The sequence below is a fragment of the Pinus tabuliformis genome, chromosome 6 (assembly GCF_031772625.1).
Source record: "Pinus tabuliformis cultivar Carrire ecotype Pingquan chromosome 6, CPIR1, whole genome shotgun sequence".
NCBI classification, from domain to species: Eukaryota; Viridiplantae; Streptophyta; class Pinopsida; order Pinales; family Pinaceae; genus Pinus; species Pinus tabuliformis.
In genome coordinates this window covers 974,717,211-974,789,299 of record NC_142292.1, presented here as the reverse complement: position 1 = coordinate 974,789,299, position 72,089 = coordinate 974,717,211, and the positions used below count along the sequence as shown (strand labels likewise).

At 38.9% G+C, this 72,089-nt stretch overlaps 3 protein-coding genes and 1 non-coding gene across 4 annotated transcripts; 3 read left to right on the top strand and 1 right to left on the bottom strand.

Annotated features, from left to right (window-relative positions):
* Positions 1-24,977: 24,977 nt before the first annotated feature.
* On the top strand, positions 24,978-25,096 carry LOC149262252 (5S ribosomal RNA). Its single transcript, XR_016261290.1, has one exon. It is a non-coding gene; the product is annotated as a 5S ribosomal RNA (ribosomal RNA).
* A 2,287-nt stretch (positions 25,097-27,383) lies between these two features.
* On the top strand, positions 27,384-28,253 carry LOC149262251 (uncharacterized). The gene has a single exon (XM_089376303.1). It carries the CDS (start codon positions 27,384-27,386, stop codon positions 28,251-28,253), a length of 870 nt encoding a protein of 289 aa, XP_089232429.1.
* Positions 28,254-30,242: 1,989 nt separating this feature from the next.
* On the top strand, positions 30,243-31,013 carry LOC149262250 (uncharacterized). Its single transcript, XM_089376287.1, has one exon. It carries the CDS (start codon positions 30,243-30,245, stop codon positions 31,011-31,013), a length of 771 nt encoding a protein of 256 aa, XP_089232413.1.
* Positions 31,014-65,817: 34,804 nt separating this feature from the next.
* Positions 65,818-68,570, bottom strand: LOC149262249 (autophagy-related protein 8C-like; the record flags this gene model as incomplete). The annotated part of the gene is made up of 5 exons (XM_089376276.1): positions 65,818-65,927; positions 66,140-66,258; positions 66,420-66,473; positions 66,670-66,722; positions 68,532-68,570. Coding segments are annotated over 5 exons (375 nt in total), but the record flags the coding sequence as incomplete, so codon positions are not given.
* Positions 68,571-72,089: the final 3,519 nt, after the last annotated feature.

Genomic DNA, 72,089 nt, shown 5'->3' with positions numbered 1-72,089 from the left:
ATCATCCAATACTGCCTCCATCCTATCCTTCCATGCAATGTAGTTTGAGCTTCCCTCAAGAACATACTCCAATTGCAATCTGTTGAAAGACATTGTTGCGTTGCCACCAAGAAAACATTGTTGCAAATTCGAATTTCCACCAGCTCCAACTCAACCGCCTCGGATCTAAGATTCGTGAGAACACAATATTTCTCGTACAGAGATTGACTGTATGGGCATTCATCGGATATCTCACCTTCCAAAGGAAGGATGAATCCAGAGGCTACCTGGCCCGATTACAGACTCTTCCTGAAGAAATAGAATGTAAACACTTCCTGAATAGTAGATCTGATGATCAACAACTCTGATACCATGTAGAAATTTTGAATAATTTAACACATATTCAATGGAGATTATCTTGATCATGTACTATTGCGGAATACATACACAATACATAAGCTCCTCTACATTGATCATCAATATAGCAGCATCAATAACAATAAAACATCAAGAGCATTCACACATTAACACAGTATGTAACCTGGGGAAAGAATCTCGCTAAAAACCCAAACTATCTGTATATTAATGATTGAGACCATGTAACATTACAAAGTAAAATTCTTATCACAAGAAATCCAGTACCAGCTCCACCTGTTACACACAATACAGCTAAGATCTGATCTCCAAATCTATTCCACTACTTGCTTGCCTCCACTGCTCAATACCTGCTCAAGAATGAATGAGAATGGTTTAGCAAACTCGTATTTCACCTCCAAAGAATCACTCACACTGTGTAGGACGTGAGAAGAGGCTATAATACTGGGAAAATACATGAGCAAACTCATTGGCATACTCAATCCCTTGATTGTGAAAATCCTCATGGAGAACTATAGTCACAACTGATAGCAATCTGATCCTCTAACACTTGTCCCTGCTGAACTAAACATGCACTAACATGAAACTGAGTTAACTAATGTATTCTATAGTTGCATTATGAGTTAATAATTAGTTTAACAACTCATCATTGGTCTATTTGCAGTTAGACTAATTACAACTAGTTTAACCAAGTCAAACTGAACACAACTCCATCAACTCCACAATCAACTTCACCAAACTCAACTGATTGAGTTCTAATTGAAGTCATGCATGCAACAACTCAACTGACTCATAAGAAAAGCGTACTTCCTTCTGACAGTTGCATGGGCCACATCTGTAGCTCAAACTAAAGTGCTCCAAGAGAATAAGATCAAGTTTATAGCCCAAATATTATTATGAGACAATAATATTTGACTTTTCTATTTTGGACAGCCAGTCTAAAAATAGACTTTGATCACTCCTGCTGTGGTCACTCCTACTGTGATCACTCCTGCTGTGGTCACTCCTACTGTGATCATCCCTGTTGTGGTCACTCCTGCTGTGATCATCCCTGCTAGGATCCAAAAATAGAACTTGCGCCATAATTTGCCTGCGGGCCCACTTAGTGAAGGCGACTCTTTTCACTAAGCTCCATCATCTTGTTGTAATCTCAACAACCTTACCTAGGCGCAACTGAAGCATGAAAAAGGTGTAAAATGACCCAGTGGGACTTGACATGATAATGAAAACTCTCTGAATGATGGTACACTCAGCTGAACAGTGACATGGACCAACATTTGGACAACTTTGACAAGGGTAAAATCAAACCCTAGACCTAATGCCTAGTGACCAAATTTTGCTTGAAGAATCATTGAAATGACAAAATTTGACCTTGACACCTTAAAATCACTTTGTAAGAGCATGTTTGATCACTGGAGGAAGGCTGCAAAGACTGACACTAACACAGCACAAGCTTGTCTAACCTTAACAAATCAAAAACCAAAAGCTTTGATACCACTTGATCTGAAAATGAGATCTTAGACAATTATTAAGGTATTACAGACTCATGTGCATGGGTTTGCCTATGTTACTTTGTGCAATGGATCGATAAGATTGTGAAATACATAGACAATGAAGTAGTTAAAGAACATAATAGAAAAACAAACATAAACAAAACAAGTTTAATAAGGAGTTCACCCAATACTCCTGGGCTATGTTTCTTGGTCCAGTGTTTAGTGGTGACCTCTCTATTATGTCTTCAGAAGCAGAGTTCTTATAAAAGTGAGCTCAATTTGAGTCTCACACAACATATACAAAACAACAAGGCTTTACTTGGATCCCCCAAGTCCTTCTGGGTACACAGACTCTCCTCAGAGACTCTCTGTCTCTGTTTGCTCTCTGTCTCAGCATTGCTTGCCTCTGTCTTCTGCCTTGTGTGGCTTTAAAGCCAATCGATGTTGTCTGTTCATTTCCCCTTCTTGAGCTCTCTGGCTCCCAGCCTCTATCCGCTCGAATCCCCCTCTAAGCATTATCAATCATTGCTAGATGCCTTCAGGGATGGTGGCCACCTGTTCCGTAACAGAATGGATCATTGGTGCCTTTGAAATCCCAAAAATGGTCGTTCTCTTCCTACACAGAGAAATACACAAAGACATAGGAAAATCCGTCCAAACATGTTTTCTCGGACCTGAAATATTATTAATTCCGCCTTATATCCTTTCAGATCCGTCCTCAAGCATGATCGTAAGTGATGTTGATCAACGAATGTTATCGATTTCGAGTGGCTAACACGCATGGAGATTACCCGCCCAAAAAGGGTGGTTTTCTCTCTCCGGTGACTAGCCATGTGGCAGCTAGTGTATGGGCTCGGGCGGAGCCCGGCCAAAACCACATACCACCTACGGCCCACCCGAAATCCTACTCGTTTTGTGGTTTCCCTTTGTTTTGAAAAAATACATTAAACATTGAAAAATATCGTAAATGGCATGATGGTGGACTTGAAGTGTTATATATTATCATTTATATATATATCATAAGTCACGTATTACATGACACTGCCCAAGAATTCTAAAGTGAGACATATCCATATTTATCCACCGTCCCGTTAGCCTGCGGGTGATAAGGCATACTCTTCTGGTCGTAAATTTGAAATTCCTTTGTTAGCACACTGATCGTCTCATTCAGGAAGTGCGTACCACGATCACTCATCAAGATCTTCGGATAGCCAAATCGCATCAATACATGCTCAAATGAGAACTTCACAGCAATCACGCCCATGCAATCCTTCACTGGTTGTGCTTCTGCCCAACGAGTCAAATAGTTCGTCACTGTGATAATATACCTTGCTCCCGTCTTTCCTTGTGGCTAAATAGGTCCCACAAAATCTATCGCCCACTTCTCAAAAGGTTGCAATGTCATCTGTGGATTCAAAGGCATCTCATCCCTCCGTGATTGCTTGCCAATCCTTTAACACACATCACACACCTTGCAATATGCTTTTGAGTCTTGATGAAGGGTTGGCCACCACAACCCTGCGCGTAGAATCTTCTACGCAGTTTCTCTCCCTGCATAATTTCTTCCCGTGGTGCCCCCATGAGAGTCCGCGAGGATGCTACTTCTTTCAGACTCAGGTACATACCATCACAATATCTCATCAGTCCCCATTTTGTACAGATTCCCAATATCATCACGTCAGACAATCCTTCTTCCAAGTTAGTAGGTTCCTCCCCTATTTTGATGCGTGAAAGATGGTCTGGTCCCGCATTCAGTTGTCCAAGCTTCACAACCACTTCAAAATCATACTCCTGGAACAATAAGAGCCACCTGCAGATTCTTCCCCCCATCACAGGCTTATTGACCAGGTACTTTAGTGTGGAGTTATACATCTTAAAATTACCTCCCAGCAAGTAATGCCTATACTTCTAGAGTGCATACACCATAGCTAGCCCCTCGCGCTCGGCGGTGGAATAATTCTTCTTCGCCTTAGCCAAACGCATGTGCATATCATACTCCCCATCATACTTGTCTGTCATTCGCATTTCAGGCTTCACAAATCATGTTCTCATCATCCTCCTACATTGGCACCATCATCAAAGCTTCCTTTATGCGTATCCCATCATCTTGCAGGCGTAGCACGCAGTGCCCGGTCCAACCCCTGGAAGCACTACTTTTCTGGTACCTCCCTTTCAAATTCATCCAAAAATATATCTACATCATTCAAACCATCATAGGTAGGCAGATTTCTTACCTCTGACGACACACAGTGCAACGATCGGGTCATCATATTGCAATTTAGCGTAGTTACTTCATCCAACTGATTCTTCCAGTGTCTATTTCTTCATCAGAGTCTGAAGTATAGGAACTATCATGATCCCATGTAACCCGTCCACCCGTGGTGGGATTCACCCAATATTGGTCTCATGCTGTTATCTTATAGATACAATCCAGATTTTCATTACTCTCATAATCACAGATTGGTTCAGTATAACACAATCCTTCAGCAGGATCAAGGGGTACTATTACATGCAACGATTTCTTATCAAATATCATATTTCACTTCTTCATATTGATTACCCCATTCATATCAGTAGCTCAGTCAATTCCCAGGAGCGCATGATAGGGATTTTTGTCATCCACTATCTCTATCACTTCAAAATCAGCCAGCATGCTCACTCCCTCAATATCCACGGTCACCCCCTACAGCCACCCCACAGGGATGATCTTATGCTGATTCACCATCCTTAGCTGAATCAAAGACCATTGCAGTGTAGTTCTCCCCATTCATTCCCAAGTCTGCATCGGTAGGAAGTTCACGTCTGACCCCAGGTCCAAAATAACCTGATCCATTTCATAGTCTCCTATCTGCGTGGTAAGTCTCATCTCCTGTCCCATCCTTTTTTTATGCTTTCCAATCTTTTTTACTATGTGCGGCTCACCCGGCACGTTTCCAACGCATCTATTGATGAGCTCTTGTAACCCTTTCACAGCCTCACTATCGCACAATAACTTGATACAGGTCTCCAAGAAAGTCATGAGCATAGAGGGGTCCATCTCCTGCTCAGGCTTATCCTTGCTCCCTAAGGTGGAGGCCTCAGCGAAGCTCTTCTTAGCTTCCATGAAGGTTTCGCATGCATGCTCCAAATCGAACTCAGCCCCCTTCACTGAAGCTTTGCGAACCCATGTACTATTTTCTGGTTATTTCCCCTTGTCATCTCCTATCGCGATTCCACTTCTGAGTACTATATTTACATTTGGATCATCTTCGCGCAACTCAAACTTCATCATCTGCAGGTTCTGATTTGGCGGAGGTGGTAGCACCCCTTTGTCACGTATCCTAGCTATCAGCGTGGGACAATCTTCCATTTCATGACCAAATAGTGTGCAATACTTGCACGACGGACACATTGGATTATTGCAACCATGGGCATATTTCTTGGTCATCCACAATTGTAGAAAATCAACTGTCATCAACCTCTACCAGGTCCTCCTCTGCCTCGGCCTTGTCTGCGCCCCTGAAATCCTATCCACACCATCCCTGCACTCTGGTCGAGGGGCCATGTTTCAGCCTGAACCCTATAGGCGGGAGTTCTATCCATCATCAATTCATAGCTTCTGCAAGTATGCTCATCATGTCCTACTGACCTACAAAAGTTGCAGAACAACTGTTATGGTACCTGTACAAACTTCTGTAGCAAGTGATAGTTATCCGTGGCATGTTTTCTGGCTACCTGATAGATAGCGGACCATAATGCAAGCCTCGCGCTAGGTCATGTTTGATCTTCTATCCTTAAAAGCATCGGTCCTCCTCCTGCAATATAGTTTGCAAAGACTGGGCAATGGTCTTTGTCATGACCCTGAATCTTGCGTTTCAAGCACCATACATCCTCGCGCACCTCTGGTCAAACTGTCTTGTCCAACTATAGACTTTGCATCTCAAGGTACAAATTCTTTAGCTGCACATGGATCTGCTGAACTCCTAGATTTGGATCTTGCATCGGAGTTTCATGTAGTCGCATGGCAATCTCCAGGGCCTCCGCTTGAGTGGTTATCTTCTACTGTGATAGCGCACCCCTTAAGTGTGGTGGTAGTGAAGCCACAAAACACTCACGATGATGTCCATCTGTCAAATTCATGTTGGCTTCATGGATTGCACACTTCAACCTCTGATCTAGTTACCAAGGCATCTTGCATGGTTGCATCGCGATTTCTTTGAATCCCACAATCGATTGTGCCTCAGATTTAGGCCTACTGAATTATCTATTAAGTGTTTCCTAGATGTCTGCCACTTCAGCATTTGGATTATCATTAGAGTACTTAATATACCAGGTTAGCGCACAATCTTGCAGAGCACTAACCAGTGTCGGCTTCTTTATATGATCATCTATAACGCCTTGAGCTTCCCATATAGCCCTTACAATGAACCAGAATTGGTTTGGTTCTTTATTTCCCAAGCCTTTGAACAAAGGCAACTTCACTGTATTTTCCATACTGAACTGTAGTGGATGTCGAGGTGGTACGGGTGAAGTTGGAGGTGATTGTTGAAAATAACAACAAGAAATGTTAAAAATAGAATCCAGAATATTCCAATTTTAATTTGTCCTTGAAATAAAATTGTGAATTAAATTCGAATTTAGTCTCACCAGATGCTTGAAAAATAATTCATTAATTCATTATGGATTAATTAGTTGGAGAAATTCAAGTTAGAAGTCTTTGTGAAGTCAAGCAACAATTATCCCTTAAATTAAGGAGATTATCCCTTAATTAAGGAGATAAGATTTAGTTATTCTTCAGTTGTAATTAGTTAGCTCAGTTTATTGAGTTAAGTCCAGTTAAATTAGTTCCAAACTGTTTGAGGAACTAATTGTGAGTTATCAGTCATTTGATGTATGCATGCACTCAACTAGTGTACTCCAGATAATTGAAGATTCTCTCATCATTAACTCATGCATGTCTATTCTAAGAAGGACCCAGTTGAGCCAAATGTCAAGGACATGTTACTATCAGTTGCATGATTTTTCCTATAAAGGAAACTCATCCATGTAGAAGGAACAAGGTTCCTTGAGGATTTCGCAATTTTATACGGTGTGAGATCAGTGTGAGTGATCAGTGTTACACTTGGTAATAGGAGGATCACCTAGGAGAAACTGCGCAAGGAAGTAGGAACTTGGAGGGTAGAGAGGAAGGCTTGTGAGAAGATTTGATTGCCTGTGAGCATCCAGGAGGATTGTACTGAGAGCTGGCTAGCTGTGAGAGCTAAGGCTTTGTATAATTTTGATGTATTTCCACCTTGTATGATAATACAGATAGTGAGGTTTTTAGCTTAGGCTTTCCCTAAAGTATTTTCATGTGTTTCATGTGCATTGATTCTTCTTCTGGTTATATGTTTTCCACTTGATCTTGCTCAAATCTATAAAGCTTCTGCAAGTTTGATTGTAGAAGTATATTAAAGTATTTTTCTTTAGTTATATTTCATTACCAGGTTAATCTACAGTCATAATTTTTACAGTGATGGTGGTTAAGATGGAGGTGGTGTGGCCAGAGGTGGTATTCGCAAGAATCCTTGTCTTATTAACTGAATAGCACTTTGTGGAGAAACCTTCACTATCTCTTCCTCATCACCTCACAGGGGAGAAATCAATAGACTATACTCCAGACCCTTTTTTCCTTCGTTCATGTAAGTTTTTCTGCTTCGCGTAGTTCCAAACATCAAGGTAGCTACATAACCCGTTTTTCGCACAATAGCATTTTAATCCAGGTATTCAAATATTTTACATACTTACCTTGTGGTCCTTTGAAGAGGTGCCTCTCTGCCTCATTGTAGTTGACTGAGGTGTCGACCACGAATTCAGTCACAAATCCTCCTATGACGTGATCAAGCAAATGATTGATAGCATGGGTGATCTTGTCCTCAGATGCTTCCAATTTCTGTATTAGCTTCGAGGTCCACACAATAGGACCGTCAAGTTTCCACCTTCCTTGGCTATCTGCTAGCTTCACGATCCACTCAAACAGCTCAATAGGGAAGGAGCAGAAAAAGATCTCATGGACCTCTTTACATAGGTATCTATCCAACCATTATTCCTTTATCAGTCGTGGGTTCCTGTTCTCCTGCGCTGCGAATTCATGGATCTTTCTATCCAACTAGTCTCCAATCTCCTTCTTAGTTGGATTCCAGTGATATGACATCACACATCATTTATGTAGATTCCAGTCCCAGCAACGGAACCATTTGTTGGCTTGAGGTGGCCTGACCCAGGTTCAGCATTAAATAGCCAAACAAATCCCTACACTACTGGCCCTTTCAGCATCAACTCGTGGAGCGCGGACCAAAGTCTCACTCGAAGCAGTATGGGGGGATGTTGGAACCAAGTTTCCACACCCAGAGATGGTTGTGATGTCATTTAATTCCCTCTATCCCTGACTTCACCTAGGTTTCTTCTTTCTAGGGCTTGAAAAACAAACCCTCTATTTCGACCTTCAATACCTTTGTGAAAGCATATGACCGACCTTCACGCAGCCCTAGGCTACCGCTCAAGTAATTTCGCATTGCTATGGCAACTTGCCATGTAGATTCCCCAATTAGTGTAAGTGATTTTCTTATCTCATCAAATACTTAAATTTAACACTACGTAAGCAGATATTCATAATTATGTTCAATTATTCAATGTAATTGCATTCATTCGCACATCATATAAGAATAATAAAGGAAATTCATACATAAAATATCCAAACGCATCAACAAAACAAAGACACAGAAATTGCGGAATATCTCCTTTTATTAATATCTTCCAAGTGTTACAACTTCTATCCGCCTTGCGCACACAGCTGCATGAGTCCGTGCACTCAGCTGTCGACTTCTACCCTAACCCTCTGCGCACTTAGCTACAGAGCCTCTACCTACACTACAACCCAAGACTTAGACTTCCTACCTCAGAGCTACGACTCTCCTTTCTTGGCGTCTCTCTAACTACTTAGAGATTAGCTCTTTTTATACAATCCCATGGTCTGCGGACCATGGGTAGATCTCTTACAGCTAACTTTACTTTACAAAAATAAGGGTGGAATACTCTTTTTGACACATAACATCTTCGTGCTCTGTGACTACAAAATGCGGAGTCTTTAGAATTATATTAAAAAAATTGACTTAAACATGGGATTTTAGCTCCAAAACTGCCCTTGGGGGATCCCGCTCCCAACAAGACAACCATGCAGAGATTGTATGATAGGCTCGTCACCATGCACAATACATTTATCCATCTACATGGTTTTTAGCAGCACTGCATCAAGATTTCACGCACGCTAACAGACATACATGCCACTCTTGATCACGTCCAAACATGGAAAATGAGGTACAAGGGAGCCTTGCTTTACTTGCATACGATGATGAAGCCACATAAAGAGTTGGATAAAGCATGCATCTGGATTCAGATCTAGAACTATGATGCATGCATCCCCTTAATCCTGAAGCGAAGCCAGTTAAACAAAGACCTTATAGGCTAAATCTGAAGTATAAGGAAAAAGTCAAAGTATAGCTTGATAAGATGTTAACAACATGAATTATTGAACCTATAGAAGAATCAGAATGGGTAATTCTTATGGTGGTGCAAGAGAAGAATACTCAAGGAGAAATTAGGATCTATGTTGATCTGAGAAATTTGAATGATGCATGTTTACATCAGGAAGCTTACTCATTTACAAATGGATTTTTAGGTTATTATCATATTAGGATTGCACCTGAAGATCGAAATAAGACCACATTTGCTATAGAATGGGGCTCATATCAATACAAAATAATGCCTTTTGCATTGACAAATTCCCCTGCTATATTTTCTAGGGTGGTGGTCGCAGATTTGAAAGAATACATCCACAAGTTTTTAGAGGTATATTTTGATGAATGGAAAGTATTTGGATTATTTAGAAAACATGTTGGAAGTTTAATACTTATGTTTGACACATGTAGACAATATCATATCTCTTTGAACATAAAGAAGTGAATATTTTGTGTACCTTTCAGCATATTGTTGGGACATATTGTTTATAAGCACGGACTAATGGTGGACCTTGATAAGATTTCTATCATTGTGAGCTTGCCTCCACATAAGACAGTAAGATAGCTTCACACTACGTTGGGACATACTGGGTATTACAGGAATTTCATCAAGGGGTATGCTCAAATTACTGCGCATATGGAGAAATTGTTGAAAAAGGATATAACATTTAAGTGGGATGAAGAATGTCAGAAGAGCCTCAACATATTAAAAGAAAAAATGATAACTGCACCTATACTAGTGTTCCCTGATTGGAATAAGGAATTCCATGTGCATGTATATAGATTTGGGAGTAGTGTTGGCAAAACCTAGTGCAGGAGAGATTGATCATCCTAGAGTTTTTGCAAGTATAAATTTATCCAAAGAAGAAAAGAATTACACAACTACAGAAAGAGAAGGACTGGCTATGGTATATGATTTGTAGAAGTTTACACACTATTTGTTGGGGTCACACTTTAAAATGTTTACAGATCATTCGACACTGAAGTATTTGGTTAATAAGTCCTTCTTAGGAGGGAAGATTTGTAGATGGTTACTGTTATTCCAAGAATATGACTTTGAGATCATTGTTAAACCAGGGAGACTGAATGCAGGACCTGACCATCTATCAAGATTGGAAACAGGGGAAGAACCAACCATCATAGAGGATAATCTCCTTGATGTGCAGTTATTTGAAATTAGAGTTGCATATGACCATTTCGCAAATATCATTCAGTTTTTTACCATAGGAATTCCTCCTTCAGAGTACACTACACAGCAAAAGAAATAATTAGTGGTTAAGGAAGAAGACTTTTCATTAATAGAAGGAAATTTATATAAGATGGGACTAGTGGAGATATTGTGCGGATATGTTCCTAAACATGAAAGACAGATGATTCTAGAAAAGGCTCATCGGGGCACAACTGGTGGACACTATGCAAGAAAAGCTATTACGTAGAATATTCTGAGAGTAGGATTGTGGTGGCCTGCACTACACAAAGATGCAATGGAATACTTTCAAGCATGTAATGTGTGTCAATGTGTTGGGACAGGGCCCCCTAGGGTAAATTTTGTAAAACAGTTTTGTTATTATTGTAAAGTCTTTGCATTTTGAGGAGCAGAGCACGAAGGTTGATAGGAGTCAAAGGGGCTTTAGGAAGGTCAAATCCCCTTAGTTTATTTATGAGTTAAGTTGTTTTGTGACCTGCCCATGGTTCGCGGACCATGGTATGGTAATAGAAAATGCTATAAAAAGGAGTCATAGAGAGTCATAAAAAGTCATTTAATCAAGTAGTGAATGATATAAGTAAGAGAAGTATGTTTTCTATACTTAGGCGAAGGGAAAGGTTTGTACAGCTGTGTGCGCAGAGATGCTCGCAAGTCCGCAGTTGAGTGCACGAGCCTTTGCAGTTGTGTGCACAGGGTAAAAAAGAGTCTGTAATAGAAGATAGAAGCATAATTAAGGCTATTTTGAAGCATTACCTTTGTATTTATGCATTATACTTTACTTTTGAATTTAGTGTATGATTCGCTCTGTTTACTGCAATTATCCTGAGAAGTAATTAATAAATGTGTGAAAGCAGTGGATCTATTTAACTACTTGATGTTATGAATGTTTAGAACAGTTAGCGTAGAGTTTGGATCTATTAATTGTAAGTTACTATAATTTCCAGGTTTTAAGGATTAGGGCTTGTGAAAGTCGGAATAAATCCCTAGAAGTAACAGAAACACATCACATAGTCCTTTGGATGCAGAAACCTAGTTTTGGAATCCCCCAATACTGCCTCAGGTGAGACTATAACCTGCGCTATGCATGTTGTTTCCGAAAGGGCAGTAGTGTAGGGTTTTTTTGGTTAGCACAATTATCTTTGAACATGGGTCCAAGCACCCTCAAGCCAACAGATGGTTCCGTTGCTACGACTGGGATCTATTTGAGGAATATGTGATGAGAAATAAGTGGATGCCGACTAAGAAAGAGATCGAAAAGTGGATCAATCGGAAGCTGCATGAGTTTGCAGCCCAAGAAAACAGGAATCTGTGCCATCGAAAGATGAGTGGTTGAATAGATACCTATATACGAAAGAACACGAAATTTTCTTCTGCTCTTTTTTGTGCGAGTTATAAGAATGGTTGTATAAATTGGTGGATGGTAAAGGTATGTGGAAGTTGGACAACCCTATTGTTTGGACTCTAGACCTAGTGAGGCGTCTGGAAGGGTTAGAAAACGGGATCGTGAGGGCTATCAATTACTGGATCAATAGTATTTTGGGTGGATTCATTACTGAGTTTGCAATCGATACATCTGTCAGTTATAGTGAATTTGAACGTCAGTTTTTCAAAGGTCCAAGAGGTAAGTATCTAAACTTGAATTAAAATGCTGTTATGTGAGAAAAGGGTTATGCCATTGAATTAATGTTTATTCAATATTTTAAGTGAGCTACGCAAAATGGAAAGCCATTTAGAAGAAATCTAGATTCAGGTGTTGAATATAGTCCTTTGTTGGGAAATTTTGATAGTGACGAAGAAAGTAATAGTCTAAAGATGCCTCAAGGTACACCACAAATGGTAAATCTAGCTATCACATGAATACCACATCCATCCACTCCACCTCTACCATCACCTCCACCTCACACACCTACACCTAAACCTTTGCCTCCACCTCCACCTCCACTATTCAATATGACGAGTTCTATGAAGATGCCTATATTCAAGGGTCTGGGGACATAAGACCCTTAGAAATTTTGGTTTGTAGCAGATGTTGTGTGGAAGTCACAACAGATAACAGCTGATGACATGAAGAAAGCACAGTTGGTCACAACATTACAAAATAGAGTGTTGAGCTAGTATATTAAGTATTTTTCAACTCATCCAACTGTGATGCTGAAGGATATGAAGGATGCGCTAAATAATGAATTCAAGAAGCCTAAATCGCAAGCCCAGTCAATAATAGAGGTCAAATAAATCCAACAGAAGGTGAATGAGACTATGTGGGATTTCGATCAAAGGTTGAAATGTTTGCTACAACAGGCTAATATACAGATCACAAATGAACAAAGCAAGGATTAGTATATTACTTCACTATTGCCCCATTTGAGATTGCCACTATCACAACAGAAGATTGGAACACAAGCCGAGGCACTGGAGATTGCTATGAAATTGGAAGCCTCACCTACTCAAGATACGAATTTGGGAGTGCAACAGATTCAGTCACAGTTGGCTAGCCTGCATATGGAGCTACAAAGTCTCAAGAAGGGAAAAGAAGTCTAGACTGAGGTCTGCACGGAAGTATGGTGTTTAAAATGTAAAGGCCATGGTCACGACAAGGATCATTTTCTGGTGTATCAGAATTATCTAGTTGGGGGAGGTCTTGTCCGCTTGAAGCCAGAAAATACCACCGGGACGGGTACAAGTGTGGTACCATGGTGCGCTATTTGTCAGATTACGAGAAAACATACGATGAACAATTGTTGTTTGTTACATAATTTTGTGCAAACTCCCCAACAATTGTTTTGCAACTTTTTCAAATTATCAATCATGACAAGCACAATTGTCGAAGTTATGAATTGATGATGGACAAAACACTAACATATAGAGTACATATGGAGGCACATCATTAGCAAGATCAAGGCACAACTGCAACACGCAAAAGATTCTAGGGATGAGGAAGAGAGCAAGCAGGAGGAGCTAGAAGAGGCCAAGGCCAGATCATTTGTTACAATTGTGGAGAACCAGGTCACTTTGTGCAAGATTGTCATAATCCATCGCACCCATCATGTCAATATTGTCAACAATTTGATCATGTCATAGAAGATTATCTCGTGCTCATCATGAAAATGCAAGAAAAGAGGACTCAGACTCAACAACCTACTCAGAAAATCCAGATGATGAGATCAGAACTTCACAAAGATGGACCCAGTGTTAATATTGTGACTTGGAGTGGTATAGCTATCGAGGAGGATAAAAGGAAACAACCAGAGGAAAGTGTATGGGTACGTAAGGTTGTTGGTAAGGATGTTGGATTCGAATTAAATAAGGAAAAGGAAACGTTGATGGAGGAGAAGAGGAGTTTCGTGGATGTTGGAGCTTCTACATCGAAGGCTCAGAGTACATGAATGAAGAAGCCTACATAAATCTGTACTGCACAAGAAACAATCCTTCATTTCTAACATCCTTCTTACAGACCTGCATGAAGCTCCTAAGGTATAAAAAATGAGTATAGGGACTGCAATAATTGATAGATAACTACACTAGCAAGGATAAGCCACTGTCGGAACAACGTGCAATACATCAGGTGGAAAAATGTAAGAGAAGGATTGGTCGTGAAATGAGATTGACTGCCAAGATTGGAGAATTTGAAATGGACCATGTAATCCTTGATCTGGGATCTGATGCCAAGGTTTTGCTGAAGCAAACCTAGGAAAGAATGGGAAGACCAACATTACAATGGTCCCCGATCCAACTGAGAATGGTGAATCAACAAAATATTATTCCTATGTGGTGCCTACATGGAGTAACCGTGTATATTGAAGGGGCATGTGACATAACTGATTTTGAAGTGATCGAAATAGTGGACGAAAGAAATACATACCTGGCGCTGCTTGGCATTGATTGGGCATTTGATATAAATGCAATCATCAATCTCAAGGAGTGCAACATGACATTTGAGAAGAAGGAAATAATGGTTATTGTTCCATTGGATCCATCCGAGGTTGTGCGATATACTGAACCAGTCCGAGATTATTATGAGGAGGAATATATTGAGAAAATCTATAAGCTTACTGCAGGAGACGAGGATCAGATCAACCCTATGGCGGATGGGTGAATTACTTGGGAGAAGGACAACTCCTATAACTTAGATTCATATGAGGATCTTGATCACTGGAAGAACATATTGTATGAGGTATAATCGCTCCAATGCAACAAGATTACTAAGTCACTCCAGTGTATATCCACTAAGGTATGCAACTTACCGTATTATGATGGTTTATAAGATGTCAATTTATTTCTGGAACGGGATGCACTTAAGGAACATCAGTTCCAGGCATTAGACATGAAGCTGAGAGCTACACCTACTAGATGGTGGGGTACATATAAGAGCAACTTTACAGACTGGAAGGAATATCGATGGATGATAAAGCTATGGTTTGGGTATGCCAATACCTGCATTACAGAGAAATATACAAGAAATGATGATCCACGTGAGCATCTGGCTCGATGGACGAAAGCATGGGAAGAAGAATGAAAACCAGAAAGAGTTCACATATTCTGCCACACTTTGGATACTATTCTGATGAACTGGTATCTAGAAACAGAGTTGCGACATGGAACCACAAAGTGGGATGTTCTGAAACAAAAATTTATGTTAACTTTCAATTTTGAGGATGGATTTGAGTGTATTGACGAAGCGTTATGGGATAAAAAAGTTGTAATATTAAGAATTCAAAAAGAACATGTCACATGTGTACAACTAGACTAGAGTACATAGTTGTGCCATGCTCTAGAATTCTATAATGTGACCACGGAGGAAGGTGAGGAAGATCCTAGGAACATTAGTATTCCTGAGTCAGAAGGACATCGTGAAGTCACGAGGCTTAAGGTAGAATTCCCTAACATCTCAAAGCCCTTGAAGACTAAGCAGGTGAATATTGGGTTGGAAGTGCAGCCAAATTTTGCAAACAAAGGTGAGTATTGGGACGAGGACACAGTGGACAAAGTCGTGGAGTTATTGTGGGAGTATCGTGACTTGTTTCCCACCAAGTTCTCTTATCTGGAGGGGATATTAGGTGATATCAGTGTCATGAAGATCACTCTGAAGCCAAATGTGAAGCCAATGAAGCAACGCCCATACCGGTTGAATCCTAAGAACAAGGAAAAAGTGTGTGAATAATTGGATAAGATGCTAGCAGTTGGTATTATTGAACCTGTTGAGGAATCAGACTGGGTTAGTCCTATGGTGTTTCAGGAAAAGAAGACGAAGGGTGAAACTCGGATCTGTGTAGATTTAAGAAATTCAAATGATGCTTGTGTTCATGATCCATTTCCTATGCCATTCATAGATGAAGTATTGGAGAATGTTGGAGGTCAGGAAGCCTATTCGTTTACCAATGGGTTCTCAGGGTATCATCAGATGAAGATTGTGTTGGAGGATCGGAGTAAGACTACCTTCACTACTGATTGGGGCTATTTTCAATATACATTTATGTCATTCGGATTTAAGAATGTCCCTGCAATCTTTTCTAGGGTGGTAGTTGTAGCTTTCAAAGAATTTATTCATAAGTTTTTGGAGGTTTACTTTGATGATTAGACGATGTTTGGGTTAGTAAACAAACATGTTTCTAGTCTCCACCTAATGCTGGATACTTTTTGAAAGTATTAGATATCCCTTAATCTAAAGAAGTGCATATTCTGCGTACCATATGGGATAGGTTTGGGCCATGTTGTCTGTAAGCAGGGTTTGATGGTAGACCCTGCCAAAATTGCAGTTATTATCAATTTGGAGACTCCAAGGAATGTGAAATAGTTGCACGCGATGTTGGGCCACATAGGATATTATAGGAAGTTCATCAAAGCATATGCACATATTACTGCGCCCACGGAAATATTGTTGAAGAAGGATGTGACATTTTTTTGGGAGATGATTACCAGAAGAGCTTGGATATATTAAAGGGAAAAAATGGTCACAACACCTATTCTAGTGTTCCTCAACTGGAAGAAGGAATTCCACGTCCATGTAGATGCATCCTACATAGCATTAGGAGTTTTGATAACCCAGCCAAGCGCAATTGATATTGACCATCTGATAGCATTTGCGAGCAGGAAGTTATCTAAGGAAGAAAAGAATTGTTCAACCACAGAGTGCGAATGATTGGTAATGGTGTATGGGCTCCTGAAGTTTAGGCACTATTTGTTGGGTGCGCACTTCAAAATGTACATAGAACATTTTTCTCTGAAGTACCTGGTCAACAAGCCTGTGTTGGGGGAAATTTTTTTTCAATGGCTCTTGCTCTTCAATAATATGAATTTGAAGTAGTTGTGAAGCCAGGACGATTGAATGCTGGACCAAATCACCTCTCGGAGATTGAGAATGGTGACGAGTTTACAAATTTGGTTGAAGGATTTCTGGATGTGCAACTCTTTTCTATGCATGTCACAGACGACCATTTGTAGACATAATCCAGTTCTTGTCTACAGATACAACTCCTTAAGGATATACAACATAGCAAAAGAAAGAAATGGTGATCAGGGTTGTAGATTTTTCTGTCATCGTAGGGAACTTATATAAAATGGGATCAGATGAAGTGTTACATACACATGTCACGGATTATGAATGACAAAGTATCCTCGTTGAAGCACATGGAGGGGTTGCGGGAGGAAATTATGCAGGAAGAGAAACTGTGTAGAAGATCCTACGAGAAGGACTATGGTAGCCGACTATGCATAAGGATTCCAAGGATTATTGTAGGGCATGCTATGTCTATCAAAGGATAGGGAGGCCATCGCGAAGGGATGAATTACCTCTAAACCCACAAGTGCATTGTAGGCCTTCGATAAGTGAGCAATAGACTTTGTGGGACCAATTCAACTGCTAGGAAAGAAGACAGGAGTAAGATACATCACTAGAGCGACCAAATACTTAACCAAGTGGGTTGAGGTGCATCTCGTGAATGATTGTAGTGTGGCCAGAACTACGAAGTTCATTTTTGAATACATTATATCTCGGTTTGGCTACCCTAAAATTTTGATGAGTGATAGGGGTTCACACTTCTTGATGAAATGATTGTTGCCTTGATTGAAGAGTTCCAAATGTATCACCATAAGAGTACGTCGCATCACCCTCAAGTGAATGGAATAGTTGAAGCCTTTAATAAAATCATGGAGAATTCCTTAACAAAGATTTGTAATGCAAAATGGAATGATTGGGATGTGTGCATACCAGCTATTCTTTGTTCGTATAGAAATACCTATAAAATATTGACTGGAGAGACACTGTTTAGACTAGTTTATGGACAAGAAGTTGTTATGTCGATGGAGTACATCATGCCAAATTTACGGATTTCTATAGTTATAGATATGGTCGATCAGGATACCATGGAAGAATTTCTTGCATAGCTAGTTGAGTTAGAGAAATATCACTTCTTGTCCGATTTTCATCAGCCAATGCAGAAGGATCACAAAAAGGCATGGCATGATCACCATATTAAGCAACACACCTTTAAGAGTGGGGACCTAGTATTGTTGTATGAGAGTAAGTTCACAAAGTTTCCAGGAAAGTTCCAAATGCATTGATTGGGGCCCTATATCATCAAGGAGATTATGGATGGAGGCGCAGATCATCTCATGAAGCTAAATGGGGATTTGTTTCCAAGAAAGGTCAATGGGAGCCAATTAAAGTTGTACAGGGGTGATCTCGCCCCCGCGTAATGACTATATGAATGCAAGATAGTCTTAGTACTTTAGGCAGTTACAAGGGAGTGTGGAACTATAAACTACATACCATAAGGATGTTTGGACAAAGTGAATGGACTATGCAATGAATCAAGGAAAGGCACAAAGGAGAAATGTGATGAAGGAGTTGCGCTAGAATGGTGGGCCCCGTGCAACCTGGCCAAAATACGATCATTGGAAGCATTGTAGCTTATTGTTGATTTTTCCATTAAATGGAGCGGGGGGGAGAATTTAAGATGCATATATTTAGAAATGTACTACCAAACGAGCATTAATGACATAAATTTGGAGGGAACAGATGGATTTGAATTCAAATTGGGCTATAAATACAACATCCCACTCCAGATTCGAACACTTTGCTTCCTAAGAATTTTCCTTGAGCTTTTGCACATTATCTTGCCTCAAAAGAACTATTGTATGTCTGTAGAATATTGGGAAATACTTCGAGAGAAGGTTTCACAGCTAGGATTCAAGAATTTAACTGATTGAAAGCGCAAAATATTCCTTGAGAGAATCACTGCAACTTGACCTAAGCTTGAGCCAACCCAACCTGTGCCTACCAGTTTGCCTACTATAGCACCTAAGTCGTCGAGACCTAAACCATCTTCTTCTACGATAGGAGAGAAGAAGCAAAATAAGCCCTATAAAGTGTCGGTGCAGTAATCACTGTGCAAAAATCCAACAGAGGTCAGACAAAATCAAAATGGATAGAACCAAGCAGTCAACGGAACCCCTGGACTTGGACAAAGAAGAGCCTACCATGGGGATTGAATAATTTAATTTCAAAGAATCCAAACCTATAACTCGGCTACTGCCTTATATACCACCAAGGAAATATTTAGCCAAGGCTCCTAGAGATCTGGATTCAACGAAGTTCATGGTCTCTACACCATTGCTGCCATAAAATGTACCTTTTGAGGGCAATCTGTTGGCCCGAATTTCGTATTTTAAGATGGAAGACTAGGACTTGGGGGACCACGCAAAATTTACCATAGTTGGAGCCGAGAAAATACCTAAAGAAGGTCTACTATGAATAATCATAGGCTACGCGCCTTAAGCCAATGAAATGGGTGGTCGGAGTTGGGTGCGCGAGGCTATTAAACATTTGATGGGTATCACATTTCAGCTGCAACACCATTAATACTGCTTGTGTGCGTATATTATTGACATTGGTTCATGATGGATGAGTTTGTTTAGGAGGGTCCATCCTAATCATGAATATGTTGATTCACTGGATAACACTCTTGTCGTATCAAGGAACAAACACTGCGGATGCTTTCGTAGGAAAATCACAGGAGAAGAAGTTAGCATATCAGATGAAGAGTGACTTCAGGCTAGTGAAGAAGTCATGTGGTTATGCAATCAGTTCCATCATAGATGGCACAGTGAATTTCGCTTCACAGATACTGGCGTGGAAGATAATGAGGAAATGTCTCACTGATGAAGTGCCAACATCAGTGGTATCTATGGCAGCGCAGTGTGCCAAGGGAGTCCAATATAATTGGGCTAAGTATTTGAGTCATGATTTTTTGGAATATTGTCGAGAGGTCCAGGATGAGGGCAAAGCATTTCACTATGCCTGACTACTTTTGTTGATCGCGCTAGTGGCATGGAGGACACTAGAGGAAAGCCATTTTCCACAGCAAGATCCTGATCTATGCGAGGCTGCAAAGTTCACCTTGCAGTGGTCGACCAAGGACCCTGAGCATGTCATGGAGACTAAAATATTTTGGGTCTTGTTTAAATCAGAGTTGAGGATGGTGATTAACTTGTGGCCACAGTTATCACCAAGTTTGCATGCACATTATGCCAATGTTACTGACTTCAAGGAAGATTTTTATAATCTGCATATCCGTGTGAAAAAAAATTCCATGGGCACATGGTACAAGTTGTCATACCTAATCACCGAAGATGACATTATGGGAGTCATTAGTAAATGGCCGAGTGACTCGCTCACCTGATCTGATGCAGGCGTAGGGAACAGTAAGGCCGTTGAAGGTAAAACAGATAAAACCATAGCTGTGACGGAAACATCAAAAGATAAGAAGAAAGAAGCACAAAAGGCTTCCATGAAGGAAAGGGACATGGCCAAGGAAAATTTCGCGCAGCAGAAGGAGGCTTCTGCAAAGGTGAAAGAAGCAACACAAGGGAGGGTCTCTACCAAAGAGACAAAAGCACCAAAGGAGAAAATTGCCACTACATCACAGGCCACCATTGACCTCAGTGAATATGACACTAAACACACCAATGTAGAGGGATAAACAGAAGGTGAAGAGAAATGGGGTGCCATCTTGGATTCCCCCTTCATTGTCTAAAAGAGGCAGAAGTGGAGTTGTTGGGATAGGGGACCTAGGTTCAATTTTTTATAGTTAAGTCAATTTTTGTAATAAGTTTTGTTAAATAATGTAAAGACTCGGCTAAACATGGAAGCAGAGCATGAAGATAAGTAAGAGTCAAAGGGGATTTAACCCCTTGTATGGGTAAGTGATAAGACAGTTTTGGGACTCACCCATGGTATTGTAATGAAAAGGCTATATATAGTTGAGTCTTAGCAAGTCTTAGAGAATAACTTTTGATAGAGAATCATTGTAAGGGAAAGGTACTAAGGCAACAAAAGTTTGTTTCCTTTACTTAGGAGAAAGTCAAAGGCATTTGCAGCTGAGTGCGTAGAGATCTTGGTAAGTCCCAAGTTGAGTGAAAAAGGTGGAAAGAGTCTGTAGCTAAATGCTGAATGTAATAAAGACTATTTTGGATCGAATATATTGCATCTTTGCCTTGTTCCTTATTTCTGTTTAAGTTATGCATCCTCACTCAATAACCTGTTCTCTATGAATTAAAGTGTATTTACTGCGCGAAATTGTGGGATCTATAATATTTATGCACAATAAGGGTAATTAACTACCTTCGTGAAGTATTAGATAGATATGTTGTAATTAACTATTTGGAAAATGGTAGATCTACACAAAGGCAAATCTAGGGATAAAATTTATTGCGTGACAGTAGCAAATATGTACCTTTTATGCAAGTTCAGTATGATCATGTGCCTTCACGAAGATCTGAAGGTCATTTTGATAGAGTTGCAGTAGTTGACATTTGGAAGGAATAGATCTTTATGAAGTCAAATCTAAGCTATAGATCCTCGGAAAGACCATCACACAAGCCTCTAGATGCAAAAACTTGGTTCTAGCATCCCCTAATATTGCTTCGGGTGAGACTGAAACCTGCACTACGTAGATTGTTGTTGAAATGGCCAGAAGTTAGGGTTTTGTTGGTTGACACGAATAACTCTGAGCATGGGTTAGACCCCTTAAGCCAACAAATGGTTCTGTTGTCAGGACTAGGATTAATCTAAGGAATGTGTGATGTTGAATAAGTGGTTCCCTACCAAGAAAAAAATTGAGAAGTCGCTCGATCAAAAGGAACGCACATTTGCAGCTCAGGAGAACAAAAATCTGCAGTTATCCAAGGAGCAATGGTTGAGTAGATACTAATACTCAAATGTAACAAAAAACTATTATGTTTCTTCCCTAGTGAATTACACGAGTGGCTGTCTAGATTAGTAGATAGTTAGGGTATGTGGAGAGTTGACGAGCCTATTGTGTGGACTCCAGAGCTAGTGAGGTGCCTGGAAGCTTCAGAAAACAACATCGCATGGGCCATTGATCACTATATTGATCGAACACTCAAAGCATTTCTAACTGAGTTAACAATCGATACAACTGTCAGTTACAGTGAAGTAATGCACAGGCTCTTCAAGGGACTGTGACGTAAGTACTTGAAATCATTAAAAACTTGGATTGAAATGTTGTTATGTGAAAAATGGGTTATGTCATTACCTTTATGTTTGGAACTACGCAAAGTGGAAAACCCTTCATATGGAATGGAGAATCAGGCTTTGAGTATAGTCCGTTGATCAGATCCCCTTCGAGTGATGATGAAGGGATATTCCTAAGTACACCCTAGAGTGTGGTATAGTTGAGTACACAGGGTATCCCACAAATAACCCATTCATCCACTCCACCTCCACCTCCACATCCACCACATACACCAACACCTTCAGCTCCACCTCCACCTCCACCATTCAACATGGTGAAATCAATGAAGATGTTGATTTTTAAAGGGGTAGGGAGAAAAGACCCCGAACAATTCTAGTTCATTGCAGGTGTTGTGTGGACAATGCAACAGATCACGAATGATAACATCAAGATAGCGCAACTGGTCACGACCTTACAAGACTGAGCATTAACATGGTACATCAAGTACTGCGCTGATAACCCTAATGCGATGTTTGCAGAAACCCAACAAGCGTTGAATAAAGGGTTTATAAATCCTAAGTGAGAGGCGTAGTCCGTAACTGAGGTCAAATAAATTTGACAAAATGTAAATGAGTCATCATGGTATTTCGATCAGAGGTTGAAATTCCTAATCTGGCAGACCAATATAGTGATCTCATATTACCAACATCGAGATTGGTATATTGTGTCACTCTTACCACACTTAAGACTGTCGTTGTCACAACAAAACATAGAAACCCAAGCAGAGGTAGTAGAGATCGCGATGAGGTTGGAAGCCTCACCAATAAAAGATACAAACGTTGCAGTACAACATATTCACTCATAGCTGGAAAGCCTGCACTTGGAGTTGTAGAGACTAAAGAAAGGAAAGGAGGCCCAGCCTGAAGTTTGTGTAGAAGTTTGGTGCTTGAAATGTAAGGGCCATGGTCACGATAAGGACCATTGTCCAGTTTATCAGAATTATCTTATGGGGGAGGGACTGTCCCCTTGAAGCCATAAAATATCATTGGGTCGAGCACAGGAGTTGTGCCATGGTGCACTATTTGTCAGGTTACTTGAGAGCATGCAATGGATAATTTTCATTTACTACATAAGGTTGTATAGACCCCTCAGCAGTAGTTTTGCAACTTCTTCAAGTCTGTAGATCATGATCAGCGCCATTGCCAAAAGATATGAATTGATGATGGATAGAGCCCCTACCTACCAAATGTAGGTAGAAAATCAGCCTCATGAGTAGGGCTCGAGTGCAGCACGTGGAGGATTCCAAGGTCATGGAAGAGAAAGTGTAGGAGGGGACGACAGGGGTCATGGCTAGATTATTTTCTATAACTGTGGAAAAGAAGGACACTTCACACAAGGCTTCCAAAACCTCACAAATCCATCATGTCAATACTACAGACATTTCCAACATGTGATAGAATATTGCTCAATCCTTATAGCAAAGATGCAAGACAAGAACACACATACCCATCAACCTATGCAGAACATCCAGATGATGAGGGAAGAGCCTCGCGAAGAAGATCATAGTGCAAATATAGTGACAAGAAGTGGAATGGCCATAGGAGAAGACAAGGCTAAAGGTTGGGTGCATAAGATTGCCAAGGAAGAAGTGGACTTTAACCTTAATAAAGCTCAAGAGACCTTCATGGAAGCAAAGAAGAGCTTCATTGAGGTCTCCGCCTCAGGAAGTTAGGAGAAACTATCGAAACTAGTACAACGCAGTAGGTAGATCCCTCGTCGTTAGCCACTTTCTTGAAAACATGTATGAAGTTACTACGTGAGAAGAAGGCAGTAGAAGGGATCCAAGAGCTAATCGATAAGGGTGTGAATAAAGATAAGACCCCTACTGAACAACGCATTGTGATAAAACTTGGTAAGCATAAGAAATTATTGGGGCACAAAATGAGGTTGACCACACAGATAAGAGAGTATGAAATGGACCAAGTAATCTTGGATCTGGGGTCAGATGAAAATGTGCATACCAAACAAACATTGTTGTAGTGTTTTCTTCTCAAAGATGTACGAAAAGAATCCACTTAAGATTGTGGATGACAAACAATCTCAACAATATAAATGGCTACTAAACATTGGAGAGCTGCAGCAACTGATAGAAACAAAACCTGCCAAACTCCTGATCTATGCCACAATCATAGTTAAATAGCAAAAATAATAGTAATAACTCCAATCATACAATGGAAACTAGATATACAAAGAATAGATTTTATTATAACACCTATGAAGGGAACAAATAAATGTTACCAGACTCCCTCTATGGGATGGCTTTTTGGCTATCCTCAAACTTCATCAGCTTTTGTAGAGTCTCTCTCCATTGTAATGTGTAAACCCAACAAATAAAATTTTTGAGCTCAATGGGAACTCAAATGTAAGAAAAATGGTGGCGGACAATGAAAATAATCAGAGTTACAACAGTGAGTGCAACAATGAAAATAATCAAAAGTGAATAACGACTTGAAAACTCTTATATTTATAACAAAATATTGAGTTATTCTCGAATAATGAGCAATAATAAAATATTATTAACCCCATTATTGGAATAACTACTTGGAATATTTTATCATATTTGGTTAGGAGGGAAAAAGCATTTAAAATTTTATTCATAAATAATAAATAAATAAATGATTTCTTTATCATCTCAAGAAATCGGTTAAGTAATAATAAACAAATAATGATTTATTTAATTATTTCTAAGGGATTTAGTCAAATTTTAAAAAGAATAATAATTAATTAGTGATTAGTTAATTATTCTTAAGATAAGATAACTAATGATTTATCTGTTGATTTTTCATAATTGGGTCAAAGATGACAAGGAATAATAATTGAACAATGGTTTAATTAATTATTCCTAGAAGAACTCCCTGGGTGCGATCATACCAGCGTTAATGCACCGGATCCCATCAGAACTCCGCAGTTAAGCGCGCTTGGGCTAGAGTAGTACTGGGATGGGTGACCTCCCGGGAAGTCCTAGTGTTGCACCCTCCCCCCTTCATCATTCATCTAAATCGAGAGCGCAGGGGCATCAATGACGATGGATATGGCTAGCTAGGGTTTGACATTTTCTACAGGTTTCTGAGCCTGCGAGATATCCCTGACCCGCCACCAACTGGACGCATATGCCCTTACTTCTGGTGGACGATCTCGTCCTGTAACTACAGTCCCCTGACACCTGCTCTCTGCTCTACTGTCACTGGAACCTGCTGTTCTCATGGGAGATTATGAAGCTGTAGATTACACTGCCGACCCTCTGGAAGGCGTACCTATCTGGCGTACCCCAAATGCTTTACGAGGTATGTATAACCAGGCTTCTTTTTCTAATGGGGATCCATCGCTCTCTCGTCCAGCAGCTCATCCGATCCTTACACCTTCCCGGCATGACCTCTTTTCTCCGCGCGACCCTCGGATCTGAGGGGGAATGCGCTCCCCCTTTCCCTCACCCCCCTTCCTTCTCTACTTCAGTCCCGGATCTCGCTCATACTGAACCACCTCCCATCACTTTCTCTGTTTCACTGTCTTCAGATCCCCTCCATGGAGGTCACCCTAGTCAACCTTCTCCCTCTGATCCGATTTGCTCTTCTGGTGGCCTTGCTATCCCCACATCCTCCTCTGCCCCTCCTTCTGGCTCAGGAGCCCCCTCGCCACCGCATCGAGCGCGGAGTTCACCTCTGGATCCAAAACCAAAAAGGAATAACATATGTTTTAAATCTAAAGCAGAGGAAGTATTTCTCAGATTTGAGGAGGATGTCCAGTGGGGTGAGATAATGGATCATTCCGACAAAGTCTTGGTGGGCCGAATAAGGGGTCGGAAATACTCGGTTTCTCGATTGAAGGCCTGGATATCCGATATTTGGGGACACCATCTAAGGGATCCCCCCTTAGTACAGATATTAGCTAGAGGATGGTTTGCAATAAAATTTGTCCTTGCCGAACACACAGACTGGGTCTTATCTGCTCATTGGCATTTTCAACATGCCCCAGTCCTCCTTAAACGTTGGACTCCCATGTTTGACCCCGAATCGGAGCTGATCGGCACTGGGCTTATATGGATTCGGCTCCTAGGCCTCCCTATACAGTATTGGTCTGAAGACATCTTCAGAAGAATTGGGAATGCATTGGGCTCTTACTTGGATTATGATCGATCCTTCCTCCATACAGGTGTGATGACTTATGCTCGTCTTCTCATCAATCTGGACACCAGGGGTGGCCTTCAAGAACACATTACTATTCACTGGCGGGACTTGGCACGTAAACAGATTATTGATTACGAGGGGATCCCGTATAGATGTCGCCGATGTCACCAAGTTGGACATCTATACCGGGACTGCCCTCTCCTTCACAAGGGTAAGCAGCGACCACAGGATGAGGCTACTGAACTTCCCCCTCACTTCCCTGATCTGCAAGGATCGGAGGCGCCTTCAACGGAGCATAACCAGGCTACTGATGGTACACATGACCCTCCAGGCTGCGCTATTGATCCCACTTCTTGTCCATTGCCTGACCAAGCGCAAGAGTTTCCTCAGCAGATGGGTGATATTTCATCGATCCCTCATCCCTCCTCCCCTCCGGTTCATACATCTCCCTCTGTAGATACTGCTCCGCATCTGAACTCTTGCCCTCATGGATCTAACCCTCTTTCGAGGGTTCCCCCTCCCTCCCTCCATTGCCCCATTCCGCCTCTAGCTCCCGCTTTTCCCCCAAGTTCGCCCTCCTTGATCACTCCATCCATATCCGCCTCCCTTGCTCCATCCCCCCAAATTTCCCCTCGATATGCCCTCAGATCCAGATCTAAAGACAGAGGCGGCGATGCTTTCGGCCTTGACATTATATCAGCTCCTTTTAAGCAATCGCGTGGTCGACCATCGCGTATTTCTAAAGCCAGACACACTGTCGACGCTGAAGTTGCCATTGAGCAACAACAAACCATCCCCTGGGCCCTTAGAGCAAAGCATGGCCCTGTCCCTCTTCCCTCATGAAGGTACTCTCTTTCAACTGCAGGGGGTTTGCTAGTTCCCCCAAAAAATTAGCGCTCAGGAGATTGCTCTCCATATCTCAACCAGATATCATACTACTACAAGAGACCCTCTGTCCTGCAGACACTCTCATCCAGTCCTTCAAATCTTGGATGCCATACTAGACATTTCATGCTATTGACGCATCAGGGAGATCAGGCGGATTAGCTATTGGGATCCTCAACTAAGCCATCAAGATCTGTAACATTTGGGGCGACAGGGGCTTCATAGGCCTGGACATCTATGTTCTCTCCATGGAAATGAACCTGCGTATTGTCAACGTTTATGGTCCATGTTCTAGCAGGGCTCCCTTCTGGAGTGCGCTACTTGAATCTGACCTATTGAAGGAGGACAATATTATGCTTGGTGGCGACTTAAACTTCACAATGGGTCAGTGTGAGTCATGGGGTCACTCTGCCCTGACAGACCCTTTCTCGGACACCATATCCAACCTGTTGGAGGAGCATCACTGGGTAGACATACCCTCTGCCAGACTACAGCACACCTGGACGAATAACAGAAGTGGGAATCAGAGCTTGGCTAGAATATTAGACAGGTTCGTGCTTAAAGAAACCCTCTATAACCATCTCCCGCGCACTAGGCAGTGGGTCGGCTCCGGCGGCATCTCCGATCATCGCCCTATCTTACTAGAGACAGCTGACTCCTATGACAAAATCAAGAGCCCTTTCAAATTAAATTCTACTTGGTTAAAGGATCCCTCCTATATACACTTGGTCACCGAATATTGGCAGAACAATCCAATTCGTGATCAGGAGGAGCTCTCGGCCAGATTTGTGAGGAAACTAGCTGAATTAAAGCGCTTATCCAAGCAATGGGCACACCAGAAGCGGGTCCGGGACGATCACACTTTAAAAGAAGCGGAAAAATCCATTGCAACATATGAGATCTCTACTGATGGCATCTACACTACTACAGGAAGCAAAGAACAGTTCAATTCCCTCGTTACCGAGCGCACACAGATTCTGAAATGCAGAGAGGAAAGTTGGCGGCTGCGCAGCAGGGCCATTTGGCTTAACGAGGGAGATGCTAACACCACTTTCTATCACAAGTTCGCCAATGGTCGAAAAGCTATCAACTCTATTTGGGAGCTCAAGGATGAACAAAATTAGTCTATTACATCTCAGAGGAACCTGGCCAGCTTAGCGATCAATCACTTTAAAGGCATTTATAAGGCCCCCAGAGTGGCAAACATCCTGGAGATCATGCGAGTGGCAGAGAATTTTCCCAGATATGTCCTTCAAGATGATACAGAGGAGCTCACTAAGGCAGTCACCATGGAGGAGCTAGAATCCACCATTAAGTGGTTCAAGAAGGATAGAAGCCCCGGTCCTGATGGCTGGACCATCGAATTCTACATTGCATTCCTTGATCTGTTGGGCAATGATCTCCTCAATATTATTGAGAAAAGTAGAAGATCTGGCAGGATTTCATCAGCTATTAAATCCACCTTCATCGCTCTCATCCCGAAAGCCAATCTCCCTTCATCCTACAACGACTTCCGCCCCATCTCCCTCTGCAACTGCCTATACAAAATCATCGCTAAGATCATCGCCAATCGTCTTAAGCCCATTTTATCTCGCCACATATCCCCTGAACAGTTTGCATTCCTCCATCATCGGCAGATTCATGAGGCCATCGCCACCGCACAAGAGCTCCTACATACTCTCCATACAAAAAAACAAAAGGGCCTGATTTTAAAGGTTGACCTGTCAAAAGCATTCGATAGAGCCAACTGGCTCTTCATCAGGCTTCTCCTGACTCATCTCGGCTTTCCCTATAGCTACACAAAATGGATAATGGGCTGCATCTCTGATGTGCCCTACAACATTCTTCTTAATGGTGAAGCCACATCCTTCTTTACCTCTGAACGAGGGCTCAGGCAAGGATGCCCATTATCACCGCTACTTTTCCTCCTCATCATGGAAGGTTTGTGTCAGCTTCTCATATCTGCCCGAGACAGGAATCAACTCAATGGCATCAACATCTCAGAGTATTTTCATCTTACGCACCTCTTGTTTGTCGATGACATACTCATCTTTCTTAATGGTTGCACAGGTGACACCACAACTCTCCAGAACATTTTTGCTCTCTTTCAACAGGCCACAGGCATGCAGATCAATGAGACCAAATCCACAATTACGGTGGTTGGCTGCTCACAACATGAATATACCTTTGCTCTTCGGCGCTTCCCCTTCATCTCTTTATCATTATCTGAAGGCATCAAATACCTGGGGTACAGATTAAAACCTGTTGGCTATCGGATTGCAGATTGGTCGTGGTTAATAGCGAAGGTGGAGAAAAGATTACAGGTTTGGTATCACCGATATCTTTCCAGAGCCGGTAGATTGACTCTTATCAAAGCAGTCATTGAGGCCACCCCTGTATACTGGATGACCTTGGCATGGATACCTCGGGGCATCCTGAACAGATTACAAACCATATGTGCAAAATTTTTATGGAATGGGCATCATACAGGGAAGCATTTTGCCTAGGTGAATTGGGCTACCATAGCAAAACCCAAGCGCTGGGGAGGCTGGGGCATTAAAAACCTCGATTACTTTGCAAATGCGTTGGCTGCCAAACTTGGGTGGTGCCTCTTGACCACGGACAGCCTATGGGCTCGAGTCGCTCAGGAAAAATACATTAAACCAATGCACCTCATGGACTGGTTACATCTACAACACATCCCGGGCAGAAATACTTCAAATATCTAGAAAGCAGTCCTCCATTCGTTGCCGCTGTTGAGGGATGGAATCACCTGGCGCATCAAAGAGGGTAACAGTGTCAGGATCGGAGTGCATCCGTGGGTCGGGTGCGGTAATTCACACAGGTTACCAAATGAGCTATTAGCGCACCTCCATGCCAATGGAATCTCACATATCAGGCAAATTGGGGACAGGGCGAACACAACCCTCCTGCATCAAGCATGGGCTTCTCCCCGTTCATTAGAATTACCTGATCAATGGCATCTAGTATGGCGTGACTATACCGATGCTCTGTCGCAGGCCCATATTCAACTAACTGAAGGCCACAACGAATTGATCTGGGCAATCGCACCCCATGGCACCTATTCACCCAAGTTGGGATATATTACTCTAATGGAGCCATATAAGCCCACGATTATTCTCCCTGTTTGGAAAGCGCTCTGGAAATTGGACGCGGCTCCCCGTACTCGCCTCCTTATGTGGAACATCCTTGCTGATAAAATACCAACTGGTACCAACCTCATGAAGCGTGCATTCCACGGACCGTTCAGATGTCATTTGTGCCGTTCAGGTGAGGAAAGCATTGCACATTTGTTCCTCTTTTGTCAGGCCACATTAGCATTCTGGCAGAGCATCGTTACACATTATCCATCCCTCAAGACCTGGCAGGGACAGAATCTCATGGATACATGGAGCGATTGGTGTCGATCCCACACAGGAAAATCCGTCAACATGCCCTTACTTGTTTGTTGGGCTATATGGATTGCCCGAAACCAGGTTATTTTTCAAAACAGGGAGCCACAGTGGCCTGTCATTTTGAGACACACTATAGCAGATTTTGATTTACTTCCCACAGTTGTACCAAAAAATACCACGCGTACCTTCAGAAAAATCAACCTGGATAAATCGAAGCCCTGGGCTTTTTTCGACGGCTCTGCACAAGAAATAGGCTGTGGTGGAGGAGCGCTCCTTTATCTCAGCGATAACCATTTCTATAAAATTCAGATAAATCTGGGTCGTGGTACCAACAAATTTGCTGAATTATGTACAGCAAAGAATATCATCCACTTTGCCATACAGAAACATTGCAGCCATCTTCAGTTATTCGGAGATTCACAAATTGTCTGCAATTGGTTGAACGATACAGCACACTGCCATACATAGTCTCTGAGCCACATTCTCCTACAGACAAAAAGGCTGATAGCATCATTTGAATCCTTCAACTGCAGCCAAATATACAGGGAACAGAACACTGAGGCGGACCATCTTTCCAAAGCAGCAACTCAAATACAAAGGGACGGCTGGCTAATTCAAGAGGACATTGATGGATCATCCCATCAATACTACCACAGACCTTTTCACGATATACCATAGGTCTGGGTTTGGTCCCACACATAATCTATGTTATTTTGTAGCTTACATGATCAGCTGTTATATTTTTTTGTACAACATTTTTGTAGCTGTACCAGAAACTGTTGGGCTCTCTGCGCAGAGCCGGAATGTGAAAGTCCTATACAGGCATATTACAACATTAGCTGTTAAGACTCCATAACCAGACGGTAACCGTCCCACAATCTTGAATGCAACTGCATCTGTAAAATGTAATTTCTCCATTAATAGAAGTTACGATATTTTCCTTATGGGCAAAAATTATTCCTAGAAGAAAATTAAATAAATAGGGTTTATTGAGTTATTCTTCATGGGTTTAATTATAAATTACTTAACAAAGGTGGTTTATTAAGTAATTTTTCACAGTGAAAACAATTTTACTATGGTAAAATTGGCTTTACATGGTGTATTTCGATCCATCTAGTAAATTAGGCTAGATGATCAATTTTTTGGTGATAACAGATTGCCCCCCAACGTACAAGTGCTAGGAGAAAAATGCATGGGCTAAGTACGTTGTAAAGACACAATCACTAGACAACACAGCCGAGTCAAAGAGAGAAAGACAGAGACTATTAAAGCTGAAGCGAAAGAGGATAGGGACAAAGGGGGTGAGACCAATGCAAGTATTCATTTATGTTGTGGTACCGGACCTCAATGAGACGGGGGAGGCATACTGAAACTCACCGAGATAACTTAGTACAAAAATAATGGTGGGCCCAGAAACATAAAACTGAGGAATGAAGTACATGTTGAATGGTACATGACATGCTGGCATAACAGAGCCAAAAAAGATACAATGTGTCCCATATACATAATTCACTTGGAAAAACATGAGCCAGGAATGAATACACTAATATTTGAGTACATGAGATATAATGACCCTTCGCTCAAAAAATGGGTGGGAGGTAGAGTAGAATATCTGAAGAAGCCCTACTGAATAGGGAAGGGCTCTACAAAACTGAATGGATCATCTAAAGGAGACGTGCATGTTATGAACACTACGATCGATAGGAACCAAAACCATCAAATTTGTGGAACTGAATATGAGGTTGTAGCATAATAGTAGTGCATCCGAGCATGTGGGGGGCTACCTGAAGGGCCACCCCCTCATGAGGTCTGAAACATCTCACACACACCCGGGAATCACTAGTACAATCTATTGCATCACTAAACCATCAAGTGTATGAATCACTAACATTAAACAAACAAGTAAAAGGGCAATAATGAGTCCCTCTGCTCAATTTGAGGTGCCGAATAAGAATGGAAGTTGGAACCAAGATACGCCGCCCTCTAGGTTGTTCTTCTAGAATAAATGAGCTAATGTCGAGAGAATAGGGCCAGCGATAGGTGAGGGAATGAGGATCCTCAACTAAGGCACAAGGGAAAATAGTAATTTTACTGATGGAATGACACCAGGGATGATATAAAATGTGGTATCGAGGGACAAACAAATGACTTCCCTTGTCAGAGCATAAAGTTCATGGTTGACCTGGTGGCGACTGACTTAACTCCAGAGGGGATGGGAACAGTATGACTGGAGGCCAAAATGGGCAACACAGGATGAACAGTATAAAAATATGGATGGAATAGTGTGACATAATATAATGGGATGTTAAATAGACTCCATGGATGCAAGGGTGATTCATCGTGGATGGTTTGAACAAGGGTGACTCGATGATGCTGCCACATAGAATAGGCGCGGTGGGGACCACGAAAACATGAGTAAATAATGTTTACTCATGATGAAAATCGACACATGGTACGACAAGTATTAAGAGGAGGTAGTCCTTAAAGTACAAGTGTCACTTTATGAAGAAATTTGATTTTGAGAGGCGGTGAAGTGACCCTTCATGGAAAAATGGCTTCCTGGTGAAGTGTCAAATCGTTAAAAGAAATGATGCAACCTACCTAAATGCACGACATAAATAAATACGCACAAATCAATGGGAGATGCTATGGGTAAAATTTCTTGAGGTAGAGTGCACTGGGAGAATTAGGAAGAAATTGGCCTTCAGAATCCTCAAAAATATGCCCGCTTGCCCAAGTGCAAGGGTAATTAGGGGTAGACATAACTTCCATGATGTCCTCATCAGATTAGAAGATGGGCAGATGGGAGGAAGACTGCCTACATGATGCGGTAGCATTACCTGGTGCATCGACCTGAGAAAGAAGGTTCACATACACATCATCTGGAATGGCAGATGACGAGCTAGTAGATAGAGGATCTGCGTATGTTGAGACCTGCGATTCTATTGAAAGAGGTTCGATAGAAGCACGCATAGAAACCTTAGAAAGGTTTGCTTATGAGGAACTCAAGGATGACGAAAAGTAAAGGATATGACCTATGGTGTATGTCATCTCGACATCAAGGGGAGGGATCATGATGGTGGGACCAGAGTCTCCCTATTCTGGTTGACTATGGGTACCAGAATCCATGGGTAGAGGAGTAGGGGTTCCACTATGAGTAGACTCGTATTCGTGAAGCGCTTCAAGGCAATCGCAAAATTCATTAAGACGAGGGAAACAGTGGGAATAGTGACCATGATGATCACATAGGCCAGAAGGGTGATTTGTACGCAACGTTCTGAGTTTTTTGGGTGGACCCAGCAATTTAACATGGACTTTAAGATATTTGACTCAGGGAACATTTCATGAACCAAAGGTTTGAGATGAGGAAGCTCGGTACAATTATTGGTGGCGTGCCAAATAACTTTACATAAAAAACACAGAGGTGATGGCTTTAGGGCCTTAGATGTTGGAGGAGCTTCGGGAGCCTTATCTTTCAGTTCTTTCCTCTTATCTTTTCCCCAATGTCTGGATTCTTGCGCAACAAGAGTGGGTTCTTGTTGGGGTTTTGATGGAACTAAAGCAGCGAAAGGGGTTGTAGGGACCAAATGAACTGGGTAGAATTCTTGTAGGGGGGTCAATGTACCATACTGGGATCACCAAAGTCATGTTAGGAAGGACCAGCGAAGCCATGACAGGGACAGAAAATACTCCTAGAGGGGGGAATAAAAAAGGTATCTGGCCTGTAGGGTAATGTTCCTAAGGAATATTTCCTTGTTGGTTAAGACTTGGAGGAATAGTTCTTGGTGGAAACATAGGAGAGGCACCCAAAAATGTAGGACAACAACAGGGTGCTTAGCTAGGATAACAACAATGGGGTGCTAAGGAGTTGGCTATTGATTGGATGTACCAAACTTCTTGGGAGCATCCCATGATGCTTGTAACATGAAAATACTCATATATTTAGGCTCTAGGATGAGAGGGGGAGAACCAGGGAAAGCACCCAACAATGAGGAATCTTTATAGACTCCTGGTGAAATATCAGTAAGAGGAGTTGGAGACTGCTTATCTAATAGGGATGATATAATGGACTTGGGGAAGTCATGGATGTCGGCTCATAGTAAGTCAATTGATCAATGGTAACAATATTCCCTTCATGGGGGAAGAACATATTGCGGAACACCATGGATGCGATGGCTAACATGGCATATGTGTAACTATAACCTAAGAGAATATTGTAATCCAAAGGGGCATTAATAACCTCAATGTCAACATGAATAGTCTTGCCGGCAACGTTTATTAGACAGTTGCGGTACATGTCAATGGGTTGGGAGGAGTGTTTGTCCTAAGCACGCAAAGTAATGGTCGAGGGGGACAACTTAGGTGATTTGAGTTGTTTCCAAATAGCAACGGAAATCACATAGGTGGATGTTGAAATGTGGCAACAAGAATATTCCAATATTAATTTCTCCTTGAATTAAAATTCAAATTTAGTCTCACCAGTTGTTTGAGAAATAATTAATTAATTCATCTTGAGTTAATTAGTTGGAGAAATTAAAACATGAAGTCTTTGTGAAGTCATGCAATAGTTATCCCTTTGATTGAGGAATTTATCCCTTAATTAAGGAGATAAGGATGAGTTGTATTTGAGTTGTAATTAGTTAGCTCAGTTAACTGAGTTAAGTCTAGTTAAATTAGTTCCAAACAGTTTGTGGAACTAATTGTGAGTTCAGTCAGTTAATGCATGCATGTATGAAAATAGTGTACTCCAGATAATTGAATATTCTCTCATAAATAACTCATGCATGTCAGTTCATACAAAGGCCCAGTTGAGATTAAAGGCAGGGACAATGTACTATCAGTTACTAGAATAGTGTTGGAGCAGTGTGTGATATTAGTTTCACACAAAGTTATAGCAGGAACACCCAAGGAAAACAACGCAAGGAAATAGGAGGCTTGGAGGACAGAGGGAAAGGCATATGAGTTGTCTAGTCTGTCTATGAATAGTGAGAAGGATTGTACTGAGAGCTGGATAGTTGTGAGAGCTAAAGCTTTGTGTAATCCTGAGATATTTCCACTTGTATGATAATACAGATAGTGGGGTTTTTAGCTGAGGCTTTCCTGAGAGTATTCTTTTGTGTTTCATGTGTGATTGATTCTTCTTCTCTATTATATGTGTTTTGTTTGATCTTGCTCAAATCGATTAATTTTCTGCAAGTTTGATTGTAGAAGTAGATTAAGTATTTTTCTTTAGTACATTGCATAATCAGATTAATCTACAGTGAGAATTTCTACATGGTATCATAGAAAAGTTGATCAAAGCTATGAACAACATACTGAGAAGGGAAAAATCGAAGTTTGAAGTTCTTTATTGTAGGTACAAAATCTAATTCTTATCACACCTCAAAGTTCACCAATGGCGTTCAATGGCTTGAGACACGAGTATGCACTAGATGGAAGCTCAAATTACATAGCATGGAAGGATCGCATGGAACTGGTACTAGAAGACAATGGTTTGAAGGATTTCATTGATCAAGAAATTCCCAAGCTAGCTATAGCTAATGCACAAGAATTGGCGGAATGGAAGAATTGTGTGACAAAGGCAAGGAGGATTCTTCTGGAGGGAGTTCGAGACCATATTGTCTTGAGTCTCCATGGGAATGAGACTCCGTTTTCAATGTGTAAGACATTGAAGGGCCTATATCAGAACAATAGCGACCAGAGGAAGCTGGCGCTCAAGGACAAGATTTGAAAATTAAGTGTGAAAAGGGCGACACTATTTCTACCTATCTAAACAAGCTCACCACCTTCAAAGATGAGCTTGGAAGTGTGGGAAATGACAGTCGATGATGATATGGTGATTCTTGCTCTCCTCTGTCTTCCTAAGAGTTGGCATAACTACTAGGACTCAGTGAATGGAAGAGAGAAACTGCTGGATTGGGAACGACTATGGTCGGATCTGATGTAGGAGGAGATCAAGAGGAGCACCAGAGATGGTTCTTCATCTAAGAATGATGATGAAGAGAATCTAGCCTTAGAAAATAAGGCAAGGAAAGGGAAAGGGAAGGCTTCCCATTCCAAATCGAGTTCTTCTCATGGTGGGAAGAAGATTGACAAATCTAAAGTGAGATGCTTTAATTTTCATGAGGTGGGCCATTATGCAACTAATTGTCCATTGAATAAATCCAAGAAGGGATCCTCCAAAGGATCAGATGGTGAGGCACTTGCCTCTCAGTTCGAATTGGATTTTACCCTCATCGCATGCATGGTTTCATCGATGGTGGGTTATGTTTGGTACCTAGATAGTGGAGCCTCATTCCACATGACCGACAATAAGAGTTTATTTAGTACCTTGGAGGAGAAAGACCTCAAGATGCACATAGAGATGGGCGATGATGGAAAGTACCGTGTTTTAGGTGAAGGCACGGTTGTGTTTCAGAGGAAGAATGGAGCTCCTCTCACCCTAACTGATGTAAATTATGTGCCTGGACTGAACAAGAATTTGGTATCAGTCGTGATGTTGGAAGACAAAGGCTATGATGTAGTATTCAGTAAAGGAAGGGAATTCCTGAGACACATAGCCATGGGTCAGACCAAGAGGATTGGGATTCGAGTGAAGAATCTCTACAAGCTGGAGGTAGATGATTGTGCTACATTGAGTTCGAAAGAAGAATCGGTGCAAAGCCAAGACATTGGCGAGTTATGGCATAGGCGGTTGGGCCACTTGCATCATGGGGCCTTGAAGATAATGCAACAGATTTCTACCAGACTTCCCAAAGGTAAACTTGAGCAAGTGGACACATGCAAAGGTTGTACCTTGGAAAATTACACCAAGTCTTCCTTTCATGATCGAGACAGTCAAGCTGAAGCAATATTGGAGCGAGTTCATACATATGTGTGTGGACCATCCTCAATAGCCTCCACCGCAAAAAAAGGTATTATGTGATTTTCATTGATGATTTTTCTCATAAATGTTGGATCTATTTCATGGAGAAGAAGGATCAAACCTTCGCAATTGTTTTGTGAGTTCAAAGCTTTGGTTGAGAGAATCAAGAAAGAAGATCAAGGGCTTAAGAAGCGAAAATGGTGGAGAGTATGCCTCTCAATATTTTAAGGACATTTTTGTAGTGGAAGGAATTAAATGGGAGCTGACGGCACCTCATAACCCACATTAGAATGGGGTGGCCAAAAGGAATAATAGAACAATTGTGGGGGCAGCTCGGGCGATGCTGCATCACCAAGGCCTACCACTTCATTTGTGGGCTAAGGCATGCAACACATCAATCTATTTGTAGCATAGAAGCCCACATTGCATTCTTGGGATGAAGACACCAGAGGAAGCTTTCTCCAGGAACAGACCAGATGTGGGTCACTTCAGGATCTTTGGCTCATTTGTATATTTCCATATGACCAAGGATGCCCAGAAGAAGCTTGAGCTGACAGCTGAGTTGGGGGTACTTGTGGGGTACATTGATACACCTCACAACTATCAGGTGTACTTGCCTATTAGTTGGAGGACAGTGGTTCACAGAGAGCTCAAGTTTGATGAGCAGAAGGCCATGCGAGTTTCCCTTGAGAGGGAGCTCCAACTACAGGCTGTGGAGGAACTTTTGGTTCCTAAGGAGGAGGAGCCTTAGACTGATGCAGAGTAGCCACATGTAGAGGTTCCAGGTGTGGATACATCCACTCAAGCAGAGTCTTCCAGAGATGGGCAGAAGCGCACGAGAGAAACTGACAGATTGTTTTCGGATGCGAGAGAGAATGTGGGAGAACCATCTTCTCAGCGCAGACAAAGGAGGTCACCTGATATGTACACTAGATACATGGCCCTTGTTGGGGAATGTGTTCATATTGAGGCATCTTCCTTTGAGGAATAAGTGCAACAACCGATTTGGGTTGATGCTATGGTGGAGGAGTATGGCTCCATAGTTCGGAACAGTGTTTGGGATGTAGTTCCAAGACTGGAGAACAAGTAAATTATGAGTTCCTGTTGGCTTTACAAGGTAAAGCAAGCTGCTGATGGTAGTGTGGAGAAACATAAGGCAAGATTTCTTTCCCGTGGTTTCTCACAGGTCAAGGGGATCGACTATGATGAGACTTTTCCTCCTGTAACAAGGTACTTATCTATCATATTGATGTTGGCACTATCAGCACATATGGATTGGAAGATCCATCAGATGGATGTGAAGGCTTCATTCATCAATGGCAAGATTGAGGAGGAGGTGTACATAGAGTAGCCAGAAGCTTTTGAGACCTTCAATCATGAGACATATGTGTGCTGACTCAAGAGAGCTTTGTATGGGCTGAAGCAAGCACCTCATTCTTGGTACACTGGGATCGACAACTACCTCACCGGGTTGGGCTTCACAAAGAGTGAAGCGGATGTGAACCTGTACCACATAATGGTAGAAGGTAAGTAGTTGATCATTTTTCTTTATGTTGATGATCTCATATTAACGGGTGATGATCAGTTGATCATGTCTTGCAAGGAGTACCTTGCAAGAGAATTCGAGATGAAAGACATGGGTCTCATGCACTAATTCCTTGGCATGGAAGTGTGGCAGAAGGATGGGGAGTTGTTTGTGTCTCAAGGAAAGCATGCCTATGAGATACTCAGGAGATTCCACATGGAGAAGTGCAAACCCATGCAAACGCCTCTAGCAAGTAACTAGAGGAAGGAGGATGCTACTTCAGGAGAAGTATAGAAGCTATTGTGTATTGGCAGCTTGTGGATTCACTGATGTACTTAGTGAACACATGACCAGATTGGTGCTATGCGGTGAACCAACTGAGTCAAGCTATGGTTCAGCCTACCAAGTTGTTTTGGAAGGCCACTAAGCATGTTTTGAGATACCTCAGAGGCACATCTCAGTATGGATTATGGTACAAACAGACAGAGGGGGTGAAGCTACAAACTTCACAGATGCAGATTGGGTAGGGAGTCCATTAGATTGTGTTGAAGCCCCAAAAATCGGGTCGACAACAAGGGGGATACCCACTCGGTCCAGACCTTGGTTGGCAGCTCCTCATCCGTTTAGTATAGCGGGTCCAACTGGGGATAATGGACCAGTTTCCCAATCTAAGGGTGTGTGTGTGTGTGTGCAGAGTTGGATGTTTGCTGATCTAAGAATACTTAAAGCTAATCTAATTCAAACTTTTAAACTAACTCTATGCTATTGTAATCTAATGAGAAACAGCACATCTAATCTATGCTAACCCGGGGTGTATTTCTTCTATTATGCGATCTAAAAAGATTTTAGACAATAACTGGTAATAAAGATCATTCAGCTATCATAAGAATGGAAATCAATTCAAGATGAACCACTTTGCATAAAAAGTTAGGCAAAACAGTTGTGAACAGCATATCGCATAATAAGTTATTCATATATCAGACATAAATAAATGACTCCACTGTACAAAAGTGCCAAATGGTAACTCACACATTCATGCAATAACATATAAACAACTACAGACTGTATATCACTTTAGGAATATAAGCAGAAATGGCCAAGAGATAAAAGTACCATTTATGACTGGTTCTACTCATAAGCTTCAAGCAACAATGATCTATCTCTCCTTGCTCCAACATCTACTAAGAGTACAGAAGTGCAACATCAGTAGCAGATATCAAATGCAAACATTAATAAACCTTGATCCATCCATTCATCAAAACCCCCTCCGAGGGTACAAAAGTGCATGTTCTAAGGACAAGTTTTTGACAAATTTCTGGACCCTTCTCCAAATGCATGAGAAGGGTTTAAATACTGCTAACTAAAATAACTTAATTACATAAATTTCGGATACGGTTTAAATGACCGCCCTTTTTATTAAGAAAAACTATTTCTAAAAATTGAATCTAATTCCTGACTATTTCTGTATTTGCTCCTCAGTGCTGCGAGCATGCAACATTCACCTGGGAAGAGTCGGTTGGTCGTCTTCTGCTTTTGTTTGAGCTATGAAAATAGAAATGGCAAGCGCTAGCACCACTTTCTAGTAAACTAGAAGATATTTTTGAGAATCTTCCTTTGGCTGGGTGGATTTACTGCGTGTATACTTGGTAATAACCCAAATTTCTCTCAAACTGCTCCTGCTTTTGCTATTTCGGTTTCCAGCCTTGTGAATGACTAAGAAAGTTAGGGACTTTGCTTTCTAAACAATTTTCTTAGCGATGTGCGATTAGCGCTAGGTGCTAATCGCGCATTGAAAACTACCTCTGTTCTTTGTTCCGGGCTTTTTTGGTGCATTTTCCGCCTTTAGCGCTTTTTCCTTCACCAGGTAGAAGTTTCAGGATTTTTCGTAAACATGTTGCTTTTGTGAGCTTTCTGACCCTGAATGTTGAATCATCTATTGACATCAGCATCTGTTGAGTGATACTCTAGAATCTGCGGTTCTGTTGCATGCAGCATCCGTTTATGAAGGCATCTCTTCTCTGTTCTCCGAGTATTGACGCTTTACCCTTTTCCTTAGATGTTTCCTGCTCATTGCTTCATATTGTTTCCTGTTCTTCATTCTTGTAGTTCATGCAAAAGAGTAATGATAATCAATACTGATACGAAAGCTCTGACCTCTATGAATGTATAAAATCATGACACTCATCGTGAACTGACTCTTCGAAAAACACAAAACTGTCCTTCTTGAATACTTTGGCGTACATTCATTAATTTCTTTTAAGGCGCACGCCCAATTTTGGTTTATAGACAACTTTTCTTCAATGTTGAGCCGAGGAAATTTGTGATGGGCGATAGCAGCATCACGTCATCGCATTACCTAGATGTGTCATCGCAACTTTTTCAGATTAGATTATCGCAGATAACAGATCGCAGATCGCGTTTATCGCAGATTTCAGATCGCAGATCGCGTCGAGTCGTTAAATCATTGGGTGCTGCTTATGCGATATTGCGATATGCGACGTCGCACATCGGTCGTCGGAGATTTCTTAAGATTTTCATTTAAGAGCGCTTCATAATGTACGCGATGCGATGAATTTCACGTCGCCTCTTTGCATTTTATTATGCTCATAAGAAAATGCTTTATTCTCTTCTCGCGATGCGATATAGTTTTAAGGAGTTAAATACAAAAGTTTTTATAAAAAATGTTTTTTGGATTTTTTATTAAGGGTCCCCATTTGCTTAGTGTTATTGCTAATACTAAACAAAGAGGGGGGTTGTTGGTGGCCACAACAATGGCGATTCACCTGGAAGAACCAGTTATCTCTGTTTTTCTATTGAATTCTAACTTCCAAAACAGAAAAATTTTCATAAGTCTAAATTTCGTTATGGACAGATAGAGTACATTATGCCTTATCCTATTAATGATATTTTGTTTCAACCTTTTTCTATTCTAATTGCTTGCTTCCTCAGGCTTTGTCCTTGTATTTACATCAGCCATTACTTGGTCTTGTAAAGGTAAAATAAAGTCTTCTCTATGTGCCGGCTTTTAAAATATGCTCATTTGTCATAGGTAGAGCCTCTGCTGCCAGTAGGCATCCATAGCCTCGACAGGGTTACCTGTTACCCAGCAATGATCCTTTATCCTGCCTAAGGCTATCTACAACGTTCGAAGAAAAATCCACATTGACACTTTTTCCTTTTTTATTCTCTAAAGAACAATGTCTTGGTTTGGTAGCCAAATTATGACACAGTCATTCACTTGATTTACACTTTTGTTGAACAAGCTGGCTCGTGATGAGACCCCTTGTCTTTTGATTGCAACAATCTTGAGTCATTGCCCTGTTTTGGTAGACAGTATTGGCAAAGTCAGCAAGTTATAATATCTGTGATCATGATAAGCCGGCTCGTGATGAGACCTCTTATTCTTTTAAGAAATAGTGTTTCTTGGATTGTTCCTCTGAATGCTGCGATTTTCTTTAGCGGGGAGGAAGTCATTGTTTTTCCTTAAGAAAGCTCTGGACGACAATAATAGAGTTTGAAAAAAACATTTTTACAGAGAACCCTTATTTTGCTATTGATACCTTTCATTGTGCTGATATAAAACAATTTCTTCGCTAAAGGTTGCTTTCATCAAATTTTTGAAGTTGAAACTAGTATCATATCTAAGTTAAAGTTTTTTAACTCAGATAGTCGTTTTTTTTGTTGGGACTTTATCTTTTATTGCAGAGCTTGCGCTCTTCTGTTTAGGGGTAGTTTGGGGAGGATCAAGTTGATTTTTGCTTCGTGTGCTAACCGAAAATGCTTCTTGATCTTCATCTTGTGGGAGGATGAAATCCCACATTCCTTGTAATTCCACAACTTCTTCGTCATCAACCTGTCCTTCAGTGGTACTGTCTTCTTCTTCCTCTTAGTAACAATAGCATCTTCGTTAGTAACTCCGTTGAGATTGACAGAAAGCATGAAATTGTTTATGTGTTCTTCTGCTAGCATGCCTGCTTCTGGATTGAATTTGGGTAGCCATTTCTCAGGATGGGCCGGTATTTGACTCAAGGGTGGAGGCACTAAAACTGCCCCAGGATTATTCCATGGAGACTGGGCCATCGTCGAGTTGCTAGTGAATGAAAGCACAGAAGATGATCCCTGTGGTTGTGAAGATGAGGATACTATGATCGTAGATGATTGAAGAAGGGTTGTGGGAGTTCCGGTAAGCGGATGAATGATGGTTTGGAATGAAGATGTGGGTGGCTGACTTCGCGGTGAGGGAGTTGAAATGGACGATGTAGATGAAAGAGTCTCACTGTCAGACTCTTGTGGTGTTTTCCTTGCTCTTTTCCTGGTGGGGAGAGGGAATTTAGTTGGCTGGATGCCAAATTTTTCACTCTTTAATCTGGTCAGGGGATGAGCAGGATTGTACTACGAAGTCACGCTGCTTTGAGATTTATCAGACCTCTGAGTAGAAATGGAAAATCCCTGGAGTTTTTGAATCAGAGTTTGAACCTCAGGGGGTTCAATGGTAGATTGGTCTAAAATATTAGGGTGTGTAGCAGCGGTTAATACTCGAGCGACTTCTGACTCAGGATTTAAACTTGTTGGGGAAGTCGGGGGAGTTGATGAGGGCGATTTACTCTCAGAATGGTATTTAGATTTTGATTTAGGTGCCATTCATAGTTCGGTCGCTCCTTCTAGCGCCAAATATGTTGAAGCCCCGAAAATTGGGTCGACAACAAGGGGGATACCCACCCGGTCCGGACCTTGGTTGGCAGCTCCTTATCCGTTTGGTATAGCGGGTCCGACTGGGGATAATGTGACCAGTTTCCCAATCTAAGGGTGTGTGTGTGTGTGCAGAGTTGGATGTTTGCTAATCTAAGAATACTTAAAGCTAATCTAATTCAAACTTTTAAACTAACTCTATGCTATTGTAATCTAATGAGAAACAACACATCTAATCTATGCTAACCCGGGGTGTATTTCTTCTATTATGCGATCTAAAAAGATTTCAGACAATAACTGGTAATAAAGATCATTCAGCTATCATAAGAATGGAAATCAATTCAAGATGAACCACTTTGCATAAAAAGTGCTAACCCGGGGTGTATTTCTTCTATTATGCGATCTAAAAAGATTTCAGACAATAACTGGTAATAAAGATCATTCAGCTATCATAAGAATGGAAATCAATTCAAGATGAACCACTTTGCATAAAAAGTTAGGCAAAACAGTTGTGAACAACATATCGCATAATAAGTTATTCATATATCAGACATAAATAAATGACTCCACCATACAAAAGTGCCAAATGGTAACTCACACATTCATGCAATAACATATAAACAACTACAGACTGTATATCACTTTAGGAATATAAGCAGAAATGGCCAAGAGATAAAAGTACCATTTATGAATGGTTCTACTCATAAGCTTCAAGCAACAATGATCTATCTCTCCTTGCTCCAACATCTACTAAGAGTACAGAAGTGCAACATCAGTAGCAGATATCAAATGCAAACATTAATAAACCTTGATCCATCCATTCATCAAAACCCCCTCCGAGGGTGCAAAAGTGCATGTTCTGAGGACAAGTTTTTGACAAATTTCTGGACCCTTCTCCAAATGCATGAGAAGGGTTTAAATACTGCTAACTAAAATAACTTAATTACATAAATTTCGGATACGGTTTAAATGACCGCCCTTTTTCTTAAGCAAAACTATTTCTAAAAATTGAATCTAATTCCTGACTATTTCTGTATTTGCTCCTCAGTGCTGCGAGCATGCAACATTCGCCTGGGAAGAGTCGGTTGGTCGTCTTCTGCTTTTGTTTGAGCTATGAAAATAGAAATGGCAAGCGCTGACACCACTTTCTAGTAAACTAGAAGATATTTTGAGAATCTTCCTTTGGCTGGGTGGATTTACTGCGTGTATACTTGGTAATAACCCAAATTTCTCTCAAACTGCTCCTGCTTTTGCTATTTCGGTTTCTGGCCTTGCGAATGACTAAGCAAGTTAGGGACTTTGCTTTCTGAACAATTTTCTTAGCGATGTGTGATTAGTGCTAGGCACTAATCGCGCATTGAAAACTGCCTCCGTTCTTTGTTCCGGGCTTTTTTGGTGCATTTTCCGCCTTTAGCGCTTTTTCCTTCACCGAGTAGAAGTTTCAGGATTTTTCGTAAACATGCTGCTTTTGTGAGCTTTCTGACCCTGAATGTTGAATCACCTATTGACATCAGCATCTGTTGAGTGATACTCTGGAATTTGTGGTTCTGTTGCATGCGGCATCCGTTTATGAAGGCATCTCTTCTCTGTTCTCCGAGTATTGATGCTTTACCCTTTTCCTTAGATGTTTCCTGCTCATTGCTTCATATTGTTTCCTATTTTTTATTCCTGCAGTTCACGCAAAAGAGTAATGATAATCAATACTGATACGAAAGCTCTGACCTCTATGAATGTATAAAATCATGACACTCATCGTGAACTGACTCTTCGAAAAACACAAAACTGTCCTTCTTGAATACTTTGGCGTACATTCATTAATTTCTTTTAAGGCGCGCGCCCAATTTTGGTTTATAGACAGCTTTTCTTGAATGTTGAGCCGAGGAAATTTGTGATGGGCGATAGCAGCATCGCGTCATTGCATTACCTAGATGTGTCATCGCAACTTTTTCAGATTAGATTATCGCAGATCGCGTTTATCGCAGATTTCAGATCGCGTTTATCGCAGATCGCAGATCGCGACGAGTCGTTAAATCATTGGGTGCTGCTTATGCGATATTGCGATATGCGACGTCGCACATCGGCCATCGGAGATTTCTTAAGATTTTCATTTAAGAGCGCTTCATAATGTACGCGATGCGATGAATTTCGCGTCGCCTCTTTGCAGTTTATTATGCTCATAAGGAAATGCTTTATTCTCTTCTCGCGATGTGATATAGTTTTAAGGAGTTAAATACAAAAGTTTTTATAAAAAATGTTTTTTGGATTTTTTATTAAGGGTCCCCATTTGCTTAGTGTTATTGCTAATACTAAACAAAGAGGGGGGTTGTTGGTGGCCACAACAGATTGTAAGAGCACATCAAGAGGAATTTTCAACCTTAGGTTAGCTACAGTTTCTTGGTACAGCAGGAAGCAAAGGTCAGTTGCACTCAGCTCAGCAGAGGTTGAATACATGGCTGCAAGTCAAGCAGCATGTTAGGCCATTTGGATGCAGAAAATTCTAGTTGGTTTGTTTGATCAGAGGATGGATCCAAATGTGATCTATTATGATAATCAGAGTTGTATCAAACTATCTAAGAATCCAATATTTCATGATAGGACCAAGCACATTGACATTTAGTATCATCATCTCAGACACTGTGTGGTGAGGAGGATCATGTTGCTGCAGTATATTTCAACTAAGGAGCAAGATGCTGACACTTTGACTAAGGCATTGTCAAAGTGTAAATTTGAGTTCCATAGAGATAGGATCGGGGTGGCAGATAATCCGTTTCTTGTTGAGAGGGAGTGTTGAAATGTGGCAACAAGAATATTCAAATTTTAATTTGTCCTTGAATTAAAATTCGAATTTAGTCTCACCAGCTGTTTGAAAAATAATTAATTAATTCATCTTGAGTTAATTAGTTGGAGAAATTAAAACATGAAGTCTTTGTGAAGTCATGCAACAGTTATCCCTTTGATTGAGGAAGTGATCTGAAAATGAGATCTTAGACAATTATTAAGGTATTACAGACTCATGTGCATGGATTTGCCTATGTTACTTTGTGCAATGGATCGATAAGATTGCAAAATACATAGACAATGAAGAAGTTAAAGAACATAATAGACAAACACACATAAACACAACAAGTTTAATAAGGAGTTCACCCAATACTCCTGGGCTACGTCTCCTGGCCCAACCTTCAGTGGTGAACTCTCTATTATGTCTTCAGAAGTAAAGTTTATACAAAAGTGAGCTCAATTTGAGTCTCACACAATAGATACAAAGCAACAAGGCTTTACTTGGATCCCCCAAGTCCTTCTGAGTACACAGACTCTCCTCACTGACTCTTTGTCTCTGTTTGCTCTCTGTCTCAGCACTGCTTGCCTCTGTCTTCTATCTTCTATGGCTTTAAAGCCAATCGGCGATGTCTGTTCATTTCCCCTTCTCGGGCTCTCTGGATCTCGGCCTCTGTCCGCTCGAATCCCCCTCTGAGCATTAGAAATCATTGCTAGACGCCTTCAAGGATGGTGGCCACCTGTTCCGTAACGGAATGGACCATTGGTGCCTTTGAAATCCCAAAATTGGTCGTTCTGTACCTACATAGAGAAATACACAAATACATAGGAAAATCCGCCCAAACGCGTTTTCCCAGACCTGAAATATTATTAATTCGGACTTATATCCTTTCAGATCTATCCTCGGGCATGATCGTAAGTGATGTTGATCAATGGCTGTTATCGATTTCAGGTGGCTAACACGCACGGATATTACCTACCCGAAAAGGGTGGTTTTCTCTCCCCGGTGCCTACCCATGTGCTAGCTAGTGTATGGGCTCGGGCAGAGCGCGGCCAAAACCACTTACTGCCTACGACCTGCCCAAAATCTCGCTCGTTTCATGGTTTCCCTTTGTATTGAAAAAAATACATTAAACATTGAAAAATATCGCAAATGGAACAATGGCGGACTTGAAATGCCATATATTATCATTTATAACTCCATCGGGTCTGGATATATATATATATATATATATATATATATATATATATATATATATATATATATATATATATATATATATATATATATATCAATATATATCTATATATATATATCTATATATATATATATATATATATATCAATATATATCAATATATATCTATATATATATATCTATATATATCAATATATATATAATATATATAATATATATATATATATATATATATATATATACATATATCTATATATATATATATATAGATATATATCGCAAGTCGCGTATGTATCGACCCCGCTCTGTGGTCTTGCTCCGATGCGATATGGCTATATCGCAATCACACATCGCATAAGCCCCCAGATCGTTTGGTAACCGCTCCTTTGTAATCGTCGATTGTGATATCACGATTCAACTTGGGTTGTTGATTTGCACGCTTGATCGATGGTCCTCGCTGACCTGCGCTGATCGCGATCACAACTGTCATATGGTCACCTCCAATGGCCTCTGCCTGTCACCGCCCACTGCGATATGCCGGCCGGATCTGGACTATTGATCGGCCAGATCCGACGGCTCTTGTACATCACTATCTAAGCCTCAATAGACTTGTTTTTCACTGTTTCCTTTTGTTTTTCGCTCTCAATAGTGTAATCCTTTTGCGATAGTTTTGATCTTTAGAAGATTTTGAAGATTTAGAGGGTTTTCTAGGATCCATTTGGATCACACATTCCCACTGAAAAAGCTTTCGGACCACCAAAATTTGGTTTTTAAGCATCAATTAAGTGAGGATATAGCTTCCTCACTTGTCCAATCTCTATCCATCTTGCACTGCTTGGTTTTGAACCTTTGAGTCTGATTCTGAGGTACTCAACATCCCCTCTATGCGTAGTTCTCACCTTCTTGTCTAGAACTGTATCTTCCTGCAACTCATTGAGATATTCAGGCAACATATCATCAATAGAAGGCAACTAACTTTTCTCTTCAGGATCTTCAATCAATGAAGGTTCAAACAGTCTCAAGTTCTCTGCATTAACTACTGAATAGATGTGCATGTAAGCTGGTAAATCAAGGCAAAAAGCGTTCTCACCAATTTTCTCAAGTATCTTGAAAGGCCCATACCTTATTGGCTTCAGCTTCTTACCTTCACCTTACATTTTGTCTTTGCTGATGTACAACCAAACTTGATCACCAACTTGGAAGCTATGCTCAATTCGATGCTTATCATACCTTGCTTTATACTTGGCATGGCTCTGTTCGAGTTGTTCCTGCACTTCCTGGTGAATTTCTTGGATCTATTCAATGAACTTGGTTTCTTTGTCCACATCACTATGTCCATCAACTCCTATGTCTTTTCCAAAGACAAAATCCAAGGGAGACTTTGGTGTAAAGGCAAAACAAGTCTCAAAAGGAAATCTTTGTGTAGAAGAGTGCTTGACACGGTTGTAAGCATGTTGCACATAACATAAATGTTCATCCCAAAGCTTGGGATGCTTGCTGCAATAGCCCCTGAGCAACTGGATCACTGTCCTGTTGACCACCTTTGTTTGGCCATCTATTTGCGGATGAAAGGTTGTGCTTTTCTTCAGTCTGGTATCCATCAATTACCATAGACTTGACCAAAACTTCCCAACAAATTGGGAATCTTGATCAGCTACAATGGAAGTGGGTAACCCAAAATGAACCCAAACATGCTGAAAGAACATCTTCGCTGTTTGTTCAACTGTAATCTGCTTGTTACAAGCTATTAAAATACACATTTTGCTTAACCTGTCCACAATAACATATAAATAGTCATGACCTTTTCTAGATTTTGACAATCCCCCAACAAAGTCCATGGAAACACTTTCCCAAGGACGAGAAGGAATTGGTAGTGGAGTATACAAGCCTAATTTTCTATTGTTGGGCTTACTTTTAGCACACATGGTACACCCTTTAATATATCTAGAAATAGTTTCATGCATTCTTGGCCAATAGCAGAAGCTTTGCAGCTGTGCAACTGTTTTACTTACACTAAAATGACCTGATATTGGAGAAGTGTGTGCTTCTCAGATTATATTAAATCTTTCAGTTTGTGGAATGCATAACTTTCCCAAATGATACAAGAGTTGGCTTTTAACATAATAATCCAATTCTTCTACTTGTTTTCCATGATTTAAAGTTGCATATACATCTTTAAAATCTATATCTTGAGCATATTGTTCAATGTAACTTTCATGCATTACTGAGTTATGATTAAGTATAGTAGATGCATTTATGATTGCTCTTGATAGCATATCTGCAACTTTATTGTGTATGCCCTTCTTATATCTGATGACTAGATGAAACTGTTGTAGGAAACCCATCCACCTATAGTGTCTTGATTGCTGCAATTTAGTTTGTGAGTGCAAATATTGAAGTGGTTGATGATCTGTATGTATAATTGTTTCTTTGCCCATTAGGTAATGTTTCCACTTTTTCACACTCTGTACTAATGCATACAATTCTTTATCACATGTGGGATAATTAACTACTACGGAAGTAAATGTCTCAGAATTATAACATATGGTTTTACCATGTTGCATCAACACTGCTCCCATGGAATAGTCACTGGCATCTGTTTCAATCTCAAATGATCGTTGAAGATCTGGGAATGCTAGTACTGGTGCTGTACTAATTTTTTCTTTCAATGTGTCGAAGGCTTTCTGCTGTTTGCCTCCCCACTGAAACACCTTATTCAATCCTGTTAAAGCATGTAAGGGAGCTGCAATCAAGGAAAAGTTAGCAATAAACTTTATCCAATATTTTGCTGCTCCTAGGAAGCTCCTAACTTCTGTAGCAGATTTGGGTTTAGGCTAGTTCACAATGACTTCAACCTTAGAGGGATCTATCTTCAATTCACCACCCCCTACAATATGACCCAAATAATTCAAAGATGTTTTGCCAAATTCGCATTTTGATCATTTCACATAGAGATTTTCTCTTTTCAAAATAGCTAGAGTCCACTTTAGATGCTTTAAATGTTCTTCCCATGTTTTACTGAAAACAAGAATGTCATCTAAATATACAATTACAAAATCATCAACAAAAGGCATGAGTACATCATTCATAACTCTCATGAAGTGGCAAGAGCATTAGTTAAGCCAAAAGGCATAACCAACCATTCATACAGCCCTTGCATTGTTTTGAAAGCAGTCTTCCATGCATCTTGTTCTGCTACTCTAACCTGATGATAGCCACTACGTAAGTCCAACTTGGAAAAGTAAACTGCTTCTTTTAGCCGATCCAATAGATCATCAATGTGAGGAAGGGGATAACGATTCTTGATCATTATTTTATTCAGTGCTTTGTCATCAATGCACATCCTCCATGAACCATCTTTCTTTCTCTCCAAAACGACTGGAGATCCACATGGTGATGTGCTTGGCCTTATGAACCCTTTATCGAGCAGCTCCTGTACCTGCTTCTTGATCTCTGCATTCTCTAAAGCAGATAACCTGTACATTCTGATGTTAGGCAATGGAGCATCTTGCTGCAAATGAATATCATGTACAATTTCCCTTTTGGGTGGCAGACCTTTAGGTTCTTGAAATAGGATATCATATTCTGAAACAACTTTTTCTAAATCAGCTTTCTATTTAGCATCACAGCCCTCAAATGCATTAGTTTTATCAGGGTTCTTTTCCTTTACAACGATTAGTAAAAATTGCTTGCATGAATTTACAATTCTTTTCATCTCCCTTGAATTTATGAGAGAGTAATTATTTTTGAGTTTATGAGTTCTTACAATATATTCTATTCCCTCTTTAGTGAGTTGATACTTATTTTCAGCTCTATAGAAAAAGGCTTTTCTATCATACAAGTAAGGAATTCCTAAAACAATTCCACATATATCCAAGGGAACTATATCTAACTCAACCTCATCTACAAATGTTGACCCAATAGCAAACCTAAGTTTACATTGTCTAGTCACTTGTAGCTTTGATTTATCACATACCCAACCTAATGGATATGGTTTCTTGTGAGGTGTTGTTAGTAATCCCAACTTCTTTACAATTGCTTCAGAAATCAAGTTTACTTGTGATCCACTATCAAATAAAGTATCAATCTTTTGATGCTTGGAAATAACTGTAATATGAAAAAGTTCATGTCTTTTCCTATCATTTTCCTCATTATCAATAGTTTGTGCAAAATTACTAGTAGATGCTTCAGAATTTTTACCTTTTATACATGTGGCTGTGATTGTTGTTTCATCACCTGAGTTTTACCCCAAATCTTTCGGAATAGCAGCAGCAACCTTCTTCTTCTTTCCATCAAACTTCTTGGGTTTAAACTCTAGATGCAAAGACCAGCAATGTTCATCATCGTGTCTATCCTTCTTGCAGTGAAAGCATGAAGGTTTGCCTTTTTGTACAACGTTTGCCTTCCTCTCTTTCCATTTTTGCTTCTTCTTTTCCTTGTTCTTGCTTGCAGTGGGTTTGATGATCCCCCAATCTCTGGGTTCACATTCTTAACTCTAGCCTCTAGATGTGTATCCTAAATGGATACCTCATCTATGCTAGTGGGGTTAAACAAGAGAATGGTGTGCCTAAAATAGCTATATAGACCACCTATATACTTCAACAAAGTTTCAAGTGAGTCTAGAGAAATGCCTAGAATTAAAGCTCTTTTTCTAAATTCCTAGGTATAGCTTTGTACACTTTGCCGCTTTAATTGGCGAAGAGTTTTCCAACTCATCATTGCTTGCTACATATAATATAGTGGATAGAATTATTTTTTAATGGCAGAAACAAATTCAATCCAGGTAGAAAGAATTTTACCATGCTTCTTCAAATTAGCTTGTGTCCTGCCTTCCCATCACACTAGGGCAGTTCCTCCAAGGTGAAGGCTAGCCAGCTGAATCTTTCTCCTTTCTGAATTGATGTTCTACACCCTATAATATACATCAATCTGTCTAAGCCAGTTATCTAGCTGTTCTACATTTAATTCTCCATCATATATTGGCAAATCAAACTTTACATCTAATTTAATCAAAGATATTTTCTTCTTTTTATTTTTAGGTCTACCAGTTCTCCTTCTCCTAATTTGAGCTTTGACCTAGTTAGCATTCAACAATCCAGCACAAGCTTATCTAACCTTAACAAATCAAAACCAAAAGCTCTGATACCACTTGATCTGAAAATGAGATCTTAAAGAATTATTAAGGTATTAAAGACTCATGTGCATGGATTTGCCTATGTTACTTTGTGCAATGGATCGATAAGATTGTGAAATACATAGACAATGAAGCAGTTAAAGAACATAATAGAAAAAACACATAAACACAACAAGTTTAATATAGAGTTCACCTAATACTCCTGGGCAATGTCTCTTGGTCCAGCTTTCAATGGTGACCTCTCTATTATGTCTTCAGAAGCAAAGTTTTTACAAAAGTGAGCTCAATTTGAGTCTCACACAACATATACAAAATAACAAGGCTTTAATTCGATCCCCCAAGTCCTTCTGAGTACACAGACTCTCCTCACTGACTCTTTGTCTTTGTTTGCTCTCTGTCTCAGCACTGCTTGCCTCTGTCTTATGTCTACTGTGGCTTTAAAGCCAATCGGCATTGTCTGTTTGTTTCCCCTTCTCAGGCTCTCTGGCTCTCGACCTCTATCTGCTTGAATCCCCCTTTGAGCGTTAGCAATCTTTGCTAGACACCTTCAGGGATGATGGCCACCTATTCCATAATGGAATGGGCCATTGGTGCCTTTGAAATCCCAAAATTGGTCGTTCTCTGCCTACACAGAGAAATACACAAATACACAGGAAAATCCGCCCAAACACGTTTTCCCAAACCTAAAATATTATTAATTCCACCTTATATCCTTTCGGATCCGTCCTCGGGCATGATCGTAAGTGATGTTGATCAATGGCTGTTATCAATTTTAGGTGGCTAACACGCACGAAGATTACCCGCCCAAAAAAGGTGGTTTTCTCTCTCCGGTGCCTAACCACATGGCAGCCAGTGTATGGGCTCCAGTGGAGCCTGGCCAAAACCACTTGCCACCTACAGCCCACCCAAAATCCCACTTATTTCGTGGTTTCCCTTTGTATTGAAAAAATACATTAAACATTGAAAAATATCGCAAATGGCACAATGGCAGACTTGAAATGCTATATATTATCATTTATAACTCCATCGGGTCTATATATATATATATATATATATATATATATATATATATATATATATATATATATATATATATATATATATATATATATATATATATATATCGAAAGTCATGTATGCGTCGACCCCGCTCCGTGGTGTTGCTCCGATGCGATATGGCAATATCATAATCACACATCGCATAAGCCCTCGAGTCGTTTGGTAACCGCTCCTTTGTAATTTCCAATTGTGATATCGTGATTCAACTTGGGTCTTCGATCTGCGTGCTTGATCGACAGTCCTCGTTGACCCACACTGATCGCGATCACAACTGTCATATGGTCACCTCCGATGGCCTCTGCCTATCACCGCCAATTGTGATATGTTGGTCGAATCTAAACCGTTGATCGGCTAGATTCGAAGACTCCTGTACATCATTGTGTAAGCCTCAATAGACCTGTTTTTCACTGTTTCCTTGTGTCTTTTTCTCCCAATAGTGTAATCCTTTTGTGATAGTTTTGATATTTTAGAAGATTTTGAAGACTTAGAGGGTTTTCTAGGATCCATTTGGATCAGTTAGTGCATTCATGCATGAAAATAGTGTACTCTAGATAACTGACTATTCTCTCATAAATAACTCATGCATGTTAGTTTAGACAAAGGCCTAGTTGAGATTAAAGGCAGGGACAATATACTATCAGCTGCTAGAATTTTCCTATAAGAAAATATCTTGCATGCAGAAGGAATTCATTACTTGAGATATGCGCAGTTTTACAGTGGTTGAAGCAGTGTGTGAGATCAGTGTCACACAGGGTTACAGCAGGAACACCTAGGGAAAATAGCGCAAGGAAATAGGAGGCTTGGAAGACAGAGCGAAAGGCATATGAGTTGTCTAGTATGTCTATGAATAGTGAGAGGGATTGTACTAAGAGCTGGATAGCTAAAGCTTTGTGTAATCCTGTGATATTTTCACTTGTATGATAATACAGATAGCAGGGTTTTTAGCTGAGGCTTTCCCTAGAGTATTCTTTTGTGTTTCATGTGTGATTGATTCTTCTTCTTTGTTATACATGCTCTGTTTGATCTTGCTCAAATAAATTAAGCTTCCGCAAGTTTGATTGTAGAAGTAGATTAAGTATTTTTCTTTAGTACATTGCATAATTAGATTAATCCACAGTGATAATTTCTACAATGGATTCTCCTTCGTCAATAATGCATCAGGAAATGATGGCAGTACAAACTCGGACTGGTATCTGGAAAGAAACAGATGAAGGAAATGGTACATGTTTTGATGTATCAACAGGGAAGACAATCAAAAAATCATCAAAAGGATCTATTGTGCCCAAGGTAGTTAGTAGAGACGTCTTTTGAGACGGGCATGACTAGAGGACTTCCAGCATTAACATGGAAACAGGTGATTGCGTCAAGTCATGTACTATAGTCTATGTATGGGTAGCTTGGTTAGAAGCCGCATTACAACATAATGGTCCCTTTGGGATCTTGGGAATGGCCTCAACTTTAGGTTCATGGATCTATAATGAACCATTTGGTGTTGTAAGAGGCTCAGCAGATGATTTGGTTTTGGAATCAATGGCGAACAAAGTCAGTGGCTTGTCATATTGATGCGAATGAGTTTGCAAGTTGATATCAAAGGGATTAACCTCATCAGAATTAATCATAAGGATCTGGTAGTCACCAGGACTAGAAGGTTGGGGGGATGGGCTAGTTTACCTGGCTGAGGTTGAGTAGCAACAGATCCATGCTGAGGGAAAGGATTTTTAAGAACTGTCAGTTGAGATGGTGTGGGATTCTGAGGCAATTGTTGACCTCTAGAAGCTACTTGAGCTTCCCACATTTGGCGCATCTGGGGTAAGAGAGGACACTCATGTGTATAATGGTCATGTTCACCACAACATGCATAAGGCTTGTTCGCACAAATAGCTTTGTTCTTCTTAAGCTAGCTGTTATGTTGCTAGTTGTTGGTGTTAGGTTGGTTCCCCTAGGATTCAATAGGTTGATTACAATGATTACCCTGGTTACCCTTGTTACCCTTCCCCTTATTCTTTTTCTTTGAATTTTGGGGATTGGTCGCACTCTGTTGTGCAAACACATGATTCTGAGGGGGCAGTGGCTGCTAGGGCTAAGGATGCATGGGAGGATGTAGCACTAATGCTTGAGGGGTTGGAGCACTCGGATGTGCATAAGGAGGAGAAATGGTTTGGTAGATAGGTTAGGGCCCTGAAAACATGTTGCTAGCAAGAGGGGCATGAGTGTTAGAGAAATAGGTGCCCCCCTGTGGATAACCATAGTTTGGATGAGTATATGGAAAAGGATATGAAAGGGTTCCAACGATACCATCGGCGGTGTGAGATGCCCCCAATGCATTGGAACCTCTGGGATGGGGAAGGTATGGAATTACGGTATAAACATAACTGGATTGTGCATAAATTAGGTCATACCTTAGAGCGGTTTGGAGAAATTCTTCCTGGGTCTAAGGAAAATGGGACGCGACATCTTTTCCAATGGGTGCTAAAATGCTCCTAAGAAAATAATCCAAATAGACACGGTCTTCGAAGGCAGGGCACGACATGTTCTCCTCCTTCGATGCCACTCTTTAACATGGTCGGAAAGGCGAGTGGCAAAGGACTAACAAAATGAGGTCAAGAGCTTCATACCAATGTCATACTGGAGAGGTAATTGGAAATATGAGAGGAATTATTTAGCAAGCGTCGCAAAAACAGAATGAGATTCTCAGGTGTGTGTGAGATGTTTAAGACCTCATGAGGGGGTCGCCCTTCTACTTCGACTACTGGTTCTTAGGTAACAACAGCCTCATCAACAGGTTCTTGTGGATCAACTCTTACCTCTTCTTCCTGGGGAACCTTTGCCTCAATTGTTGTTTCTTGTGTAGTAGCAGCATCGTCGACAAGTCCTTGTGTTACGGTTTCCAGGTCAAACACTGTGGGATGCTCTATTTTAGCTATTGGTTCTTCTGTAACAATAGTGTCGTCAACAGGTTCTTGTGTAACAACTTGCCAGGATATGTTTGGGTTTCTTCCAAGATGGTACTTGCAGCACAAACTTTATACCCTGTTGTTGTTAAATTCTTAGCACATGTTGTACATACAAAACTTGGTGTAGTTTCTGTTCTCATATTGTCAATAGCCTCCACCAGAGTATCAAGACCTAGAACCATTGTTTCCACTTTATTATCCTCTATTTTCTTCCTTAATTATTGATTTTATTTTTCTAACTCTTTAATTTTACACAGTAGGGTTTGGGTCTTGTTCTTACCTGGTGAAGGAACCTCTTCTTGCTTGGCCTGTTCCTTTTTTTTTTTGCTTCCTTGCATCCTCATTCTTTTTTGGCATATTTTGGATGGAGGCAATGATTCTGGTTGTGTGCTAACTTTGACCCTCCATTTTGGTGTTCTGCAACCTATTGGCTTTTCTAGCGACCTTTTCTTGAATTTTCTTCTAGAGGGCTTCCCTTGATCTCAACTACCACATCTTCTTTCAGAGCATCAACGGGGGTTTTGAATTGTTTCCGACATGAATTCCTTGTCTTTTTTCTCATGAAATCTTCCTAGCTTCGGCCTTGGCACTCCAGGGCCTCCATTATGATTAATTTTATAAGTTCGTGATTTGTGACACAACTTTTCAGATGCGAAGCAACTTTCACAACAACATGCATATGCTTCAAATTCTCCAACTAGAGGTAAGGAAGGTTAATCAATTGTGTGTGTTGGAGATGATTTAACAGTGGAAAATGATAGTTAAACACTATCTTCATCCATCCTTCACATATAATATATTTAATGATGAATAAATAAATATCTCCCCATGGCTGAGGAAGCGACAGTGAGATTTATTTTCTTACATATCATATATACAAATTATCCCACGGTAATATATGATGGAACCAGATATCTGAAAACAAAAAATGATAGTAACATTAATTTTAAAAAACGTGACCATACTCTTGAGGCATCCACAAACTATGAACACATTATATTATTACAAAAATAGGAGTAGTTTGAGTACAACATTGTTACTTATAGTCATTCCATTGGCAAATAAGCAATTTTTTTAAAGATGTATTCTAATAATTATCAAGTGAGAGAATCAAGAGTCTTACTTTTTCTGATCAATATCTGGTATGTCACTTCTCTCTGCTTTTTCAACAATAACCTGCAAGAATCAATAACTTGGTAGTAGAGTTTTCATATACATGGATACCATAGGTTAACACCTTTGTTATGTGTTGGTGTTCATGCACTGTTATTTTCCCCTCTTGGAATCCCTCATTTTGACCTACCATGACTTAGAATCTAAGCCTTATTTCCTCTTTTTCATCATCTCTTGGCCTTACCCTAGGAGGATTCCACACTTTTATCTCTTGTAAAATAATTACCATATGGATGACACATTAAGAACAAGAAAAACCACTTTTTAATTACGAAAAAAATACAAAATAATTCTTTAAGCCTAAGGAAACATTAAATTCACAAAAAAATAACTACCATATGGATGACACAATAAGAACAAGCAAAACCACTTTATATTTATGAAAAAAATACAAAATAATTCTTTAAACCTAAGGAAAGATTAGTGGAAGTAGATCAATAGTAAAATTATTATGTAAATGTGTGGTTTGATTTATTAGTTAATTCATGATATAGTCCAATATATGTAATATTTCATGGTGTAATTAGAACTGTGATGAACAGCAACATCCATTTATCAAAAACACGAAGTGTTTCAATATCACCATAGTTTTTTATGATAAATGGTTAAAAAAGTTCATAATGTGGCAAACATTTTGAATTTTAGTTCTAATCCAAGTATACGATGGAAAATCTAAGAGATTGTTTTTCATTTTCAACCCTCTTGTGTCACAAAGATGACAGACTCTTTCGTCCCAAGGGGTTTTGTGAATTTGCCAACACAGTTTCACTATAGAGGCCATGAGAGTTTGTTATTATTTTAGATATGCTTATTTTTTAAACACTAGTTAGGATCTTAATTAGTTAACAATATTTATTTTCTTCTTTAACAACAATCACCTAATCATTAAATTTATTAAATGATCAATAAATATATTGGTCATCATATATTTATGTATTCAAAACACTCAAGATTTAGTGCATCAACCATAAGTAGTTTATATTATTTTTTTTAAAATATATTTTCATTTCCCATGGTGAGAGAGATGTGTAACTTATTTTATTCTTAGTATGTATGTTTAAAAGATTTTAACATCAAACATATATAGAGAGAAAGAGAAAGAGTGAAAGAGTTCTTATTTCATTATTAGGTGCTTTCTCTTTCAAGATATGACATTGATTTGTAATTTTTGAACATTTTAAAAAATATTAATAATAAAAATAATTCAATATACTCATATACACCTATTAATAACATACACACACACACACACATAGAGAGAGATGCTATTTTCTAGTTTCTAATGTTCCTCTTCTCAAGCTTTGCACTCAGAAAGAGGTTTGCATTACTTAAATGTAATGTAAACATTTTAACTTGGTGAAAATAAAATAAAAACAATGCGAAATATATATATATATATATATATATATATATATATATATATATATATATATATATATATATATATATATATATATATATATCATATATATATATATATATATATATATATATATATATATATATATATATATATATATATATATATATATATATATATATATATTTGGTCAAAAAAATTTACATTAAAATAAAAATAACTTTGTGGGATCAAATCCGTTGAGATGCAAACCACTCTCAAACCACTTTCAGAGTAAAAATAGATTTGATCAATATAGATGGGAAAAACCATATTTTTGTTTTATTAAAAAGCACCAGGAGTACATTGAATACTTGATATCACCTAGTACACTCTTAATGCCACTCAGAATACCACTTCCAAACTACTTTACATCCATGCATTGTAAATTATATATTAAAATAGTATGGTAAGGCTTCACACTAACTTTATCTATTAAAATTGTATAACAAACTTCACCACCCACTTTACCTTAGGTAAGAAATATCTAGTCAGTAAAGCACATACACATCTTTAATGTAAGGGAAACAGAGCTCTTCTCCAAACTTAATCTCTACCAAAAATTGAGGAAAAGAAATAAAGAGATGATATTACTGACTAGATATTTCTTATAAATATATAAATTAGAAATGACAATGTTAACAATAATCCAAATTTAAAGTCTCAAAATATGTAAAATGGTAAAGTAGATTACATATTTTGGCAATATGCACACAATATATGTTTTTAAAGCATTTTATACATAGTAACTAGAATGTTAATTCTGGTATCCATATACATACAAAAGTTCCCTTTAAATTTCATTTGCACTATATTTAAATGGAGAGAAATAAGAGTTTCTTAAGGCTATAAATAAGCCTCAATGTTATGACCAAAAGTCCTTTCACCACTATATGTAAAGTGAAGAAACCCATCTTCATCCTTGTGCTCCTCATATATAGTACACATTACCTATACAAATAGACGAGGAAGCATCCTCCTTGAAAGGAGGAAACTTTCCCCTCCAAAATCCCTTAAAAGGTGGATATGGTCCCAACACTAGGAATCTTCATTAAAAGACAGGGGGCACATTCCTAAATTTTCTCAATCATTCGAGCTCCAGAATTTGTTCAATAATTTCACAATATCCGATTCATTTATTGTCCAATCTTATTCCATTCCGCAGTAGGGAGCAAGTCGTTAAATGATCTCATCCTCCAAATCCTCATAATCTGCCCAATATTCTCACACTATTCTACAAATTCAAATAATATTACACACAGTATGCAATTATCTCTAAACCTTCCTAATGAACATATTAAAGCTAAAAATATGTCATCCAATGTAAAAAGAAAGGTTTTAATGTCTTGGATGGTCATATGGGCCTTAAATTATACCTAATTTGGAGGCCCATCACTGATACTGAAATTTCCAATAAATTTTCAAACTCACATCCTCCCATTTATGTCTTTATAGTCCTTGTCAAGGAGTTACACTAGCTCATGAGACCACTCACATTTTATGTCCTCGAGTCATTCCCGATAATGATATGGTTTTAGGTTTTCCTTGGCATCATCAAACTTTAGGAATTTCGTAGTTCAACTCTCTATGGCATGGCCCCATCATGGTGCACCAAATGTTACCCACAAAAACCCATGAGTTCATGTATGAGAATCCGTGACATGTTCCCAATAGTGGGAACAACTTGGCATGACCTACTAGATTGTGTTACACCTTGTATATATGAATTTCAGTTTTGGATTTGTGTGTGTTTCGAGAATTTTTATTTCTTTCATTCTGTGATTTAAACATGGGTCTAGTATTTTTGCATGGTTTTTGAAGGATAGGGTGGTGTTTTAATTGCGGCATCCACCTCATATTAGGTGCATTTCTCTTGAACTTGGCATATAGGGGTAGGCATCTTACTGCCATATTTTTTTCATCATTGATTATGATTGCCATCTTCATTGTGCCTTAGGTCTAACCCCATCAAGTTGCAATATTAACCTGCCTCTTTTTTCATGTCATAACTTGGTAGTAGAGTTTTCATATACATGGATACCATAGGTTAGCACCTCTGTTATGTGTTGATGTTCATGCAATGTTATTTTCCCCTCTTGGAATCCCTCATTTTATCCTAGCATGACTTAGAATCTAAGCCTTATTTCCTCTTTTTCATCATCTCTTTCCCTTACCCTAGGAGGATTCAACACTTTTATCTCTTCTAAAATAATTACCATATGGATGACACATTAAGAACGAGAAAAACCACTTTATAATTATTGAAAAAAATACAAAAAAAAATCTTTACCATATGGATGACACAATAAGAACAAGAAAAACCACTTAATATTTATGAAAAAAATAGAAATAATTCTTTAAACCAAAGGAAACATTAGTGGAAGTAGATCAACAGTAAAATTAATATGTAATGTGTGGTTTGATTTATTACTCATGATATAATCCAATATATGCAATATTTCATGGTGTAATTAGAACTATAATGAACAACAACATCCATTTATCAAAAACATGAAGTGTTTCAATATCAACATAGTCTTTTATGATAAATGGTTAAAAAGGTTCATAATGTGGCAAACATTTTGAATTTTAGTTCTAATCCAAGTATACGATGGAAAATCTAAGAGAGTTTTTTTCATTTTCAACCCTCTTGTGTCACAAAGATGACAGAGTCTTTCATCCCAATGGGTTTTGTGAATTTGCCAACAAACAATTTCACTATATGCTTATTTTTTAAACACTAGTTAGGATCTTAATTAGTTAACAATATTTATTTTCTTCTTTAAGAGCAATCACCTAAGCACTAAATTTATTAAATTACCAATGAATATATTGGTCATCATATATTTATGTATTCAAAACATTCAAGATTTAGTGCATCAACCATAAGTAATTTAAATTATTATTTTTTATATATTTTCATTTCCCATGGTGAGAGAGATGTGTAACTTATTTTATTCTTGATATGTATGTTTAAAATATTTTAACATCAAACAACATATATAGAAAGAAAGAGAGAGTTAAAGAATTCTTATTTCATTAATAGGTGCTTTCTATTTCAAGATATGACAAAGATTTGTAATTTTTGAACATTTTAAAAAATATTAATAATAAAAATATTTCAATATACTCATATACATGCATTAAGATTGATGTATAAAAAATATTAATAACACACACACACACATAGAGAGACAATATTTTCTAGTGTCTAATGTTCCTTTTCTCAAGCTTTGCACTCAGAAAGAGGTTTGCATTACTTAAATGTAATGTAAACATTTTAACTTGACGAAAATAAGATAAAAACAATGTGAAAAAAAAAAATACTTGGTCAAAAAAATTTACATTAAAATAAGGTATTCACCCATGGTATTCATAGAATATAACCTATTTAAAGGGGGGAATTAAATCATTCTAGATCCATCTTAACTCTAGATCTACCAAGGGAGAGAGGGATCAAATCTGTTGAGATGCAAACCACTTTCAGAGTAAAAAGAGATTTGATCCCTCTGGAGTTAAAATGGATTAGTCTAGTTTATATTCATTTAAATATTTCTTTTATATTAGTAACTTCAATTTAAATTGACAAAGTAACAAAATGAAAAAAACATATTTTTGTTTTATTAAAAAACACCAGGAGTACATTGAATACTTGATATCACCTAGTACACTCTTAATGCCACTCTGAATACCACTTCCAAACTTTGTTACATCCATGCATTGTAAATTATATATTAAAATAGTATGGTAAGGCTTCACACTAACTTTATCTCTTAAACTTGTATAACAAACTTCACCACCCACTTTACCTTAGGTAAAATATCTAAAGCACATACACATATTTAATGTAAGGGAAACATAGCTCTTCTCCAAACTTAATCTCTACCAAAAATCGAGGAAAAGAAATAAAGAGATTATATTACTCACTAAATATTTCTTATAAATATATAAATCAGAAATGACAATGTTAACAATAATCCAAATTTAAAGTCTCAAAATATGTAAAATGGTAAAGTAGATTACATATTTTGGAAATATGCACACAATAAATGTTTTTAAAGCGTTTTATACATAGTAAGTAGAATGTTAATTCTGGTATCCATATACATACAAAAGTTCCCTTTAAATTTCATTTGCACTATATTTAAATGGAGAGAAATAAGAGTTTCTTAAGGCTATAAATAAGCTTCAATGTTATGACCAAAAGTCTTTTCACCACTATATGTAAAGTGAAGAAACCCATCTTCATCCTTGTGCTCCTCATATACAGTACACATTAGAGCAGCTGCATAGAAATAAATACACCATAAGAAATTGATAAGTTATAACATAGACAAGGATTAGATGACAAAATTATCATTTTCAGTTTTTTTTTTTTTAAATTCTATGGAAAAAAGGAGATAGCAATGAAGTTTAACTTAGAACCAAGTAATGACATAGAGTAATAGTGGAAAAGTTGTAACTATGATAAAATTGATTAGATTGAACTTACCAGTTGGTGGAAGCACATTGTTCACAAAAATAAATAGTGCTTTCTCTTCAGTGAGATTTATTTTCTTACATATCATATATACAAATTATCCCACAGTAATATATGATGGAACATATCTGAAAACAAAAAATGATAGTAACATTAATTTTAAAAAACTTGACCATACTCTTGAGGCATCCACAAATTATGAACACATTATATTATTACAAAAACAGGAGTAGTAGTACAACATTTTACTTAAGTCATGTATTCTAATAATTATCAAGTGAGAGAATCAAGAGTCTTAATCAATATCTGGGATGTCACTTCTGTTAACAATAACCTGTGAATCAATAACTTGGTAGTAGAGTCATATACATGCCATAGGTTAACACCTTTGTTATGTGTTGGTGTTCATGCACTGTTATTTTCCCCTCTTGGAATCCCTCATTTTGACCTACCATGACTTAGAATCTAAGCCTTATTTCCTCTTTTTCATCATCTCTTGGCCTTACCCTAGGAGGATTCCACACTTTTATCTCTTGTAAAATAATTACCATATGGATGACACATTAAGAACAAGAAAAACCACTTTTTAATTACGAAAAAAATACAAAATAATTCTAAGCCTAAGGAAACATTAAAGTCACAAAAAATAACTACCATATGGATAACACAATAAGAACAAGCAAAAACCACTTTATATTTATGAAAAAAATACAAAATAATTCTTTAAACCTAAGGAAACATTAGTGGAAGTAGATCAATAGTAAAATTATTATGTAAATGTGTGGTTTGATTTATTAGTTAATTCATGATATAGTCCAATACATGCAATATTTCATGGTGTAATTAGAACTATGATGAAGAACAACATCCATTTATCAAAAACACGAAGTGTTTCAATATCACCATAGTTTTTTATGATAAATGGTTAAAAAAGTTCATAATGTGGCAAACCTTTTGAATTTTAGTTCTAATCCAAGTATACGATGGAAAATCTAAGAGATTGTTTTTCATTTTCAACCCTCTTGTGTCACAAAGATGACAAACTCTTTCGTCCCAAGGGGTTTTGTGAATTTGCCAACACAGTTTCACTATAGAGGCCATGAGAGTTTGTTCTTATTTTAGATATGCTTATTTAGGATCTTAATTAGTTAACAATATTTATTTTCTTCTTTAACAACAATCACCTAATCATTAAATTTATTAAATGATCAATAAATATATTGGTCATCATATATTTATGTATTCAAAACACTCAAGATTTAGTGCATCAACCATAAGTAGTTTATATTATTTTTTTTAAATATATTTTCATTTCCGATGGTGAGAGAGATGTGTAACTTATTTTATTCTTAGTATGTATGTTTAAAAGATTTTAACATCAAACATATATAGAGAGAAAGAGAAAGAGTGAAAGAGTTCTTATTTCATTATTAGGTGCTTTCTCTTTCAAGATATGACAAAGATTTGTAATTTTTGAACATTTTAAAAAATATTAATAATAAAAATAATTCAATATACTCATATACACCTATTAATAACATACACACACACATAGAGAGAGACGCTATTTTCTAGTTTCTAATGTTCCTCTTCTCAAGCTTTGCACTCAGAAAGAGGTTTGCATTACTTAAATGTAATGTAAAAATTTTAACTTGGTGAAAATAAAATAAAAACAATGTGAAGAAAAAAAAAAATTGGTAAAAAAAAATTACATTAAAATAAAAATAACTTTGTGGGATCAAATCTGTTGAGATGCAAACCACTCTCAAAACACTCTCAGAGTAAAAATAGATTTGATCCATATAGATGGGAAAAACCAATAATCCAAATTTAAAGTCTCAAAATATGTAAAATGGTAAAGTAGATTACATATTTTGGCAATATGCACACAATAAATGTTTTTAAAGCATTTTATACATAGTAACTAGAATGTTAATTCTAGTATCCATATACATACAAAAGTTCCCTTTAAATTTCATTTGCACTATATTTAAATGGACAGAAATAAGAGTTTCTTAAGGCTATAAATAAGCCTCAATGTTATGACCAAAAGTCTTTTCACCACTATATGTAAAGTGAAGAAACCCATCTTCATCCTTGTGCTCCTCATATACAGTACACATTAGAGCAGCTGCATAGAAATGAATACACCATAAGGAATTGATAAGTTATAACATAGACAAGGATTAGATGACAAAATGCTCATTTTCAGCTTTAAAAAAAAAAAAAAAAAATCTATGGAAAAAAGGAGATAGCAATGAAGTTTAACTTAGAACCAAGTAATGACATAGAGTAATAGTGGAAAAGTTGTAACTATGATAAAACTGATTCGATTGAACTTACCAGTTGGTGGAAGCACATTGTTCACAAAAATAAATATTGCTTTCTCTTCAGTGAGCTTTATTTTCTTACGTATGATATATACAAATTGTCCCACGGTAAAATCTGATGGAACCATATATCTGAAAATAAAAAATGAAAATAACATTAATTTTAAAAAACTTGATTTGAGTGCAACATTGTCATTCCATTCGCAAATAAGCAATTTTTTTAAAGATGTATTCTAATAATTATCAAGTGAGAGAATCAAAGAACAATAAGTTATTTGATAAAAGAGTCTTACTTTTTCTTATCAATATCTGGGATGTCACTTCTCTCTGCTTTTTCAACAATAACCTGCAAGAACCAATAAGAGAGCATATTTTATAAAAATAAATTTTGAGAAAAGATTCACTCTTCATGAGAAGTTTTAATCAACAAAAACAAAACTATTGAAATTAGATTTTGTTTTTGAAATAATATTATATAGCGAAATATTTAAAATATCTAACCATGGAAGAAATAACTTATTCTAGAAATGATTTGAGCGTATAGGTATCTTATTGGGGTACTTGTCGTGCATTGCTTTAGCCTCCTCTTTTCTCCTCTCTAACAAAGATCCCACAAAGATTATTCATTCTTTTTAAAACAAATTTGAATATAACCATGGTAATTAAAAACCAAATACAAAAAAAAATTACAAAATTTAACACACTTTATATCAAAACCAGACTAATTTTATTCAATATATTTAGCGTGAGTAGTTCTATTTATGTAACACTCTAAGGAGACTAGACATTAATCAATTTTCACAAAAGAGTTGAAATAGTAAAACTAATAAATACAAAATCAAACATTTAATTTTAATTGCTATTGGTTAAGAAAAAATTCAAATAAATATTCTAATTTTCATCTAAAATATACACGCAAATACACTAATATTAAATATTTACAATGGATGAAGAATGTGCCCATAGGAAGAGAGAGATATAACTAATTGGCGCCAGGAATACCAACGTGAAAAATGTTACCGCAACTCGTCAACAAGAATGGTACCGCAGAAACTTAATGCAGAAATTTCGATGTGGAAGATATTACATACCTTCGCTCCTGTCGTTAAAGCCGCGGAGGCTGTAGTAGTTTGTTAAAGCCGCAGAGAGTCGCGGAGGCTGTACTAGTTTGTTAAAGCCGCGGAGGCTGTAGTTTAGTTGAGGAGAGTTATAATGTACATAGGAATATAGAGACGGTTATGTTATATTTATATGAATAAAAGAAGAGATGAATCACACTGGTTGGTTCCAAACGCGTCGACAAATGATGTCTTATGTGATCTTCGCCAAAAAATATTTTTTTGTAAAAAAGAAGAGATGATTTCCAAGAAAATGAGGTGTTACAATCAAGGGTTAATAACAATAATTTGGGGGTTTGGTTGGGTTTGATGACGTCCACACGTAAAATAATGATTTTTGGGGCCACCCATATTAATGGGTCTAGTAAATAGTTAAAAATAATGATTTTTTGGGCAAATTGGTGTGGTATTTTTGTTTTTAAGTTTTCTATTAATATGTATTTAGTGGTGTTGGGTAATTTTACCTTATTTTTGGGGTTGACTTAGTTGATTTTTGGGTTGACTTGGTTGATTTTTGGGGTTGACTTAGTTCATTTTGTGTGAGAACATTATGATAGTCTATCCTCATGTGTGGATCCCTAAAGAGCCCAAGGATGAATAAGTGAGGATAATTATTGAGATAAGACGAGGTGGTGCTATAATAAATGGTTTTTTCCCTAAATTCTTTTCTCATTGGGATTAAATGGGTGATCCACATTGAGGGTTGTCCTTATGAGGGAGTGAATTACAAGGACATTTAGAGCTTCTTCTCCCACCTAGAAGAGCATGGGGTAAGTGATTATGTTTTATGCATAAATACATTGACTAGTTCAAGTTGACCAATAAATGATCTGTGCGATCAACTAGATCAATTGTTGCATGGAGTATCAAAATATGGTTGGAAGAACCTTGAGGACCGTGATATGTCTACATGGACCAATGGACTAGCCCCCAATTTTGAGGAGGGTAGTTATGGATGACCAGGGTATGAGAGACTTAGCTAGGAGGACAATCACGCCCCTAGCATAATACCACCAATTGAATGATGATGATGAAGATAAGTAGTTTTAGATAAATGGGAAGTATGGCCACCTTTAACTTTCCATTCCAACCACATATTTCCTAAAAAACAACTAGTTTTCCCTATTTTATCCTCATTATTTATTACATCAAGTGCGATTGGATTATGTGTTAGGAAATGGGTATCCTTACAGTAAGTTAACGAATTTGCATATCTTCCTGTGTTTTGGTTAGATAATATGTACTTTGCAAGACTCAACATGAAATATCATGGAAATTAATAGATACATGAATGGTGTCTTGTTTCTTTAAAGTGATGGGGCTATTTCAAAGACCCATTAAGTGTATCCAGTTAGATAGATGAATCTTGTCTAATAAGCTATTAAAATATCACTTTGATAGTACAAGCCTTAGTAGGATGGATACGATGTTGTTTCTACAAAAGCATATCAATATGATCTTCAACAATGGTGATGATAAGTCTTACCATCTTTGAATAAGACCTAGTAAAGGCATCATGGAGCTCTTGGAAACAAGCCTTATAGGTAGCAACCCTTTTAAGATAATAGTTTTATCCAAGAAGAATGTTTTTTGTGATAGTAATAATATATATATACACACACACACCTTCATGGTGGGAAAAAAGTTGACCATGTTACCTTCCTCAAATGTGTCCGGATAGGGATGTCATTCTTGAATCAGTCAACCTTTCTAGAGGAGAGTGTCATTCATTTTGATAGCATACTCGGTAGATGGATTCATTAGAGTAAACACATCCCAAGCTAAAATATAGGAATGATGATGCATATCGTCCCATGTATGATCACAAGCTATAATATATTATATAATCTCTTCTTTTCAATTTCCCTGAACCTCCGCTTCCACATTGATGCTTGTAACACACCCAACAAGGTATGCACCAAGTTGGAGGAACATCTAGATGAGTTGAGAGGAAATCAATAGGAGGATGAGAAAATATCATTTCGCCCAAGAATTTTTTGAACTCTAGAGGACTTCTTTTCAAAGTATTATACTTTGCTTCAACAGGTAATCGCTCGTAACGTTAATAGAAAGGAAGAGTAGATAATTCTTTCAATTATTTTAAAGCTAGGACCTAAATATCTTTTCTTATTTTCTTACTTCTTAACTCTCGATGGGTTAAAGTTGGAATATTCCTTCTTTGAATAAATTTATACAATACTTGATTTAAGGTTAATGTAGGTTTCAACCCCGTATAGAAATTACCTGCATACGAATTCTAAATCACAGAAAAATAAACAATGCGAGAGCATAACACATAAAACACATATACACATAGATTTTCTCCTGGATCCCAAAACCGAGACTACCAGCTTGATTTTTCATTATATTCCTTTCAATGTTACAAGACATATTTATACATTCCGAAGCATCCAATACCATGGACCGAAAACCATCGCGTCCAAAACCATGGACCGAAAACCATAGGTAGGTTCGCCCAACCTAATATAGGGTCCAAAAAAAAAAAAATTCCTGGGGCGCTGCCCCGGACCTCGTAGAGGGGGGCTACCCGCCCCCCTCAAACACCCCGGACAGGCAGGGCTGCCGCCCCCTCTGCAAAATCGACGCAATGAAGGGGGCACTCCGCCCCCCCCTCTAACCCCCCGGTTCACTACGTGGGTTAGTCGTGGAAAGAATATAACACAACCCAACAATCTCCCACTTGTTGTTTTCTTTCCACAGGGGGACACAGGAGAGCTTAGTCATTTTTCCAGCCCTGAAATGCCCATTGTTTCTCTACACCAAGAGAAATTCTCAGAGCTCACAGATTTTGTCAATGCATCTACAGTATTCTTCAAAGTGTCCACCTTTACCAGCAACACCTTTTTGTCTTCTATCATATCCATCACAAAGTGATACTGAACATCAATGTGCTTTGTCTTTGAATGATAAGCAGAGTTCTTTGCCAAGAAAATTGCACTTTGGCTGTCACAGTCTATTCTTATAGCTCCCTGTACTAACCCCATAATTGAACACAATCTATGCAACCAAACTGCTTCCTTGCTTGCATGAGTGGCTGCCATGTATTTTGCCTCTGTAGTTGATAGTGCCACTACAGATTGTTTCTTATGCATCCAACTGACTGCACCTCCAAATAGGTTTTAAACACATACCCACTTATAGATCTTCTCTGATCTAGATCTCCAGCCCAGTCTGCATCAACGAAGCCATGAATATCCAACACTCTGTCCAATCCTGGTCTTCCTTGGTAGCACAAACCATAATCACTAGTGCCACACAAATACCTGAAAACCCGCTTCACTACTGTCCAGTGCTCCTTCCCTGGTTTTGACATAAACCTGCTCAATACTCCCACTGCATGTGCAATGTCTGGTCTAGTACAGACCATTGCATACATCAGGCTACTGACTGCACTCGCATATGGAACACGGGACATGTCCTCTTCCTCTTCTTGTGTCTTGGGACACTGTTCAGCAGATAACCTCACACATATAGGAATAGGAACCTTCATCGGTTTACTATCCTGCATATTAAACCTCTGCAGTATTGTCTCGACATACTTCCTCTGGTTTAACCAGAGCTTCCTCTTTGCCCGATCTCTTTTAATTTCCATGCCCAAAATATAGTTTGCAGCACCAAGATCTTTCATGTCGAATTTGGAGGACAATTGGGTCTTCAAATCCTGGATAATTTCTTTGTCATTTCCAACCAGCAACATATCATCCACATACAATACCAGATAAATAACACGGTCACCAATCAATTTAAAATACACACAGTGATCTTCTTTGCTTCTGGTGAAGCCAAGTCCCCGTATAAATGTATCAAATTTCTGATACCACATCCTTGGTGACTGTTTTAACCCATACAGAGACTTCTTTAACTTGCATACCAGTTCTTTCGTACCCTTCACCACAAAGCCTTCAGGTTGCTTCATGTAGATTTCCTCTTCCAAATCTCCGTGAAGAAATGTTGTCTTCACATCCATCTGTTCTACCTCAAAATCAAAAGCAGCAACAACAGATAAAAGTAACCTAATAGAAGTTACCTTAGCAACAGGAGAAAAATATCACCAAAATCAATTCCCGGCACCTGGGAATAACCTTTTGCTACCAACCGAGCTTTGCATTTCTCCACCTTCCCTTCTACATTTATTTTCTTTTTGAACACCCATTTTCTGCCAATGGGTTTCCTTCTAGCCGGCAACTCCACCAGATCCCAAGCCTCATTTTTGTGAAAAGATGTCATTTCATCAACCATGGCCTCTTTCTAGAGTTTTCCATCCTCTGGATCTACTGCTTCCTTCACAGTTCTAGGATCATCATCAGTAACAGACAAAGCAAAATTTGAATAGAAAGCAGAAGGACTATACCTTTCTGGCTGCCTTCTTTCTCGAGCTGATCTTCTCACAACTGGAGTTTGTGGTTCTTCATCTTCTGATTCCTCCTCTACCGTAGAGTCTGATTCTTCCTCCTTTAGCTCAAACTCTATCTTCTCAGGTTCCTTTGGTTGGACTTCATGTTTAATAACATCTTTTACCTCTCTGAACACCACATCTCGACTGTACACAACCTTCCGTGTGACTGGGTTCCAAAGCTTATAACCTTTTAAACCATCCTTATACCCAATAAATATGCACTTTTCAGATTTACTATCCAACTTGGTTCGTTTCTCCTTTGGAACATGTACATATGCATCACATCCAAATACCCTCAGATGTGAAAGAGAGGGTTTCTTACCAGTCCATACTTCTTGTGGAGTCTTATCCTCCAACACTGGTGAAGGTGACCTATTGACCAAGTAACATGCAGTATCCACCGCCTCAGCCCAGAATTCCTGTCCTAA

Bases quoted from the DNA above. Each gene is read 5' to 3' on its own strand.
- LOC149262251 (XM_089376303.1), top strand. From the start codon at position 27,384: ATGAACCTGCGTATTGTCAACGTTTATGGTCCATGTTCTAGCAGGGCT.
- LOC149262250 (XM_089376287.1), top strand. From the start codon at position 30,243: ATGGAGCCATATAAGCCCACGATTATTCTCCCTGTTTGGAAAGCGCTC.